We start from the raw sequence: 54,970 nt of genomic DNA on the forward strand, positions 1-54,970 counted from the left end.
GGGCGCAGCAGCATCTGGTGTGAGAAAAGGCACTGCTAAAGCCTGGAGCGTGTTGCAGCCTGCGCTGCTGCAGATGGCTTTGCCACTGGTGCTGCAGTCTCACAACCTCCTGCCACTCCTCCCAGTGCTATTTTTATTTGATATTTGCATGATGGCAGAGCTAGGACCCCTTTGTACCATGCGTCATATGAACACACTGCAGGGACAATCCTTGTCCCAATGGTTTGCTCCCTATTACTGCAATTTTCTTATTAATTAAATTATCTTTAGGTAGGAGATGACACCAGTAAAACAAGAATATGCTAACTCTCATCAGCAAATGCATATATTTGTTTTATGGTTTTGCTCTGTTAAAGATACTTGAAGTTTTTTATACCGGCCCTTTTTTTCCCTCCTTTCCAACCTCCCCCATGTTTGGGGTTTTGCTTTCTGTTTTAATTTTCTCATTCCTTGAAACTGTAATCACGTGCTGATCATTAGGACTTCTGTTCAATGCATACTTATCCTTTGTGGTCACCATTCAAGAGTTGAGATTAGTGATCAAAGAAAGAGTGTACCTTATCTTCCAGTGTTATTTTGAGAAAGACAAAGCAAGGAGATAAAAGTAGCCCGTTTGGACATGCAGCTCTGTTTAACAATACCTCCACATCACTGTCGAGACAGTCAGGATTGGGCATGTGGTTAAAATGTAACTCATTGGAGCAAAAATTCTGCTAGTGAGTTCTGACTACCTAACATGGCTGCTAAAAAATGAGAAGAGGTTCACAATTACACTTTTGGCTGAGTAAGAAGAGTTTGATTTGCAGGCATACATACACGATGACATCCAGCATCCACAGGGTAGCCAGCGATTGCTGGAAATCTCTGAAAGTGTTTGTGAATACAGTCAACTGAATATGTTTGTCCTTGAAATGCACTGTTTCTTATTTAGTATCCTGTGTTCATTTTTCCTCCCTTGCAAACATTTCAGTCATTCAGCCCAGGAACTGATTAAACCACCCAGTAAACACAGTACAGATGTCAAAGTGAAAAATTCACAAGCTATTCATAACAAGCCATCTGCTGAAAATAATTTGTCTAAACTATTTGGGGAAAATTTACGAAGTAATGAAAACGCTCAGAGATATTTGGGAAGATTCTAATTACCAAAAATCAAGAGAAGGCGTAATGATATGTTTTGGATACAACTGAAATCTTCACAGCTCGTTGCAGGATTTGGGATAATAAATGCTCTTTGGCCTGCCGTGCTAATTACCGGCTGCTCAGTTTTGAAGCACGTAAACCTGTTTCACATTCATGATTACCTTCCAAGAAGGAGCAGTTTGGTGGTAGTCTGTGGCCTGATTTATATTCCCAGGGCGATAAACTGCTGAACTCCCACTCAGGCTATGTTTGGACTACACTGGAAATCCAACCTTCAGAAATTCAAACCACCCAAACAATAACATACAGTTTTGCTCAAGAAAAGGCATACCTAACCTTCAAGAATTTTTCATTCAGGTAATTAATTCATTGTTTCAGAGCCCATGCTGAATCCTGGAGACAAGCTCTTTCATCTGCTGTGGCTCCAGGAGCACGTTTCTCTGTTCTCTGCATCTCTTCTTCACCCTCGTTTACACACTGGTGCTTTGACAGACACCTGAGCTGTCTAAAGTGGTTTTTGTATGCAAAATGCAGATTCGGGCCCCTGGGAGATGTATTTGATGGTAGATCAGAGATCTCACCTTTAAACCACAAGCAATTTCCTGAAAAAGGCTTAAAGTGAAATAAGAAAGAAGAGAAAAAGATTAGTATCTTCAGGCGACATTTTCCGGCACATCACTTAAATCCTCCTCCCCAGCACACAGGCTGAGTAAAGGTTAATCCTACAGCATATAAAAATCCTATACAATCCACACTCCCTCAATACACACATTTCCAGGAGGAATTCCTCTGACTGAGCATAGCTGGCAGCCACACAGAAAGGTATCTCAGAGCTTAACGGCCACAAGTCAGTGGAGATCTAGGTCCATCAATCTCCAGAGGATATAAAAGTCATGCGGGGACATTGCTGCTGTGCACATGCAGGATGGGGTCTTCCTTTGTGGGGGGGCCCATGTAGACCAAGAAGAAAGATCTCTCTGAAAGCCCACGCAAAGAGGCAGTTGTCAGAGCTTTCACGATGGGATTAATGGGCCTGGGGTCAAACAGATAGGTATGTGGGTACTTAATGAATTTTTCAGTAGATGTTACATCTGAAGTCTGTACTTACTGAGCCATTCCCATGTCTCGTTTCTCCTTTTCGTTGGAAACTGTCAGTGTAGACTCGTCTAAATAGACTGAAATGTCCATGAGTAGACCCGGTTGCTGAACTTCACCCATGATGAGCACAGGAAGATTTGTTTGATTTTTGCAGTAAGAACTTGCTTCCCATTTTTAAGTGACTTCTCGTATTGAAGTCCCAATTACGGACTTTTAAATAGAGATGAGCTAATGCACTGTCCAGCTGCTCTTGCCACTATCCTGTGTTTGTTGAGAGTTGCCCGTCTGCTCTTTGCCAGCTTAAAAATAAACATCTACAAGTAATACGAAAAGTTGTTCATTTAGAGTATTATTCTGAGGCTACACAGTTCGGTGTTTTCCATCTAAAAGTTCATTCCATTCAAATAAAATACATGAAAAAATGTGGTAGCTAGTGTGAGAGGAGGGACAAAATGAACTCTTTGACAATACGCCGTAAAATGTTGCTGCCAAATTAAGAGCTTCAAAACCTGCGTTAGCCTACTTCTCTTGCTCTTTTGCCTTTTCTTCGCGTAATCTAACCCTCAGCTCGACAAAGATATTCGAGTGTCAAACTCTCGTTGAATCCAGTGGGAGTAAAGCACCTGAATGCTACTCTAAAACCTTGGTCTGAGGGTCTCCAGCTCCGCACTGCGCATAACCCCGACAGGGCTTCGGCACACGGTTCTTCTCTTGCGCCCGGGCAGCGCTGCCTAGCGCCGTACCCTGCATTTGCGATGGGGAAACGGTGGGAAAACGGGGACCACCGGCGCAGGTCTTTGGGCAGAGCCCCCCGGCGCCTTCCCCGGCGGTGGGGCCGGCAGATCGTGGCCTCCACCACGGTGCAGGTCGGTGGGTGCGGAGTGCTCCGGCCCGTCGAGGGGGCGGAGGAGATGCGGGGGGGAGCAAACGGGCGCCAGGCGGTGTGAGCCCGGCGGTGCTCCCGGGCGGGGCTGCCGGTGCCCCCTGCCTGGCCGGCCGCCGGGCCGCGACCCCCACCCGCAGGGCCGCCGCCTCTCCGTGCGCCCCGGCGAGGAGAGGGGCTGCCCTGCGCCCCCAGTTTCGCCGGGTTGCTGCCGGGAGTGGAGGCGGGCGGGCTCGGCGGCCCCGCCGCCGGCTCCCTCCCTCCTCCTCCTCCTCCTCGTCCTCTTCCGCGGCAGCGGCGGCGGCGGCGGGCTTTGGCGGGACGAGAGTGGCACCCAGCGGCTGGTGACGCCGTCACAGGGGCTGCTGCCCCCACCGCTCCCCGGGCTGCCGAGGCGGGGCCGCCGGGCTGGCGGCCGGTCTCCAGCCCTGGACTCCCAGCCTTGGAAAGGACTTGTAAGCTGCCTTTTTTTTTTTTTTTTTTTTTAAATAAAAACCACACACACAAAGGAGTGGGAGAGGCCTGAGGAAGCCGAAGGGGAGGTCTGGGCTTGCTGCTGCTGTGCCAGGGGCGGGGGGAGACGGGGAGACACGCACTTTGGGACCTTTCTCTTGCCATTACAAATATCAGAGAGCAAGATTTCTCCACCCGCCAGCTTTCTCCCGAGGGAGTCCTCCCAAGATGAGGACAGTGGTGCTTGCTCCAGGGCTGGATTCCATGAGGCAAACCTCAACTTTCCCTCCCAACAAGAGAAATGGAAGAAGAGATGAAAATCTGTCAGATTTAACTCCAATCCCAGTGAGAGGCATTTTGGTGGAGTTGCTGAGCCCATCAGAGCACCTGAGTTGGGAGTACTGTGCTTAAGAACAGATTTTCGGCAAAAATAAGCCACTTCCTTAGAGTAACAAAGATCACATTAATCGTGCAAGTAATGGTCTCCGTGCTGGTGTGAACCAGTCCCAAAGCCCACTGCAAGCATGGGTGGTGAGTGCTGCAATGCAGCTGTGGGAGCCCACGGGCCCCGAGAGAGCAAACTGGAGAGCAGGAGCCAGCCCGTTACTCACATGCTTCCTCCAGGTCTGATCCAGAAGACAGCTCCAACAGAAACAGTGCCAGGCTCTGCTGGTTTCACTCCAGCTGAACTCCTAGGAGGAGCGGATCTTAACCCTACCCTGTTTAGGGCATTGAACATTGCTGTCTTTGTAAGAAGAGACTGTTGATAAGGATAATCCAGCTGTGGTTTTGGAAATGTGATAAATAAATTGTGCTCAAATGGCTGCATTTTAATTGAAGTGGAGTTTGGTGGAAAAAGTATTTTTTAGGAAAAAAAAGTATTTATTATTGGTTTTAATCTTTTAAGCGTGATTACAGACCGTGCAGACAAGCTACTTTTCTTGTGGTGTAAAAGAATCCTCCTAAATGAATAAAATATGGGATATGTTAGAGCTGAGCTTAAAGCCTAGAAAAAAGAGAAAAGAAAAAAGCAGAAAGAACACAGTCAAGACCCTGTCTCAGCTCTCATTGCCATCTGAGAATTCATGGTTGGGATCCTATGAAAGAACAACCCCTGGTGGGACAAGAATTAAAATTAGAAGAAGAAGAAAAAAATAAAATACAAAGTGACCCATGAAACCTAGCCCAGAAAGAAGGAGGGTCACCAGAGGAAATGAAGTTAAGGATATGTTTGGAGGGAGTTTGTTTTCTCAAAGCCTTCCGTTTCACTGCAGCTGATTTAAAACGAGTGTTGTGTTTCAGCAGCAGCAGTTGTAGGAGGGTGAGAGGGGAGCCTGCCACCTTGGCCTCTGCCGGCACGCTTCGCACGGAGTTGTTTCTGGGACCAGACTCAGAAGCTGTTTCTGGGACTGGACCGGGAGAAAAAGCTGCCCTTCTGCTCCTGCGGACAGAGCAATGCTGCGCAGAGGCAGGCAGAGGCATGAAATGTGTCCCTTAGCCTGGCTGCAGACAAACATGCCAGTTTGTTGCCCAGCAGTTTTCCCTGCTTGCAGAAATGGTCAGCAGTGGTGCAGGCCCACATACTGATTTGAGCAGTGCAAGAACGGAAGCAGATTTCGTGTGCTGAGGAGCTGGTGCCATGCCATTAAAGCCTTCCAATGATAAACGCTTATGAAGTCGTCATTCTCCCATCAGCTCAACTTCTTCCCTCCCAGATTAATGGCCTCACAAATATGCCTATTTCCTTATTTTGTTTACTTCTTGTCCTCATTGTGAAGACAGCAAATCACAAAAGGTTTTTTTTTTGTTTTTTTTTGTTTTTTTTTTTCCAGATTGACCTATTCAGCTCACTTACTGTCTTGAAAACATCTCTAGAGGACACTTGAGGAAGCCGTCACAGAGCAGAACTGGCCCTGAGACCTCATGCCAAAAAATCAGCCCCAAGCTGCTGTTCAACACAGCAAATCCCCACAAAGAGATTGTGGATGAGTGCAGGAGCAGAGAAAGGGTTTGTCCGGAGGACATGGGCTTCCAAGGCAGAAAGCCAGCATGTTGTGTGGTGGTGGTGGAGAGACAGCTCTACTGCTGGTAGTAACCTTGGTACAGCTGAGATTTCCATGTCATGGCTAAAATAGTCTTTTCCTTGTGGCCAAGTGATTGTTAAGCAATACCCTGACTGCCTGTTGCCTGCCTCTCCTAAACACAGCAGGCAACGGGAGGGGTGGGATGTCAAGCCAGGCTCAAAAATCATGTTTTAGCAACTTCAGTGAAAATCACTCCTTCTGCAAGTGTACATGGCCATGCAATGCACTCCATTCCCCCAGGCTGGATGTTTTCCAAAGCCTGGGGAGTCACAAACCATGAACAGCAGCACTTTTCATCTCAAAGTGCTTCTCCAAGAGGGTCACATCTGGGCTGCCCTCCACCTCTGGGCACAGTCTGGATGCCCATCACAGACCTGCTCTCCTCAGGGCAATCCCACCTGAGCCAGCGAAGCCCTGCTCCTCCACACGCTCCCCCTTTTACCTTCTTCTTAATTACTAAATGCTTCCCTTCTCTCCCTGCATCATGAAACTCTGGCAAAAACAAATGACCCCCAGAGATTTTGCAGCTCTTTGCTGGGTCAGGAGGCTTGAATGAAGATGGTCCTGCAGAAGCAGGTGGATGAAGGTGAGGTGGTGCCTGGGGCTCCATCTTTTCCAGTTGATGGCAGGAGCAGCCACCTTTGTTCCCGGTGCCCCAGGCTCCAGCTCTCCTCAGGGGTGTATTGGGGGTCTATGATGTCCAGTGATGTTAGCTGGAGGTTGCTGACACCATTAAGCAAACACATTTCAAGGGGTGGTTTAAATAATAGATAAATTGCAGGGAAGTTTCTGGTTAGCAAGGATCTTTACACTTGGAATACTAGTACTAACCATGTCTGAAAATAGTGGTGTGGATGGGGAAAAATAAATCACACTGTCAAAAGCCAGGCTGAGTAAATGCTGCAGCAGGGCTGCTTCAAGTTCATTAGCTCTTTGCAAAGCCATACTTATACTGAATCAAATAGAAAAATATCTCCAGCGAAGGGGTGCAATCCTGCCATCGTGGTCCAAGGGACCAAAGAGCCTGGTTGTCCCCTGCTGCAGCACAGGTGCCTGGGTGCTGAGCCGCACTTCGGAGCACAACATCTAACTGTATGTCATGGCTGAGGACACTTTATTGCTTTCTGTCAACACCCTAGCACCGAGCTAGGAAGTAATACATGCTTCTAGTGATGTGATCCCTCAGATGACATTTTAAATCAAGCTTCTGTCTGTGGAGAGTCATGAAAGATCCCATGACACCATTTTTATTTCAAGAAGAATAAAGGCATTCATCTCTGCAACATTGGCTAGATTCACTGCCATATCCCAGTAGAACATCTTCACATAAACAGCTGAATTAAACTGCAGCCTGGAATAGCAGTCAGAGGTAGGAAACTCAGGCCAGAAACTCAGGAACTAGTTTTACTTCTTCACTAATACTATCTATGTTTAATTGCTCTGAAGGTGGATTTGTAGTATGGCTTCCAAATAATGGTACCATTTCTCCTCAGACTCCAGAGTAATTTTTATTTGAATTCTGATGGCTGGTATTTATGTTTTCAAGCCTTGTCGTGACCAGGAGTGTGAGAAGAGAATGAAAAGCAAGCTTCAACCCCTATTTTCAAGGAATCCTGCCAAGCTGTGGGGGTCAAATTGCAGTTTAAAGATTTAAAATGCAGTTTTTGTTCTAAAAGGAGAAAGATTGCACCAATACAGCCAAAAGACAAGTGGTGATAACAATTCTAACAGCAGTGGGAACAGCTGATTTGAATTAAGCCTTTTCTCTCAAGAGAGAGACAGCAGCCCTTATAAGGACCACATCTCTGCCATGGTGGAGCTTCTCATGCCCATTAATAGTTACGACCCTCCCAAAGGCTGTGCAAGCTTTGAAAACATTATCCCCATTTTGCGGATGTGGGAGTGTGGCCCAGGACCCAGCTCAGGAGCTCCCTGAGGGCATGCAGCAATCCTGCAGTTGAGCCAGTACCAAAACTCATGGGAGTTACTCCCATGCCCTGCTCACCTTCCTTGCCCTACACCAGCGTTCTCAAGGCTGGACGTCACTCCCTGCCCCTTGGGCCGATGAGAGGCCCTAGATGGATGCCCAGCCACTTTGTGCAAGGGCAGAAGAACCAGAAAGATCCTCTGGCTGGGCTGATTTCATTCTCCAAGCAGCAGAAAAGAAAGATAAGGAGAAAAAAGGAAAAATCAGTGTGAAGAGTAGAAAGCAAAGCTGTTAAAGAATATGGGTATGTATACTTACCACAGTCTACAGTGTACTTAAATAACATAGCAAGGATTTTAAAAATCCAATCTTGATCCTTTTATTTAAAAGTAAGCATTGCTTGTGAATATATGTCTGGATGAGTTTATTATTTGGTGTTATTTTTAGTTCTTTGATTTGTTTATGCATTTTGAAAGTTGCTTCAGCCTCAGTGGGTCTAACAACCCGAGAGGACAGGGAAATGCAAAGCACATTGTTCTTCTATCTTTTCTCCTTTTTAGGTTTTGCATCAGTCTGAGTTTTTGCCAGGTCAGTTTATATTACTGTTAGTTTGGATCTGGGTGGGTGCATCACCACATTATAAAGATCCAAAGCCAGAAAGCCATAATTTACAGATCATTGTTATTTTATAAGCATACATTTAAGAACCACTTCGAGTGTTTTCATCTCACCTTTTCACAGACTCAACAATTTCCCTTGTTGTTAGCAGCATCTGGGGATAAAATCTCTAGATGAACTGCTTACAGCATGACCTGCTCTATCCCTGCCATGGGGTAGGACTTCCTGCCTTTTGTCTGCCTGCTCTTTGCAGAGTTTTCACTACAGCATCTGTTTTTCTCCTGGCTCCCAGCAGGTCAGACTACTGGTGTAAGGGGAGAGCTCTGCTCTCCACAACCACTTCTCCCTCCTCCCAAGCCACGCTACTGGAGAAACACAGAGGTTTAGCATCTCCCACCTGGCACCAGAGATGTTTATGTGACATATCCCCTCTTCTTTTGTCCAGAAAGCTGCATCCCTCTCTCCCCAGGTCTGGGGTGGCCCCTGAGGAGCAGAAATCCAAGCCCGGGGTGCCCATCCCGCAAAAACTGTACCTTGCTGGAGCCAAGTACTGCAGATGGCTGCAGCTGCTCGAGCCAACTGGGACGGCAGCCGCTAGCCCCCACGCGCCAGCCCCACGGCTCAGGTGTCCTCAGGAAGGAGAGAATTAGTGAGGACTTTAATGATGGATTAGGCTCCTCAGAGTTTTCCCTTTTGCTCCTACCACCAGCTCAGCCCATGGAAGCGGGCGGTCTCCGGTGTGAGTTACAGCCTGGGACTGCCCCTCGGGGTGGCCACGTCCTCTCCTTGACCTGCAGCCCTGCTGCCTCTCCAAACATCTCCAGGTGGCTGATCCCTGGGGGTGCACTCCAGGATGCCCTGCGGGCATGGGGATGGGAACTCACATGGGGGGGGATGGGATGGGGGTTACAACTCGCAACCCGCCCAGTCCTCTGCTGTGCAAAGCCTGGGGCTGAAATGGAGCATTTTGCAAAGAAGTCCTCCCCACTCCGTGCAGGGTGGACGTTAACTGGCTCCCAGGATCCTGTCTTATTCAAAACCCATCCACCAGACCATGGGTAGAGCACCCTGCACAAACAAAATGTCCTCCGCTGTGTTTTTAGGCACGTCCCTTCTCCACAAAACCATTGGGATGTTCCACCGAGCTGCAGAGAAATCTGCAGCCGTCCCGGCAGACCTTAATAGCCCTTTAGCCCTGGAGGAATGAGCAACACAACGTTGCGGCCTTGCTTTCATGCCGCAGAGGGATACGTCCCATTCCCCCTGTGGTCAGAGTTGCAACCATTAACGTAACCACTAGGAAACTGGAGTTGATGTGACTTGTTGAGTGGTATTTGGTAGGCTTCCTGGCTGGATTTAGATAGCCTGGCAGGCTGCCCTTCCACAGCAGTCATGTGGAAAGCCACAGAGAAGATCCAGCTATTGTGATAATGCCATCTTTCTGAAAAGCCTGTTCAGTGACTGAATGAGCTCATGTGGATTCAGGACAAAAATCCCATAGTCATACATTGCAAAAATAAGAATTTAAAAAGAACTCATGTATGATTTTTCCCTGGGACTTGCAGATTTGTTGAAACCACTGTGTGCTGAAAGCCAGGAGGACGTATAAGGAGAAGATCACTTTGCATTTACCCTGTTTCTCATCTTTCCTTGAACATCTGCTACTTGTTGCTAGAGGGAGGTTTGAGATGAGGAGACACACCAGATCTGACCCACTGTCATCCTTCTTTTACTTTCTGCTGTGCAGTGTTCCTTTGTTAGCCCCAGTTCATCTTGAAGAGCTCAGGAAGGGTCATCTGCCACCCTCCTTGGGAACTGCTCTGCATCTTCCGAGAATGCCCAGCTGAGAAGTTTTCCTCCTGATAATTCATCAGCATTTCCCAAAGGGTAATTAAAAAGCTTTTGTTAAAATATCTCAGGTCTGTCTTGCTGGATTGAACATACCTTGGAGGCATTAGTTTGCTGCACTGTGGATTACAAACCCGTTCATGTCAAAAAGCCAGGGCATGGTGACCATGCCTTGGCTCTCTGTTTTAGCAAAGGTGCCGGGGCCTGAGGAACTGTATTTTGAAAGAGCAGATTCCTCCACTGTTTTGTGGTGTCAGGTAACCAGTGCTGTCCTCTGGGTGCCTGACATTAGGAGAGATAATCCCACTTCTGCAGACGGGAAGAAAGTCTCCTCATATCTAAGCCAAATGGCAAAGCAGCAGAAAGAAAAATGAGCTGCATATTTCAGAGGTATTACATGAAGTGTTGTGAAGAGTTACCCATGCAAAATGGATATTTGGCCCTGGTTCCTCTCTTAAGCAGAGTTCACTACCAGATCTTTTCCAGCCTCTGAGCAGTGGTCCAACATGAGGAACTAAGTACACCAAGTCACATTGTAATTTGCTGAGCAAGGGTCTAGGTACATTGAGAAGGCTGAATTGTCTTCAGGAGGACATGAAATCATGGCAAAACTACCTGTGCAGGTTTTACCATTGCTTGATAACTGCCCATGGATGTGTCACATACACCCCCCAGGGAGAAAACCAATCTAGCCAGGGACTGCAAAGAATGATACTTTATGTTTGCTGTGGGTAAAAGGCATAGAGGGATTAGCAGCATGATTGGCAAGCCAGAAGGAGTTCAACCTGTGACTGCTCTTTGTGTAGACACAACCTCAGAAGACAAACTTCTGGCCCCTACAAGTGCAAACAGTTCAGTAGAGAAACTGCACCCAAGCTGATGGCTCCCAACCCCCCCCTCAAGGTGCAAGGCAGCAGGAGCCCAAAAATGGTAGTTGCAACTCATCAACTAATTGAACTACATCTGCCACAGCAACAGCCACATGCTGGTGACTGCTGGGATATGAAGTTCCTTGAGGACAGCTGATGCAAAACTCATACTTTAGGAGTATACTTTAGGAGTTTAAGGAGTTCATGCCAAAATGCCATGAGGCATCATTGTTTTTCACAAGACATAGTTTGAATTGAGCTCAATTCTCCTTTAGCCGGTGTGATTTATCCCTCAGTATTTTCAGTCTTGTCTAAACCAGGCTTCTCTCAGGAAGTTTTCATTTCCAGCACATATTTTTCTTCATAGGACAAGTAAGAGGAGGTGGGACAATCTCATGGTACAGGCTGTGGGCTGAGCTACAGAGTGTGCTGAGTCCATTCGTAGCTCAAGCCACAGACCCAATCTGCATGTAATTATGCCACTTGGAGCAGAAATTTGAAGCAGATGGGGCACAAGTGTCTTGGGCTTCTGTTGAATGTGTCAGGATTTACACTAGTGCACACTGTGGGCATGTGCTCTGTGTACCAGAACCCAGTGCACCGTACACTGCCATGTTCTAGTTCCCCTTCTATGAACTCTGCAATGTTGCTGCTTCTGCTTGTGGGTAAATGCCTGAGGGTCTGGCCAAGGTCAGCCAATGCTGTGGAAAAAAATCCTTAAGAAAAACATCCAGAACTCGGCTTGCTAGCGCAGCTCTTCATCTGCCCAGAGAGGTCACGCTGCACATCACAAGGTTGAGGTCCAGCCTCCTCGCGAAGGTTCAAGCTGCCCAAGCTGCTCAGCTCAGATGGACGTAGAGGCTAGTTTTCCTTGCACAAGCAAGTCAGCTTTTGGGAGAAGTTTTCATCACCTTTCAGAAGAAGTTGCAATCTATACAAATCATAGATTTTTTTTGGACTGGACACAAGGTAATCCTGTGACTGCCAGTGCTGACACAGCCCCATGTACTTCGGCAGTCACGCAGCTGACAACATGCAGTTTGGCAAATGACTCCCCCTTGACTCTGGTGGGAAGAGTGAGCCTGTGACAGCCCCCCCTGCAAAGCAAGAGCAAGATTACAATCCTCAAAATATCATTCCCTTCTCACCAGCGGCATGGGGCTGCTGTGCTAGGGCACTGAGGCCAGCACATGCAGTGCTCAAGATTGTAAAACCAGTCGTCAAAGTCTTTGGGGCGCTGCTGTCCCTGGGGGGTCCCGGGAGCCCGCAGGGGTCTTGCTGCCAATGTCCCTTTCAGCTGAGGCACAGCTGTGGGAGCCCTATGGGAATGGCACCCCCTGAGCCCCCATGTCCTTCCGTGGGACTGCATGTGGTCAGCCATCGAGCGGTTCTATTTCTGATGTCCCAGAGATGGACCTGGGAGACTGAAGGGTAGGTGGTGCATTGGCATCTATAGTTCTAGCAAGAACTGATCAATATGAAGAATAAAATCAATGGATCCCATTTTACAAAACACATGTCAAGAGGGTGCGAGTGCATTAAACCTGTGGTCTCATAACACTGCCTTGCCTTTCCTCCACCTGGTCATGTAGGATGTTTCAGAGATGATGACCCACACAAATCCTTTTGGACTACAAGCAGGGGTATCTGCTGCCTGGAGACACCTTACAGGTTTGAAGATACCCATGACCATGATCTTTCTTGTGCTCAACCACATGAGAGCTCATGCAACACCTAATGTTTTCACATACCTCTTGGCACCACCAGCCAGGCTGAGACAGTCTCCTACAGAAACTTTTTCATCAGTTTGTATGGCAGATCCCATCTGGGACAAAGAAACTTCCTACTGTAAGAGCTTGATTTTAATTTTTTAAAGCAGTTCTTTGATTTATTTGACAAGCTAAAGTTTTTTAAGGATCCTGAGGCAAAACTCACCTCAGATGGTGGATCCTGGTATTGCAGATGAAGCAAATAACCAGTGAAATGACATGCACCAGGATTCCTACACATCATTACGGAGGAAGGCATATGCCCAGAATAGATTTTAAAAGTACAGAAGCAGAAAAATGCAGAAGTGATGAAGATTTTAAAGCAGAGAATATGCCTGTTTAGTAGATACTGATTCTTGTGTAAAGAAAAAGGGGTATTATTTTGAATATACTCTTTCAGAGTGATTTGCTAGTATTAACATTTCAGATTTTAGGCAAGTACCAATATAATAAAAATATTTAGTTGAAAAGCAGAACAAACCAATCCTGTGCTCATTAGCTTCAAATTCAGTTCTACTGTGTCAGCTTCTTCACTGTTTTTAATTCCTGTTTTCCACTGCCTCTTATATAAGATCACTTTTATTTACTTATTTTAATGATAAACTTATGCAGAACTTCATTCAGCTTTAGCACAGTGGTGGGAGAGGGTGGGGGCAGCTGTGTAGGATGCAAAAGTGGTGCCAAGGTCTAGGTGGGGGAAAGGGATTTGTGTGGTGAGCTGAGTCCTGGCAGGAGCAAGCAAAAGGGGCATTTTGGTGAGACCCCTGTGCATCCATCTGGGACACTAGCTGCTGGCAGGACAGCTTCTGCAAAGTGCAGCTACTTGCCTCATATTTTCTGTATGACAGCCACCACCTCCCCGTGTGCCCCAGTTATTTTGGGCAAGGTTGGGTGGACTGGTATGGAGATGACTGGCTTTGAAATCCTCCGCTGCGCTTTATAAGGAAGGATCCCAGGTATGCAGGAGGAGGGCCAAGGCGCAGAGGGAAGCGAGAGGGAAGTGCTGGGAATGAGCAGCTGGAGCATTTTAGGTTAAAAGCAGTGGACAAGAGCAAAGCAGGGGGACAGCAAAACGCTGAAGGCACTGCTACAGTGCTGAATATTTCAAGCGGTTAGAATAACCATTCACACCTCAGAAATGTCGAGGTTTATTTAATACATCATTTTTTCCCCTCTTGCCCCCAGCCCCGGAGTGGAGGGAGCAGCAGCAGAGAGGCTCTCCTCCCGTGCTGATGCTGCGTGGCATCCCCAGAAACCCAGACCCCCTCTTTCCCCTCTGCAGAAGAAACGTGTTACCGGAGCTTTGCCTGCAGTGATCATGCTTCACCAGCTCCTGCATCCACAGGCATCAGCCAGGATGTGGTGCAGGTTTTGTCTGCCCGCAAGTGCACTGAGCTGAAAGCACCCAAGGATGGGGTTTGCTGTGCTATTGCATTCTACTACTTCAAGAAAATCAAACTATTGAGTAAAATGCTCCTGATAGGAAACAATGAAGTCCTGCAAATGTAGAGCACAGAGCGGGTTTTTGTTACTGTGCCAGCCTGGTACACATTGATAAACAGTGAAATATGGTGTCTTCTGCTGCAGCTTCCATAAGTGCAGACTGTTGGGGTAGAGTTACTGCTGGCAGAGAAAGAGGATGCTCTAAGTGGATCTTTGGTTGGACCCAGAGGGTGAATGTGTGCTCTGTGCTGCACCGAAAGACAAGGCAAAGCATGAGTCTTGACTCATGCCTGCGGAGAGCACATATGCATTAAAAACAATTATCCAACATTTTCAGAAGTTATTTAAGCAGAGGAAAGGCAAAGGAAGATGGTGGGATTTCTCACCAGATGGGAAAAATGAGACAGTAATTGAAAATACACTGTATCCTCTGCCTTCCCTGCTCCTGGTCTTGAGTTCCCAGCATGAAACGCATGACATTATTCTGTTATGATTTGAACAAAGTCAGACTGAGCAACGCAGCTATGTGGGCTGGCCATAGAAATCCAGCACCCATGGGCTTGTGAAGGGAAAATGCTGGATACCTCCCTGTGCCCACCCAGCACGGAGAGTGGTGCAAGCACCCCAAAATCAGTGAGGCTCTGGCAGGGGAGCCCTGGTGGAGTGGGTCAGTCCCATGAGGCAACCGCAGCAAGGAGCCAGGGATGGAGACCTGGTCACCCACTGCTGCTTTTCCCCAGGTGAGGAAGGAGCCAGTCACAGGCGGCAGGAAGGGGGCCAGGGAGGGATAAAAAGGAAGAACTCCCCAACCAGAGGCCACAGCTGATGGCTGTGCCCAGGGCGTGCGCCCTGGCCGCTTCTAGTCCGGAAACGCCAGCGGGAGGCCCAGCGAAGGTGAGCCGTGCAGGGAGAAAAGCAGCCTCAGAGTATGTCTAAGGTCGTGACACTCGACCTTTTAATTTCTTTTCCTCTTTGAAACCTGATTACGTCTATTTTTAGGCCCATACTTGGGGAAGAAGGGGGGCAGGAGTGGCTTGATCCTGCCTGATTGTGTGGCTCCGCTGCTTTCCCTCCTCTGCATGTGCCCTTCTTTGCGCATCACAGCAATGGCCCCACCTGCCCATGCACACTGCAGAGTCGCTGAGTGAGCAAGGTTTGGCACCAGGGTACTTCCACTACCTCAAATCCCCTGCAGACCAAGGTCCACCTTGTCCGCAAGGAGAAGGAGCACGTGCTGCAGCTGTTTGGGACAGGGAGCGGAGCTTGGCCATGAGCAGCTTCCAAGGGGGTTCACTCTGGGTGGAGGGGGAAAGACAAGGTTTGGTGCAAAGGAGTGCAGTTATTGCTAGATGTTTGCTCCGTATTGGAATAACCCTGCATGCGTTGCTGGTGAGCAACGGACTGCTGGGAAGGTGCTGGAGAGGAGGAGGGGATGTCAGAGGCAGAACACCGAAATCACCGATTTAGAGACTATTACAAAACAACATAGGCTCTCGGTTTCCTCCATTTAAGATGGGCAAAATCACGCTTGCAGAAGCAAGGAAGAGGAGGTGAAAAAATCATGGGTGGTGGTAGCCCAGCTGGCTCCCAAGACAACACCCCCTTCCCCAAGCATAACATCTATTTTATGTTACCATTTTAGCTTAGCTGAGCAGTAAGAAAATAACAAAAAAACCCCCATAACATTCTGGCAGACTATTTTGCCAGGTTTTCTCCCACTCCAGCTACCCAACTGCTGGGAGTGCAAAGGGGGAAAGCCGGAAGCTGAGCAGGACTGGGCTCTCCCTGCTCTCCCTGGGGGCAGCGGCAGGGGGCTGCCGGGACCTGGTGAGTGAGTGTTAGTTCACCCAGAATGAGTTTTGCATCCTGTCACCAGTAGGAATGAGGGGTGGAGGCTTTATGATGCTTTGTGCTGTTTTACACATTGGTATTTAAAAAAAAAAAATAAATGCTGAAGGCCACTTTGACGACAGCGGCCAGGAGAGAAGGGACTTTGTTCCCCAGGAATCAGTCCCCCTGACCATCAGCATGCAGCTTTTCAGGGGATGCAAGATCATGCCCTAAAGGCACCCTTCAAAACCCAGGAAAGTGCTGCTTGTCCGTGCTGACATGGCAGAATATCTCTCTTTCTCTTTTTGTTTTTATTTTAAAGCAAAGGTTATCCTGTCCACCCAAGGCCTGGCTTATTTCACATGACTCATGTAGTAGTGTCTCACAAAAACATTAAACAAAAAAACCACCTGGGGCTCTGTATGCTAATATGATATTTACACATTATTTCATATACCCCTAACACACACACACACAAACACACCCCCGCTTTCTGCTTTTTTGTTTTTTTTTTTTTTTTTAAAAGGCCCAGGGTATGGTCAACTAATTCTCTTGGCTGCTTAGCAACAGGCAATTGAGACTGCCTATCAATTCTCAGTTTGTAATAACCTGAGGCAGACCTAGATTTTTGTTTTCCCTTGAGCTTTTGTCTTCCCTTCCCTCTATAATAAATACCAGAAATGTAGGGGCAGCGTGTGTCAGAAATCCCCTGGTGGAATATCTTTCATCGTGCTAGCGGGGCTGCTCCTCTGGCAGGACAGAGCTCCAGGTCTCACACCCTCCTCCCCTTTCTTAAAACATTTTAGAGATTCATTCTGCATTAGACTATGCTTTGCAGTAGATTTACCTTTAAAATAGTTAAACCCAGACATTTTCTATTTTGTATTAAGAAGACCCAAAGGGTTCACCTGGACAGACTGAATGCAACCCTCAAGATACACAAATAACCTGGATATTTCTGTCTTTGAATGTGCTATAAAAGAAGACAGAATGTAATTAATTTTGTGGTCTAATGGAGCCCTAAACAGTGTGTCCTGCACTGCAACTTAAGGGGCTGGAGTCAAGGGATCCAGCCATGCTCCTGGGGGGAAGTGGTGGTGGCAGTACACGAAGGCATTAGAAGCACGATGCTGTGCCCTGGCTTTCAAGGAGTGTGGCAGCACATGGCAGTGATCGAGAGGAGGGCTGTTCAGCCCATCCTGAGAGGTACCTGATGGGGAGTGGAGGAGCAAGGCAGCGTTTCTATGGCCAGCTTTGCTGCTATAGCATGCTTTCTCTGAAATCTTTTGGTCTTCCACTGGTAACACCTTACTGATGCTGCTTGCTGACTATCACTGCTCTTAGTCAGGATGGAAAAAGCAGCCTGTAAAGCATGGAGAAAAGAAAAATCTGTGGAGTTAAAGTGTGAGCGAACAGGGGGAGCCTGCTCACCCCTGCCCCATGAGCAGCCCCATCCCCAGAGCTTGCAGCAGCTTCAGGCTGGTGGGGACTGCGTGGTCTTTTCAGGTGTGACCCCTCCATACCAGGTTGACTACAATTCTCATAGCTATCCCATACCAAACCTAAGCATTTCCATTATAAGAAGCATTTCTAGGAGACAGACACATGTTTTTTACAGGTGGTGAGCAGGAGGAACCCAGCCACCCCACATGCCCTGGATCACCCTAGCAAGGGATCAACACCCCTGGCGCTGGTCTACAGCCCTCAGCTTCATCAGGGTCACAGGTCTCCGACTCACACAGTGCAGAGCAGAGCAGCTGCCTGCAGCCGTGCTGTGCTCCCTGCCTGCAGTGGCCCTTGCCCCATCTCCAGGCCACCTCCAGCTCTCCTGGATGGGCTTCCTGCAGAGGACAAGCATTTTCCCCCACGTGTGGAGCCCCGGTTTTGCACCAGCCAGCCCCTCACCCCACCAAGACATACCTGCTCACTGCAGGTCCCCAGGCATCACTGGCCCATGACCCTCAGCAGCAGCAGACGTAACATCAGATGTAACATCCTAATTGCAGATGACCAATGTGACCTGCAAGCAGCACTGTCCCTCACAGCCAGGCTGTCTGAAGGGGACCTGCAAACAAACCGCTGCAGGGACAACTGAAATGCTCTCCTTTCGCTGAGGTCTCCACAAGTTCTGCACACGGACTCTAATCCTTACCTGATCTCCACCGTATGTACGTCACAGGACCAAACGCTGTTTCTCCCCAGAGTTCATGACCTGAATGACAGTCAGAAATCACCAGCAATACTTTTTGCTTTCTTGATCTTTCTGTGCAGATCATCAAGTCCTTCAGATGCTGGTTCATGCTGTTCCTGGAGGTAGCAGAGATGATGGAGATTTGGAAATCCAATAATATGCATGTCTCTCCTTCCACAAGGACCAGACTGAAAGACCATTCAAAACCTTCCCCTCGCAGCAAGAAAGGTGCTGGTGCCAGGGAAGGAGGACTGGGGGTCCCCACGGTTCCAGCGCAGCCTGGCTCTGGGCTGGAGCCTGATGATCTGTTCTGAGCTGCCATATAACTTAATATCATTACTCATCCTTTGTTTGATGAAAATTTAGCAGAAGATTCAGTTATTTAAAAACCTGGAAACGAATCATAGCAGGTATACACAGGGACTGGCCTAAATATTCATGTAATCAGAGGGCCCTGTTGTCCCCACAGACTGCTCAGCAACTTTCCGCACCTTGAGTGATAGGAGCATGGGGCACGAGTGCATTGCCCTGGTTGCATGGCTGTGTAAGGTACAATTAGCAAATAAATACACACATATTCACGCATCTCTGGAACACAAAGGCACATTGGGAAAATGCGTGTGTGGAAAAGCAGTACTTTGGATGCTCCAACTAGGTCTAAAAATGACGGTTTTAATCTCACAATGGGTTAATGAATTAGTCACAAGTAAAGTAAGTACAGGAACTAGTATTTGGCAGGACTTTTACCATCCCAGGAGGTGCTGAGTGCCCCTACCGAAAGGGCAGGAGCATTTCTAAAGCTGGAAAGGACAGAGCCTAGCCAGGAATATTAAAAAATCTTTCCCATTTTAAAAAGATGCACAAGGGAGGTGGTGGTGGGAGTTGTCTTGCATCATACCAACATCCAAATACTGATCTGGCTTATACGGGTACAGAAATCCAGAGCTTCTCCCAGCAACTCTGCCTAAACCAGGAACCACACCAGCATTATCTTTAGGCTTAAGGTCGCCCCCAGCCGCTGGGGGATGCTGCACCCTGCCATTGACCCAGCCCTCCTGCCGTTGCATCCATGAAGACAGGGGTTGATGAGCTCCCCTCAGGCCTGCAGTACAGTGTCACCAGCCGCTCACCCTCCAGGCCACACATGTGCCACTGGGAAAGGAGTGGCTGCTGGCACACTACAGCAGGGCTGCAGCTAAGATGCTTTTGGAGGTATGTGTGTTCAAATATCCGGAGCAGACACGAGAAGAAAAGGGCTGGGTTCAGTCTTCAGCTGTTGTGAGCTCTTCTGCCATGGAAGCAGCATGTCACCGGGAATGCGAGTGGCCAGGACCTTTCTCCAAGAGGAATTGTGCAGGAAAGCCACATCTCCACACAATGAGAATGCAGAGTCAAGGGACAGCTCAGGTTTCCAACACCAGTGCCTGCCTTTGCAGAGGGAGTTCACCAGTGTGAAGTTTGTGGTACAGTATTCTTTTCTGAAACTTCTTAGAGGGGCAGGGAAAAGTCACATTGCTTTTGTTGATAGTTCAGTTATAACCGTGTTGAAAATTGCACCAATCTACCTTCTCCCTACATACCTCTCCCTGGGCTTTGCCCTCCTGTTAGGGCAGTAAAGTTACAGGAGAATGCAAACTCTACCCTTCAAACCAAGATGTTCAGGAAAAAAAAAAAAAAAAAAATTTCCACAAAATCTGTGCATTTGACCTGTTCATAGCAGGAATTAAAAATCTACAAAAAGAAATCCAGGACACTTGGTGCACTATTGTTTGAACAATGATTACTGGATACAAAGCACCCAACAGGGATTACAGAAACACTGAACTCCAATGCAATTCTTTAGGAATGGGAAAATATTTTAAAACACATCAGCTGTGGTGTAAATCAGAAACAGCTTCACTGAAGCCACAAAAGGGCTTGTCATCACAAAAGTGATAACATTATAAGTGTACACTTAATTTATGAAAACTCTGGTGTAATTCTCCAGTGGGAACTCACTTCTGGAACAGTTAATACACTTTTTAAAGTTTACTTATGCCTAAGAGTATATGTTTAAGGAAATAAAACCACCAAAACGAAAATGAAATACTGGAACAAGTATCCACACAAGAGGTTACACTATTTAATCACCCCAAACTCAACTCTCTTTTCTCAGATACACCCTTCCCATAGACCCTTGTACATTCGTGTAACTGTACATCTGGTGCACAAGGTGGAATGAGACCCTTTCACAAAGTGAGGATGCAGCCCTGATAGCTCCATCATTAAGCAGTTTCTTTGAGGAAAACAGGTTTTCTTTAAAAAAAAATAATTTGCAACAACTACAAAGTCCAAACAGAATAACACTGAAGATAGAAGAAACGTAACCAGGAGTGCAAACTGCTGAGAAAACGACTTCTGTGTACAAGATAATTATCCATGCTGATGCTGTGTAATTTGTGTGTTTAACTATTAGGCTCACACATGTGGTGATATATTAAAATTCTTTTTGGCAAAATGTCCATTCAAAATTAAATGATGCTTTAGCCTCACCACCAGGATTTTTCTCATTCCAAGTCATGTTTGTAATAAACTTTATTAAATGTGATAAAATATTACACAGTTCAAACAGAGAAACCCAGCAGGGAAATCTTGTCCATTTCTGTTAAACTAAGTAGCAGAGCTTTGTTGCTGGCATTAGGGGAACAGCTTTGAGCTTTGCTAGAGATATGTTCTAGAAAATCCCCATAGTTCTTAATGAATAATTGAAGACAATATATAACTGAGACGCTTGTTTGCTACCTCCAGAGCTGGATCCTAGAGGACCATTAAATTAATTTTTAATAACTTATGCTACGGTTAAAGTTATGGGACAAAAAATTTCACTCTAAATATGCTCATCCTATAAAGAATAATCCCAAGGTTATAACCCAGGTAGCAGGAGGTTTACAATGACTAATAAAACAGAAAGGGAAACATTAGGAGAGTTTACAGCTACTCCAGTTTGTTTTTCACATATCATTTCTTTATGGGTCTTACCTAAAGACATATTCCATGACTTTCACAGTGCACTATGATGATAACACTCAAATTCTCCAGCACAGTTCTCCTCACTTACACAGCCACCTTTTTTTTCCCCCAGAAGCTAGGAACTGTGCAGGCCTTTCAAGTGTGCAGGGTCTGTGCAAGATCCTATCCGTTTTAGTTATTTATTGTATGTGGTTAAGTGAGGAGGCAATTTCTGCTAGTGCCTCGGGGTGATGCTGAAAATGTTTCACAAATTCACTATCCAAGAAGAATTCAATATAGCAAGTTGTCTGCAAAATAGATTTGTACAGAACAAAGTAATCATTAGGAAATCTAGGCCATTTTAAGTAATTATAACAGTTAAAGGGCTGGAACACCTCTCCTATGAAGACAGGCTGAATGAGTTGGGGTTATTCAGCCTGGAGAAGGCTCCGTGGAGATCTTGTAGCAGCCTTCCATTACCTAAAGGGTGCCTACAGGAAAGATGGGGAGGGACTCTGTATCAGGGACTGTAGGGACTCTGTATCAGGGACTGTAGGGACAGGACAAGGGGTAATGGTTTTAAGCTGAAGGAGGGTAGATTTAGATTAGATGTAAGGAAGAAATTCTTCACTGTGAGGGTGTTGAGACACTGGAATATGTTGCCCAAAGAGGTTGTGGCTGCCCCCTCCCTGGCAGTGTTCAAGGCCAGGTTGGACGGGGCTTTGAGCAACCTGGGCTAGTGGAAGGTGTCCCTGCCCATGGCAGGGGGTTGGAACTAGATGACCTTAAAGGTCCCTTCCAACCCAAACCATTCTATGATTCTAATTGCTAACTGCACCTAGGCTTCCATTAATTGCTGCATAATAGTGTTTCACCAAATTTTAACTCTGTCCCCATGAAAGGCTGGTTTATATTTGGAATAAATGAACATAATAAAAGAAAGGAGCAATGAAAGAATGACAAAACCAATAGAAAATTTAAACCAAAAAAGATCAGAGGACTTACCAAATATCCTGTGCCATGGATGACGCAGTATTTTTACAGAATCTCTAGACTACTACTGAGATGAGCAGCATGCTAGAATGTACTTGAATGTGGCTAGAGTACATTTTGTGATGCTATGATGGAACATGAGGGTTTAAGACACAGTGTGACAGCCCTTACCCAGCAAAACTTTTATTTAAAGAGGAGTAGAAAGCAGTTTTGGAAACCCTGGTTTGTAATCTCTTGGCAAACTCTCTGTCATCATTGCAGCCAATGGTCCATGTTCACTCAAGGTGGAGAAGCCTTTGCCCAATGGCATTAGTGCTTGAGATGACAAATGAAGGAGAGGAAGGAGGAAGACAGATGTGCTCAATACCCAATCCCTTCACACTCTCTTCTTAACCACTTTTGAACACAGACATTTAGAATAAAATTGTCTATCTGAAACCTAACCCAACTTGGTACCTACCAAGAATAACTGATGAAGAAGAAATTCAGGACACACATATACCTAGCCAGAACAGCAGTCATTTTTCTAAAAGAAACTTCTAGTCCCAACCAGCTATGCAGACATACTATGCTCACTATACAACTTTATACAGTTTTACTTGGATGACAGAGTATCTTTTCACAAGTGATTTTTCAAATTAAGACATAATTAAGTTTCAAGGCTTCTAAGAGAGATGTGTGAGGTGAGAACATCTGTTAGGACTTGCTGAAGACATCTGAAAATACCTGCAAAGGCAGAAAGATCTCCACAGCTTTCAAAGAGCTGCCATGCAGGTAGTGATATGCTACTGAATATCTAGAAATCTCAGCTGGAACCTGCTCTTAAGATCTGCTATTCAGTGTCAGCCATGACAAACTGCATTAGGAAGGAGGTGGGCAAAAACTCTAAGTGCCGAACTGCAGCAATCTCAAATCTTGTTTTTCCTTTTCCTCATTTTTAGACCAGAGCATAAACTGTAAATGAAATGTTGTTCTTGCCAGAAGATTACAGTTATGATTTACATACCCAGCAAAGATGGAAAGAACCATACAGTGGTGAGAAATATGTATATAAAATTTTTTTTTGAAGTCCTGATCTTGGCCAGGAGGGGTTCAGACCTGCATGGCGTTTTGTCCTACCCACTTCTCATCATCTCAAAATTGAGACAGGGGATCTTGGGCTCCAGCAGAGATTTCTGGCTAAATTCAGAATGCACGTACATCCCCAGTTTACAGCACAACTTGTTTTCCCTCCAAAATCTCTCACACCAGGACAGAAAAGATCTAAGCAGTGAAAAACCATTTGCAGCTACGCAGGCTTTTAAATTCTGATTCATTAATTTGAATTTTTTGGTCGTAATACAGAGTGCAAGAGAACCAGCTATGCCAGGCATCATACAAAAACTGACCCAGACAAGATCCCCTGCTGCTAAAACCTTTGTGAACTGGTCACACTTAGAGTAATGCTTTGTGACCTTTGGAGAAAGGCTTCGCAAGCTCAAAGATTAAACAGAGAGAAATGTGCATCTGATCATAAATACTCCAATGGCCCTGTGCCTAAATATCACCTGGCTAGAGGGATTGTCCATTTTGAAGACAGCAGCATCATCCTCCAGGAATCTTCCCTTATTTGAAATGCACAAAATTGTACCAGAGAACTGGCTCCTAATACCATGAGCCGTTACTCTCTCAACACTGTTAACAAAACCAGGTAGCAGTTTCAGAAAGGCCATTCCTCACTTTTTTTGTGGAGTTTTGTTTTTGGTTTTGTTTGGTTGTTTTGGTTAGGTTTCAGGTTTTTGTGTTTTTTCTTTTTTTAAAATGAGCAGGGCTCATCAGGCCACCCCAAGAGAATGCTGCGACCAGATGTCCTCCCCCGGGGCTGCATAGGCAGTCCTGATGAAGACAGCATTGACTCGCCCTTGGTAGCTCTGCTTCTCGAACCAACAAACACCACCTTTACAGATCCCTGCTAGCAGGGTAAGCCCCAAATCATAAGGACTCTGTTCAACGTTGCCCTGGCTGCAGATTGATGAGAGAAATGAAATTTAAGCTAGATGTAATGCTCCTTGTTAAGTACTTTCTAGTAATTTTAATTGTGAAATGAAATTGAGAGATTTGCATTTATGCTTTTTTTTTTTTTTTGAGCATTGTGTGACTGTGCAGAAGTTACAGCTCTCTCTTGATGCTTGAATCTTTTCTTGTCTGAAATTAATGAAAGCTGAAAACGGGATTTACCCATGTCCTTGGATTAGAACACAAGCAGGATTCAAAAACTCGCTCTACAACTATGACCCACTGACTCAATGAACTTGAAACATCCCATTAAAAAAAACAACCCAGAACGAGAGGTTCCCAGGAGCATGACAAACTGATGGCTAAAGTAATGTGTGGGTTGGACAAAGCACTATCAAGGAAACGCCTTGATCTTGAACTGTGGCTGCCAGATCACAGAGCAGTCTTGAGGGAGGACATCAGGTTCTCATCCGATTGCTGCTTTTAGTAAATGGTCCCAGAATATCCCATTACAGAGAGAGCGTGCACACATCTACCACAGGCATTAGCTGACTGTTCAACTGTGCCCCTGCAACATATAAAAATCGAATGACAAAGCAGATGATTAAAGAGAAACAATCAAAAAGAAATTAAAGCTGACTGGTATCTTAAACTACATCAAACTGCCTTGTGTTTTGAGCTGCTAGGTAGGGATGTTGGAAGTAAATTAAGACTAAAATTATAACCCTGCTCTTCTTATCTAACCTCAATGTTAAACACCATTCCATGTTGTCATTGCAGCGGTTGCATTTGGCACGAACTTCGGCCACTCTCACTTTTCCGAAATCTTATTCCCTGTTAAAATCCAAGAGAAGTTTACAAGGAGGTTACGCAGTTCAATTTAAGGCATGTTTGGGGGGTCTGTAGTTAGCACAGTTCACAGCATAGATGGGGCCAATTTAAACCTATATTCTTTTGGTAAACACATTAGGAAGAACAAAAGGGTTAAAAAAATATTTAAACTTGCTAGAATATGGAGCTGCACAATAGCCAAAAGCTATAGAAATAGAAGATCACAGAAAAGACACTCTGAGAATATAAAAGTTGGCAAGAAAATATTAAATTTCAGCTCTACTAAATAAAATATCTTCAAAAGCTTTTTTGTTTTAAAGACATTGCTGAGATCATAATCAATCAGTCTGGCTACTTAGACACACAACGCCCCATCAGAGGATTTAGCAAAAACGAAGTACTAAATTATTCAGCATTTAAGCAATCATGTAAGGAATATGTAGCTGAAAAGGACAAACTGCAGAATAAGATTATTTTTCTGTTAACTCAGTATATACTGTAGATTTAACAGGGCCTTCCAGGGAGATTATCTAAACATTTTTTCCCTGCACAGAATTGAGATCCCAGCTTTATTCTAGTATTTTTTACGTGCAACAGAAAAACATGATCTCCATCTCTAAACTTTTTAAATTAACATTTTTACTGTCTTTACAGCTGTTTTCTTCTTCTCTGCTAGGCTGGGGTTTTTTTGCTGTGTTTTTTTGTTTTTTGTTTTTTGTTTTTTTTAAACTGCCCTGCTCTATTACAAATCTGTATACTGTTAAGCTTATAAAGAAGTATTAGGAAAGCCTCATGTTTGGATACATGTACTACACACATACAGTACATGCATATGTCCAAGGAATCAGAGATAACCCTGTTCAAACAAACACTATATATTCTCAGAAAGACAACTTTAAATTAATAAGCTTTAAAATTTCAGTTTCCTCAAAAAGTTTTTAGAGCTGTAACATACACAAACTAGATGAGGTTTATATTCTCCATGAAAAGGTTTGATGAATTTTAGGTATGCTTTGATACATCACCTCTAATCTTCTGGAAGATTCTCCCTTTTTGTCTTTCTCAAGATTCATTATCAACATTTAGGATGTCTTACAAAACATGAATATAAGCCTATTAGTCCCTGAGATTGTATAATAGCAGTTAATAGTCAAAACAACAATGACAGAGTGGGCATAATTTCACGCACGTTTCATATAGGGCTCTAAGAATAAAAATCACGTTATCAAGCTGTTAAAACACAGGCAGGAGCCTGTAACACTGGAATTCATACAGAACTGATACTGTAAAAAATTATGTGGACATTCGACAAAATGGAAATTGCTGTTTGCCAATGCATGCATCTCAAAGTCACAGTATTAAATAGCAAACTAACCCGTTAAGGTGATAAATTTTTTCTTAAATCCCTGTCTCTCTTATTCTGGCATTGAATTTCCTTCTGGCAGCTGCACTAAAATACGGTTTACTGACTCATGACAGATGACTAGCACACGTTTCAAGTCTTTGATCACTGGTACAGATTCTTACTTATCTTTCAAATGTTTGTTGCAAATTTCTGTACAGGAGGAGGAGAATTCAAATCTAGGCCAAACAATAATCATTAAAACAACAAGACATCAACTCCACCCAATTTAATATTAGGATTTGTTTTTAAAGAGAACACTTTTTGAAATGTCATACCAAGCATGTTTTTGGTTGTAGGCCACATAGCAAGCAGGAATTCTGTACTGAATAAAACTATAGTAGATGTTAATATCCATTCAGATCTATTTTCACAATGAGCTGATCACACAGTATGTCAAACAGAATTCGAGGTGCTTTGCACAGTTTAAAAACAGACAAAAGTTGAAAATCATTGTCCATTTCCACTCTCCAATTGTGACAAAGAGCTTTCAGAGTTCTAAACATTTTTTTTTTCCCCATCTCATTAAAATGTCAGAAAGCAAGATATAATTCTGACAGATTCAACCCATATTCATCTCCTTAAGTGGACAATTCTCTGTTACTTTTGGAACAGTTTTTAAAATAAGTCAAACTTGTCAAAATAAATACCTGCAACACACACATTAAGTTTATCTTTGTTTGTTTTTACTGCTTTTCTAAATATGTTAAAAAATGTTGGGAGACCCATATGTTTGTAAAGTCAACTCGACCATTCTGCAGTAAAACTGATTTACAGAAAGTGCACTACAAAATAACTGTTAAGACCCAAACCTTACCATGCTGAATTACTGCCTTATATGCAACCTTAATTTTTACATTGCTCAACTTTTGAGCAGTTTTAGATTCTGACATGCATCTCCTTCAGAACTCAGAAAACAAAACCCAAAGCCTAGCAGAAAGGGAAGGACCACCCCCATGGCACCTGAGCTGACCACCTCTCTGGTGGGATAGCGGCAGGACTGGAACTCTGGCTTACTGCACAGACCCAAGACCTCAGCCTGGAGGTAACTATCAGAAAAGCAGGCTGCCATGCACCCTTTGAGGGCTGACACATTTTGCCAGAGGATTTTTGCTATTTCCCCTTAGAAGGAATGGTGAGAATCTTCAGATCTATCCCAGACTGGAAATGTTTAACAGCAGCTATTTTCACTGCTTCCGTATTTAAACTCAGTCCTGTTCCCTCTTGTCTGCTGCCCTTGCCTACTCCGATTCCCATTCCAGGTCAAGGTCTCCACTGCCCCATTTTACTTAAGGAAACATCCCATGCTCTATTTCATTAAAGGCTCTCTACAGCTTATTTCTCCTTCTCCAGCCAGTTCTAGTCTTCTCTATGCTGCAGAGAGAAGGTCCCTAGGTCTAGTCATGGCTTTCTGTGACATTAGCATCAGTCTTCACAGAATCACACCAGGCTCTTGATTGAGCCTACTCACCTTCAGCCAGACTGTTTTCTATTATATCTCCTCTGCAATCAAACTGGACAGCTGCTCCTTGCCTGAAGACCTGTAAGGGGCCATTCAATTCAAGTAAGAAAAAAAATTTACTACACTCAGCTTTTACTCCTAAAGACACCCTGCTTTCAAAGAGCTGTTACCGGGAATATTGCTGGGCTACAACTGATGGGACCGGATCACTTGCTCAGCACAACTAGGACATGGACAGTATCATGAATGCTAGATGGAGTATGGAGAAGTAACATGCAGTGGAAGTTAACTACTTAAAAGAAACTACCAACAAGTCTTCAGAACCTATACAGGAATTGCTAGTAATCTGTCTGAATTATAGGCCTGAGAAAGTCACAGCTTCTGTCTTGATGTTTTAAAACTGACATGTTTGAGATCATAGTGGGGGTTTTTAAGTCTGGCAACATAATAAACAACTTGACACTGAGTCTTTTAACAGGAGAAAGCAGAGAACCATAACAATTTCCCTGCTCAATACAAATATAAATACAAGTAAATATCTGACTTCTTTTTTGCCAGTTGTTATAGGTGAATTCAAGTCCAGAAACATTAAGCAGTTGGTTCTCCTCAAAAGATATTTTGCAAAGTAGTAACCCTAATACAAAGCACACCTTGGCACGTATTACAATGAGAAAGTGTTGACATACATTCACACTTGTACCAGTAAAGACACGCGTTTGTCTTACTGCAGACTCCTTGCTCTCACTGAGAAGTACTTACTCTTGCAGACAATCCCACAGAAATCAATGCTTCCTTTCTTTAGATGTCACATAAAACTACGCAGGTTTTAAGTGCTGTGAATGGGATTTGCAATCTGTTCTAGTGTAAGTAAAGAGGACTGTCTGTGTTTATGAAGCAAATGACAGAAAACAAAATGAGAATGACATCTCCTTTAAAGTAACTGCAGACAATATTTTGAAATTCTAAGGCAACAACATTGGACCAGCGTATGAAACACTGCTGTTTCCAAGTTAGTGTACTGCTTTCTCCTGTGAAGCAGAAATACTCTGATAGTTTTTTGTCTTTTTTTTTTTTTAATTCAGTAAGAGGTAGGAATATGAAATGCCAATAACGACACCAGATAACTCATGTACTCAATCTCTGCATTCAGTGAAATCCTTAAGCAGACATGTAATGTCTTGAGTCGTACGCTCTGTTTAAGAAGATCTGGAAATATTAATGTATATTAAAAATACACATGCACATTTTTGCAGACTTGCAATTTAATATATTTTTGTAATTCACTACAAAAATGTGGTTTCACAACTGCTCCCAGGCACTGGGACTCCTACAGTAGTATGGAGAACGTACAGATGTCTTTCCCAGAACTGGCAATACTGCGCATTGTGCAAATTGTCTAGGACTCCAATCCTTTTTGAGCAGCAGTTAGAAGAAAATTTGTGGGTTGAATATTGATATCAAAATACAGATTTAAATAATTTACTCTTAAAAACATTCGTATTTATAGCCTCTTACAGAAAATAAACAATTAATCTGATTATCAGACATGTCCTCAGTTTTTCCAGTTCCAAGGTATACACAGGTCTCCATCCTGCAGCACAGAGTAGAAATGCGAAATGCAAAGGTGCATGCCTTGTAGGTATGGCAACGATTCTTCTAGCAGTCGCTTACAACAATCTATCATCTGTGCACTGGAAACACTGGGTTCCTTATACAGCCGATCCAAAGAAAATTTTTCAGTGGAAGTATCGATTAGCTCTTTTTCTGTAATCATCATCCTAGCAAATGAAGACAACATACAGTGACAAAATTAGAATGTCAGCTCTTAAAAATCCCCTTGAAATAAGTAAATTTGTAGATTATATGCATGTAAACAAAAGTGTCACTTCATGTACAGCTATGGTACAGCTGACATTTTTGTGCAGGTTGATACCCATGTCTACACCTCAGAGGCTAGACTGAACATGCTTCCATGACTATGGGCAACAGCATGCTTACACAGAGTCACATTTGAAAGCCATGACTTTTTTTGCTCACAACGTAATGGGGAAAAATACCAAAATAAAAATCATATGAGGCTCCATTTTTAATGTAAGTACTTAAAAAACCCTCGAAGTATAAGCTTTAAGAATAAAATCATGTTAGTAACTACTCTTCTTAACTAAGACCAGTACTCTGCATGTTATCAAAACCAACAGATGACAGGTACAGCCACCTGATGCATATTAAATGTGTTAATAACTTACTAATTGCAAGAAGTATATGGAATATTAAACTCATAGCTCGCAGATGATTTTTTCCATTCCTCCCAAACAAAGCGTGGCAAGACAATGCATGGTAAACTCAAGCTACTCAGAAATGAAGTTAATGTGCAGAATTAAGAGTCACTGGAACTGTGGATCATCTGATGCAGACAGGTTCAGCTAGCTCAAGCATTGTGCCACATTAATGTAGCTATACTTCCAGAGCCAGCTTGGTTACAGAAACAGCACCATCGCTGTCCTACAACACAGACCCTGTGCTGAACAGGGGAGGAGCTACAAAGCAGCAGCACATCTTAGCCCAAGCTAAGCACAGACACAGCTACTGAGAGTATCTGACTCGTGTGAAAACACTATTGTAGGGTCTAGCCACCACTCTTTCCAGAGCTCAGTATGGGATCTCCATGTACCTGCAAGGCACTACACTGTGCTGGGGCACTCAGACCACTCTGCAAGAGCCCAGCCCAGCTCTGGCAGTCAGGGCTGAAGTGAGCCAGTGAGTTAACCTGGAGCAAGTAAGTCTGTCATCTCTACTGACCCTATCTTATTGGCACCACCCTCCAGAGCACATTCCCTATTACCTGAGTGCCAGCCCTCCTGTTCTGTGAAACCTCAAGCTCCCTTGAAGGATGTAGTTAGCTGCACATAGTAAGAACTGCAAGTTTTAGGTCACTTCCACAAGGAGGCTTACACCTCTATCACAATACATAACTGATACTTTACAAAAGCAAGGGAGGGAGTAGATACATACTAAATCCTGCATTACTAGAAGGCTGACAGATAAGACAATTTTCTAAAGCAGCAGCATTTGAACTCCCCAGGGCATCAGGTCATAGAGAATTCCAGCTACACTATGCTATTTACTGCGTGTAGAATGCTCATCTGCACATGCAAAGTAAATTCAGTACATCTCAAAATATTTTCATCTCAGGGTCTCTTTAACAACCACAGAACGCTAAGGGAAATCAGAGGTACAGAACAGGTTCTGTTCAAGGAAGCATAAGTGGAAAAGGAGTTTTCAGCTTCAATAAAAAGACAACCAAGGGGAAATATGACTACCCACAAAAAAAAAAAGGTGGTAAATTCAGAATGATTGTTTTGTATTTCCTACAGCACAAGAACAAGAGAATGACAGATGAAATCACCAGGCTGTGGGTCTAGAAAACAAAGAACACCTCTTCTCTCCTTCATATATACATATGCTATATGTAATTCAACTCTGCAGTTTGCTGCCATGGGATATTTTGGAGCCACAAAGTGTAAGTTGGCTCAAAAATAACTGGACAATTAAGGGGGAGAAAATAAGATCTACTGAATGCTCTTAATGTGAGATAACGTTTCTAATGTCAGGTATTTTCTCAAGTGCAGTCAGCCAGAAACTGGGAAGGAATAGAGAGTAAAAAAACCCATTGTCTTTTCTGCCCCATTCATACAGCCTTCCTGTAAGCTAATAGATGATGGGGACAGACCTTTGATACAATCCAGTATAGCTGCTCTTTACTATTTTATACAAACCAGCAATCATCCAACACACAACAGAAGAGCTGAGATATTTAGCTTGGCTTTTACATACTTACAACACAGATGGTTCTACTCTGAGGGGAGCCCCACATTTTTCCTGCATTAGTGTCTTTATAATGTGGGGTAGTGTGAGATTTTTTGGAGAGTCACCCAAATGCAAATGCATACATTGGCTACAACATCCCTCCCAACCTCTACAGACAAGACTTTTTCAGCTGTCACATATGGACAGCTACACAGAAAGCTATTCAGCAGTTATAATTTGTATGGCAAAATAATCTAACTTCAAAGCTGGAATAGGGTTATAGAAAAATTCCAAACAAACCTCCATGTTTTACCAAAGTCCATCTCCAAAACATATCCGCCCAAGTAATGAGGTCTTAACAGAGCTAAAACCATAAAGCCTTCAGTGAGACTCACGCCTAAAATAACCTTCATTAAAAAATATCTAGATCTATACATCACTTATATACACTGATGACGGTGTGATATTTCAACAATTCATTAAAAGCTTTCCAAAGCAGAAAAATAAACTTGCAGTAACAACATCTAAAAGGACAGCAACACCCTATCACAGTATTTTATGCAAAATAAAACCAGTACCTTTACTTCATGTTCTTAATACCCTGTCACAACGTAAGTAACATTAATAGAAGTTAGTTTTTTTTCTCATTCAATAAAATGGTCTCTTTTTAAATAAAACCCCACCTCTCCTTTTGGGAAGTAAGTGTAAAAAAATAATGTAATTTTGTCTTGTAAGCAAAAATCTTTTATTTCTGAATAAAGTACACCTGTTTCTACAAGGTGAAAGATGGGTATTTTCTAACAACTGTTTGTGTTCACTGAATGCTGAAATTTTTAACTTAAAGATGATGGGTAAAGTTCTATTTTATAAATGGAAGTTTTTTCCACCAAAATCCCATGAATACATTCTTCAAAGTTTTCCTCCTCCTCCAAAGAAAACATATGACATGCAAAGATTTTCAGAAGCTAAATGTATCAAGTCACATGAACACTTACTCCTCCTTTCTTTTCAGATTCTCCCTTGCTTGTTGTGCTTTGGCAAAAATAAACCATTGAAGGGTTGTTGGATCACAGACCGTTGGGATCATAAAGTGTCCAAATTCATGTAAGCTTGGTGCATATCTGTCACTAATGAAACATGATGGAAGTAAAAAACAAGGTATCTTTTTTTTTTTAACGCAACTATTTACATTAATTATTTTCACAATGAATTCTGAACATAAAAGGAATATCAATTAATTACAATCAGAATAATTGGTAAAAAAATCAAGTTTGGTTCATGAGAATACAAAAGCACCATACATAAAGCTTTTTTAAAATTACATTTCAAAAACAACTGTCAACAATACTCAAAAAAATATAAACAGCAGCAGCATCATACACAGCTGAGTGTTGACCTGACAGAATAAAACCTTTGATTTAACCCAGCACAACACTGTAGGATAAGGACATAACTTGCATGAAATAATCAGGATTTTCTTCAATCTGATTCCTTCTTAACCCATAAAAAGGCACTTAAAAGCTCTAGAGACAAAAACACTGACATAATGTGAGTCCAAGACAGCATTAGTTTTCTTCTTCGTGAAAGCAATGATCAGTGTAACAAGAAAAAAAAGAATGAGTAAAAGCTCTAAAAGGAAGAAACCTTTCCTGAAAATACCTACCTTTCCAAAATCATTTGCAAGCCTCGCAAACTGCGAGGATGAAAAGGTAGTCTACTGTCACGTAATTTATTATAGAAAGAGTCCAGAGTCTCGTAGTACTCTTCTAGAGTCAAGAGGGGTTGCAGTTCTTCAATATATATTACTTGTATGCCTCCCAGAAGTTGGCTTATCCGATCTTCCAAGAACAGCAGCCTTTTTTGAAGTTTATAATAATTTGGCAATCTCTCAAAAATCTGTGCACACACACAAACATTTCCTATGTTATGAAGCATAAAACTTAATTTTAAGAAATGAAAAAAAACCAAACTGTAAAAGAAGATACATGTAACAATGCAAACATGGAACCAAATGGAAAAAAAAATAATCAAAGAATATAAAAAATCAGAAATATCAAGTATATATATTTTGGGGCAAGACATAATGGAATAAGCTCATAAGTATTTTCAGTATTTATACTATATAGGCACCAAAAGACTGTAGCAAGACTGAAGGATGTCCTCTTTATATATATACAGAAATTAATATTCTGTATATAGAGGAAAAAAAATATAATCTGAGGTTTACATAAAATATTTATCACCATAGTTATAGTGGTAGAGCTATTCCACATACAGTTAAAAGGGGTTTTGCCAGCCTAATTTATACTAATTCTCAAAAAAGAGAAGTCTCTGTTGCTGGAACTATTTCTTTCCAAAGGTTTTGATGGTAACATAGCTCGTCTTGAGTCTGAAGGGAGAGGAGAAAGGAGGAAGGTAGCAGAGCTCTGAATTACAAAAACTATATCAGAAAAGGTTAAGAAGTGATCAGACTTGTGAGTTGAGACACAGAAGGTGTGATAGGGAGAAGGCTGGAACAAGGCAACAAGTGAAAGAGTAAAGTCTTTAGTAATAGTCGCTACTTACCGTCTACCCAGTTATTACTAGAACACAGTTTATTACAAAAAAATACTGCTGCTGGATCAAGTCAAGTGATTTCAGAATAATCTCTTTAGAAATCCAAGACAGTAGGAGAATCAGAGCAGCTTTTGGCACAATAAAATCCACTAGTTCAGCATTTCCATTGGTTAGAAGAAAACTGCAGAAATCCTCTAAATAGTGTGTCTCTGACCAAGCATTCTACAGGCTGGACACTATTCTACTGCTTACTCTTTCTAATAATTACTAACAAAAGTACTAGCACTCATGACTGCTTTCTAAAATGGTTAGATTTGGACAAAAAATCCTGTTCTCTAAAATAAGCAGGTAACCAATCTTGTGAAGATTTTCAATTACTTTTTCTGGGTATCACCTAACATGATCTTCAGTGCATTTTAAAACAAAAAGCCCTTGATTTCAAATTCAAATACATACCTCTTCTCTGTCTTCCAAAGCAAATACTACCATCACAACCAACTCTACACAGTCCCATTTGCACAATACTTTGCATTTCTCTTTTCAAGGAAAAGAGTGGGTTTTTCAGCATTAATCAACAGAACACTTTCATTCCAATGACTATCAACACTTGCAAATCTCAGAGCAGAAACTTTTGCATTAAATTCTCAGTTTAAGCTCTTTGTAAATCATTCACATTAACAAACTGTGGTTTGTCTTCTTCCTCAGTGAAACATATAGGTGAAAAGTCAAACAACCACCAGAGGAAGATTTGGATTCAGTGTTAAATTTTCATATTATTAATTGATTGGAATATAAAATATTCTGATATTCCAACTATATTCCCAACTACAAAATTCCACTGATTATTTTGATATATAACTATCAATAACATTTCATTAATCAAGGTTCAAGAAAATTTCCTTAAGTGACATGCTGATATTGCTACATATTTTGTGGTTCTTTGTATTTAATACTTTATCATTTAGGATGCCAGAAAGCTAGTCAACTATAAACTTTACAGAAGCAGCAGCAGAATTTGCAAAGTCACTAAATACATATTTCTGCAACATCCACATTATTTGCCTAAAAGAACAAAGTGGTGTGACAGGGTTGTTTAGCAGCCACTGACTGAAATGACCACTTCACAACTCCCTTTAAATCCCACGTTTACAAAAAATCTGAATAGAATTCCTAAATTCTTCATGGGAATGAGCTCTTCATGGATAATGAAAAATTCTGCCAGTGCTTGGTAAGTAGACTGGAACACTGCATAATAAATTATTTTTCTTTGTTTCTAATCAGGAGTAGGACTGATTTGTTAGTGAAAACAGCAGTAAAGATCTAACAGAAAGTGTTGTTAGTATCACAGGATTAAATTCAGAATGCAATGTTCACAGTTATGCTAAAGATAGTAGCTATGTGTTTGCTTTAAATTACTCTTCAGTCATCTGCACCAATTAATATTTTGGTTATGGTTTAAAAAAAAAGTTGTAACAAGAAGCATTATCATTTACTTTGAAATCTTCTTACTTTGGTCCAGTGGTGGTGAACATCCATGGTCCCCAGCATTATGTGGCCTGCTGCACTCATACCTGAACGGTCTGTAAATACCACTGTGCGTCCTAAAGATTGAACAAAGCGCTCTTCTGATTTGGGTTATTGCAATTATTCCCACAATTATTTAAGGCTTAACTATGCTACTGACATGTCACAAGCAACACATTTCTGCAACACACACACATGCAAGCAGGTGCTTTTGTTACTATCAAAATTTGAAAGACTGATTCTTGAAAACTCTAGTTCAAGATTTTTTTTTATACAAACCTTACCTAGCATTTGCCTTCTCCCTGTTTAAACTTGATAGATTTTTAGTTAACTGGACTTTTTTCTTACAAAAACTACTTTTCAAATAAGAGAAAGTCTCAGCAGACAGCATATTCAAAGAATCTGTACAAATCATGTATACGGTAGGAATATATGCTGCATGCCTAAAGTATATATAAGGTAAAGATTGGTCAAAGAACTATTAGCACAGCCATTCAACACTACTTCCACAGAAATCTCTGTTTCTTACAGCTTGCATGTTGCACTTTCACATTAGGTTCTTGCTCTTTCTTTTAAAAGAAAGAAAACAGGCAACATAAAAGGATAATACTATGTTTACTTTTAGGGGGACAAATCAGTTTTGAGTCTGTTTAAGTGAAGCACAAAGATCCTCAAGAATTCTTCAGGGTAAAAGCATAGGCAACTATTTACCAAAATAAGCTTCCATAAAAGTCTTCAGTGTGATGTATTAATCTACAAGACAAGGCTTAAATAGAAGCTCTTGCTCTTAGACATCAGTTTTCCAAAATCCTTAAGAGCAAGCAACACTGACTCTAAGGCATCTGGTCCATCCTTGTACCCCAAGGCAAGATCAACTGTACCTGTATAATTACTGACAAGTATTTGTCCAGTATATTATTAAAGATCTTCAAAGATGGAGACTACAACAGGTTCACAAGACAGACTTCTCTAACACTTTAAATCCTTAGCATGCTTAGGTAAAGAAACTAACTTGAAACCTGATACAACTTAAAACTACTACTTACTGTCCTACTCAGTCTGTCTTTTGACAAAGGATTAGGTGAACCCTCAAATGAAAGCCACTAAAAACTGAGCATCTGCAGACAGGCATAAAATGTGGGAGTTGCAATTAGAGGAAACAGCTACTGCTACAGGTCAAACAGCTGTATGAGAAGAACAGTAGGTCAGGTTTACAGAGTATTTTAGTTTTTCCTGAGAAAATACAGACTATAATATAGGTATTTTATGGAATATGCATGGTAAGAGAAGACAATACAATTTTAAAGGTATTCTAGTAAGTCCTCCTTATATTGACTCTTTGGAGAGCTACTCACATTTCTATCTTTCATCTACCATGGGTAACAATCTATTGCTACCTCTGCCTTTTCAGAGGTTCAGGATGGATTTTTTACTTTCATTATTAGTACTAAGTCTAGTGCCCTCAACTCATTCAGTTTGCATTTATTACAAAGTAAAATAGAAGCTGAGTGTAGCAGATAGGAATGGTCACTTAAAAAACAACCCAGTAGCTTAAAATGCAGGTTCTTGCAAGCCTGACAGGTTTGTTTTTGCAGTTCTCAAAAGCAGTCGTGAAAAGAACTAAAGCTCCCTTGTCACAGAAGACTCACGCTCATCTTTGTATCGATACTATATTAGGATCTGTGAAACAAGCAACAGAAATACCTTTAACATTCTTTAATACTTCAGGTCTCTGTTGGACTAAGCGACCTAGACTGTGTAGTTGGCTACAGCGGTGAGCAACACCCCAGCTTCTTTGCCACCTAAATAAAAATATAATTGAGAGCGTTTCATTCTCAACATTATTTAAAAAATAAACAAAATCACAGAAGTTGAGATGCAGCCAAAAGCCTTATAACACAAACAAGTCAAAATAGCACTCCAAGAGTAATAAAAGGCCTACTGAAAAGCTGTCCGTTGTCATATGCTATTTGAACAGATAAAATGCCTAAGTATTTCAGTTTTTCTTAAAGTGAGTGCCAAAAAACCCCCAAAGAATAAAACCAGACATAGGAAAAACAAATCTAAAACCTGGTAGACAGAGCAGAACTTGCAAATCTCTCTCCCAATGAGAAGGGGGTAAGGAAATGGCAACCAGTATTTGGTTCAGTCATGTTTCATGCAGTGTCTGTTTGTACACTGTGTAATGTTTTTCTAGAGGAGCAAATACTGTATATAAGGACATTGTTCTTTTTTTCCTTTGAGTTCCTAGACCAAAACACTACTAGGATTCCAGTGGTAAGTTGTTTTTTGTTTTTTGTTTTTTTTTCTTATTTTACAGTGGAATAATTTTTGTTAAACCATATGGGAGGCAGGTGTTACATTGGTGACTTCAGTACATAATGTTTTGACATCTCATCCATCACAGATCAAACTCGTAACTAAATTTCAAAAAGCATTTAAATTGCAAGGTTGTCCCAGTGTATTGAAAAATTACATCCTTTTACAAACTTCTAGCCAATATAAAACTGTCTCAAAATGGGAAATTACCGTTCCCTTATTGTATTGGGTCTGTCTGGGATGGAGTGAATTTTCTTCATAGCACCCCCATGTTTTGTATTTTTTACTAGAACAGTGTTGATAACACACTATTGTTTTAGCTATTGTGCAGTGCTGGCAGCGTCCAGATTTTTGCTTTTACTTCCCACTCTGCCCCCCTCCATCAGTGAGTAGGCTGGGGTGGGCAAGAAGCTGGGAGAGGATGCAGCCAGGGCAGGTGATTCCAGCTGAACAAAGGGATATTCCAGACCACATGACATCATGCTCAGCAAGGGGACCCTCGTGGTTATGGCGTTTGTCTTCCGAAGCAAGCAGACATGCTCTGCTCTGCTTTCCAGAAGGGCCTAAATACCTGCCTGCCAATGGGGAGTAGTGAATGAATTACTCCTTTTGCTTTGCTTGCACACACAACTTTGCTTCACTTCACCTATTAAATTTCTACCTTGATCCATAAGCTTTCTTTCTTTTGCTCTTCCTATTTGCTTCCTCCCATCCCACATGGGGTGTATGAGTGCGAGGCTGTGTGGGTGCTGGGGGTTCTGGCTGGGGTCAACCCACATCATTTTGTTTAGGGAAACCTAACTGGCAAAAAAACACTCTTTGGGATGCATAGGATGGCACTACGACACAGCCCTTATGAGGCAATTCAACCTATTATAATGCAACTCATTCGAATAACTATTTACTGTTACTTAACAGTACCACTTTGCTTTCAGTAGCACCAGACAGGAATGTAAAAAGGTGGCTTATAGATCCTACCTTCTCTTCAGTTGTCCTAAACTTATCTATGGAATGAAGCCAACGACCCCATTATTTTTTCAAACCTCTGTGAACGCCAGCATTAGACTGAAGGATCACAAGTAGTAGTTTCTTATTAAGATGCTTGTCAGATTTCTGACATTCACAATCCTTTCTGAATTAAGACAATATCATTCTTGGAAGGTTAATAACTCTTCATGGAACACAATAATTTTAGTGTATTTTAAAAGCACAAACTATAAGAAAACTAAATATAAGCCATGAATAAGACCAGATCTATATATATAATACTGAAGACTGTTTCAGAAATTTAAAAACACTCACCACAGCACAGTTGCAGAGAATTAGAAATTGTATTCAAAAAAACTGGCTTCATCTTAAATGAAGCCAGGGTCTTTTACAGGGTGAAAGGAACAAAAGTACAATTTCTGAAGCTCCAGCTCTCTCTTTCCTGGTTAAAAGAAGAACTTAACAGACTAGCCCTTGAAACAATCCCCCAAAGTGTATTCTTTCATTGTTGAATACCCTGCCTTTTCCCATCCTGAATATCCCACTTAAGAACATCCTCATCTGAAGGCACAAAAGTTAAAAAAGGATCGTAAGTTATTTTCCAGAAAAATATTCTGAAGAATCAGGATCACCAACTGTACTCAGGCCTTTCAAGCAAACAAATACCCTCCTCCTCTGGAGTGAGGGAAACAATACAATAATTAGAAAGAACAACATTTTTATTAAGCCTTCACAGGATGTCAATACATATCATGTGGAAAGTTGCATTTCACTGCCAATCTAGTTACCTTTGTAGATATTCACTTGAATTCAAGAAGAGCAATTTTATCCAGCAAAACACCCCAATTAATGCACACACAGAGGTCCTATTTCAAGCACTTACATGTTTCCCTCAACTGGAGCCTACGTTATTAGTTACAAATACTAGGTCTTTTTGAACAGATTGTAACAGGAGACCTTGGTCCCAATCAGATTCTCCTAGAAAAATATTATTCAGTGCAATAACACTTTTACACATATAAAATATAGCTGTTTTGCTGGAATAAGCCTTTAAATCTCACGGTGTAGTATTACACAACACTTTCTCACTTTGACTGTCTTAGTGCAAGTCCAACTGATCTAATTTATTACCTGATATCTGAGAGCTGGAGTTGATGAGAGAGTTCAAATTTTAAACGTTCTAGTTCTTTTCTAAGTGGCAAACTCTTTTTCAGCTTTTTTACTGCACTTGCTTCATTATCATCTAGCCAGGATCTGAAAGAAGAGAAGGAAAAAAAAAACAACAGTGGAGGCATTCTGTATTATCTTTCATGCAAACTGTGCAACTCATTGAATTCTTACTGTTAACATTAATGTTTTATTTCAAGTTACCAGGTAAAGGGATATTTTAGAAGTAGAGGACAGAAACTGAAATTGCTAAATGATTCACTTTAAATTATCTACAAAGGAAAACCTGGCACTTAATGTCTTTGGGGGGGACTAGGGAATCAAATCAAACCAAAAGACACTGACAAGTGTTACAGCCATAAGACTCAGAGGTGTGAAAGGCGTAGAGCAGCAGATCAGTGGGATTTAGGGGGGGCAGCTTCAGAAGTTAGTGCTTTAGTTCCCACACACCTGTCTAAAAAAAAAACCCCAAACAACCAAAGTGATCATAGTAGACTATCAAATAAGGGAGGTGGTACTAGAGGGCTAAGTTAGGTAACTCTTACAGAGCTGGGATGAACATAGATTACGGAGGTCAAAGTTTTACAGTTCTTTTGTCAATAATCACAACCAGACAAACATGACTCATGGAGTACATCTAAAACTTTCAATAAACAGATTATATTTCTAGGAAAAAATCTACTCTTTAAGAGATTTAGCCTTTGTTCATAGCATACTTATTTTCATACTCTTATTTTTACAAACCAATACTTCTGTTCTCATACTGTATTCTAAGGAAAGAAATTCAAACTCGGAAGCAAAGAGAGAGGCCCAATGCCAAATGGCTAGGTATTAAAACCAGACTGTTAATATGTAACTGTTCATGGCATTTCTTGTAAATGTGTAAAAATACATAAAAATATTCTCCAGTATGTTAATTCCCAGTTAAGTGTTTTACAGTAGCATATATTATAGCAGTAGTTTTATTTGCAAGGTGCTAGGCAGGATGAGGGGTATTCTTTGCTCTGAAGATACTACTACCACAGTTCTGCATTTATTTCAAACGTCACCTAACTCTCATTGTTAGAAGTTTTTCAAGGCAGAATTGTTCATCCTTCCCCAAAATGAGCACATGCAGATTTTATAAGCAACCAACTTTTAATACACAACATGCTACATTTAATGCAAATTCAGTATTTGTAATTGCCTCATTTTAAATATTAAGGTTGGTATGCTGAACAGCAAACAGAAGCACAACAATAAGATATCTGGCAAAATTAAAACTTTTTAACATTAGTTTTCATGTATTATCTTCCACTCCACCCCCAACAGAATGTCATCATGAAATACTAACAATAAAGTTAATAGCTGTGTAGTTTTGTGTTACAGAAGTCCTGCAAGAGGCAAGGAGCTATTTGGAGCAAGTGGAACCTCTGCTTCTTTCTGAATGGCCACGAATATTCCACACAACTGAAAAACTAGGTCAACCAAAACTAGATTGACCAAATATGAACGCTGGGCAGAGAGATAAGAATGCCTCAGCTTAGCTGGCACTACATTTATCCCAGAAGCTCATCTGAACTCTCCTTAATTGTAAAAAGTGTGACAGAATTACATGTTGGACAATAAAGTTTTGTATTGTTCAGAATGTTTAGATTGCCTTTTAAAAAAACAGCATTAGAATATGACCAATTCAGGTTACACAAATATCAGTTAAATAAAAGCCTTACATACATTAAAGTTGTTTCCACTCTCTGGGCTTGTTCTAGTTCCTCCTCAGGATCCTTGAATCCAGTAAATGAATAATATGTCTTATCCCATTTGATAGGTCTGTTCACTGTGCTTTTTGCTTCCTTCTGAGGCTGAGAGTTCACATTCAAACTCTGAATATGCTCCGTAGATAAACTGCAGGAGTTGAGAATATCTAATACTGTGCTCAGGAGATCCCTAGTATGTAATGTAAAACTGACTGCTCGAAACCCTATAAAATACAAGTCCCACAAAATGAGTATTATTTAACTAGTTATTTAAAATGCATTCACATTTCTCTCATCTTACAAGAACCCAAACAAGGCATACGTAGTTGGAAATTATTATGATATTGTTATTTCAATATTCACTGCAAAATTCACATATAGTTTAATTTTTAAAACTGTTATGTGTTCAAAAATATAAAGAGAGCTGTTTTAATTACCCAGATCATTGGACAAAACTGAAACCTAGCTACAGATCCAGCATAACCCCAGAAAAGATGCTTTCACTTTAGCAGTGGGTCGCAGTTTTGTCCAACAACTCTACACAATCCACATTATTACTGATCATCACTTTGGATATAATTCACTGTAGAAACACAGTACTACAATAGCTCGTCACAGGCTATGAACAGAAGCTTCAGAGCAAAATATGACACTTGCACACTGGGTAAAACTATGTCCCATCACTTAGCTATCGGGCCTAACTGCCCCATTAGAAAGCAAGCAAGTATTAGACTCAAGAGCAGAAAACAGCTGCCAGTTCAACTGTTATTTTAGGTAGATTGGACATAACACTACTATTTTCTTGAAAAACAGTATGATTTTGGTTTTTTAGTACTAGGGTTCCTCACAATTTGCTCAAGTGTTTTGAGTAGCAGCGTAAAGAATATAGAACTTATCTGTTAGATAAGGCACAGTAGTACATCAGAAACAAATATGTAGAATAAAGTTAATCAAAACCAATATTCTGAACTCGGCAATATTTTCTGTAGTCTCACAGCTAAGAGACAATGTGGTAAAGTGAAGCTTCAGATATTATACAACTTCTGCTTACAGAGTAAATTCCTACTGATCATATAAGCATTATAGGACATTGGGTACTACACGTTATCAGCAATACCCAACTGTTGTTCCAGTTAAATGTGACAACAGTATTAAAAGCAGAAAAATTATCCTCTACATCAAGCTATGTTTTATACTTCCTCATACTGAAACTTGACCTCAACTTTGTTATTTCTCATTCTTTCAATGCTTTTTATAGCTTAAGATGTTTAATTACTTGGGATGGTCCTGGCTCTCTGATCTAATATGCATTTTCATTGTTTAACAGGATTTTATTCAGTTGAAAAGTCGTTATGACTGCAGAAGGCTAAGTAATGATCTGAAAGAATTTAAATACAGGAAGATACGTTCTGCACAATATAAAAGCACCTGAAGCACTGAAGGATTCTTGAACACTGGAAGAATTTGGTTCTCTTTCTCTTACATAAAAAGTAAGCTGTGTTGGCTTAAAAGACCGAAACCCTGGTTTCTGTAGATTCTCCAAGTAGCCATTTAACCTCTTCAGAGAGTTTTCATTTACTTCCTGTTAAACAAACAAACATTACAGTTGACGAATTTGGCCATTTTTCATCTAAACCTTTTTAATCTCACATTCAGAATTAGTTTTTACAAATTGCCAGCTGTTCTTAACAATTGTGATATAATTCACATTCTCAGCATAAATAATTATCTTGCAGTAATAAACTGCATGATATACATACTTGTACGTTCTTGTACATTCCAAAAAACCACAACTTTGTAGGCTTTCAAGCTTAAAGAAATCAATTGATTCAAATACAACACACAGCACTTCAAAGTGATAAAGCAAGTAATACGTATTATAAATCAGCCTGGAAGGATTCAGTATTTTCTTTGTGACAATTAAACAGAAAATGAGACTAATAAATAATGGATGCTTAAGGGACCTATCCTTGTTAAAAATAAACAAAGTGCATCTTTTTATTCTCTGGTAAGAACCATATTCAGTTCTAATACTATTTTTTTTTTCTTCTAACAGCAGGAAAACTAGAAAATTTCCATTGTTGATACATGACACATTAACAAAGAAAGCATACTAAAAGATTTTTACCCTCTCTTTGGGATGCTGGCCAAAGAAATCTGGATGCACAGCAAAATAGAAAGGTCTGAGAGCATTGATGGCATCAGCTCCTGACAAAGCTCTTGACTGAAGAACACACTGTAGGAACACCTTCTCCACAGATAACCTGTTAAAGTAATAAAATGTTTATGTAGGAAGCAATCAATCAAGTGACAAACTGATAAATTACATTAGAATGTGACAGAATGGAGTAAACATTCATAGTTGAAAGTACAATCATTTAAAACTGGTATTAGAAGTTTGAGTTCTGGATTTTTCCCCTTGGGACTCACAAAACTATTTATACAGAGCAAATCAACAGGTTTGAGAGATGGTGGATGCTAACGGCTGATTAAAGACATGTAAGTATGTACAATAACTTTTCCCTCTACTTTCTCAAAGCAGGCTCAAATAAAAATTCCCCACTCAAGTAGTTCAAATGATGAAGACCAGCTTTAGTGGTATTTTTTGTAGCTGTTGCTGAAGTTGCTCTTACAAGCCAACCTTTACATAGTTTCAAACCTCCAAGTTAAAAAGCCAAACCCAGTATTTTTCAACCAGTGCCAAGGAATATTAAATTTTACCCAGGAATAAAATAATCACAATTCAATCAAAATAGGTTTTGCATTAGGTTCTGATGTCCACATACTTGTGTCCATTAAAAAAAAAATAAATCTACTTTTCCAAACATACTCTTTCATAGAAGACATCAGGTAAAAACAATACTTTCTGCCCTTTGACCTTCACTGAAATAGAACAAGGACTGCAAGAAATTGCAGTAGTAAGAAGATTGTTTCACCTAAGATCAGAAGGAAAAGCTGAATTTCTAGGAAGTTCAGAAAGTACAAAAGATTGAACACCTCAAATTATGCATAAATTAATAGTTCTCCAATGAGCACACCTGTATAACAGAAGACTGAAATGAAACAAAAAAACAAGTTCTGAATTAAAGACTGCCAAAATTTCCTGCCATAGCTCAAAGCTGATATTCAGGTTAGCAAACTAATTACCAAGACACAGTATGTATAAAAGCAGCAAGAAAACGTGAACTGGTAAGTTATTTAGTAATAGATTGCTCCTGCAGCTGATTTTACAGGCTAAGAAACTCAACAGGCCAACCATTTCCTCTGTGATTAGTGTTCATTTTAGTTTGCAACTCAGTAGGGCTGGGATTCTGCTCTGTTAAGCAATACAATGCTGTTTCACTCCTCACAGTATCATTCAAATTGCAAACCCCAAATAGGAAAGCCCCAAATTGAAGGCAAAGCTGCTTCCAATTCACATAAAACTAGTAACTTTATTGACAATAGTAAGCAATACTATTTTACAAAGAGCTATTTGTTCAGCATATTAGACCACATAATTGTCCTGGACACAGAAACATGTGAAATTATTTCCCTACTGCTTTCATTAACTAAAAAAAGAAAAAAAAAATCAAACCCCCAAATCTGTGCTCAGACAATAAGCAGTATTTTTCATTTTGACAAATGGTAAATGACAACAGCTGAGTTGTCAGGCAGATGCAATGACCCTTACTTTACCTTTTTTCTGTCAACCTTTCCAGCTCTTCAATTAGAAACATGAAAGCAGTTAAAGCTAATATTTTCTGCCTAAGAGGTGGGCAAATATTTAATTAATAGGTCTTAAAAGTCAGCTTGCTGAAAACAGGGTAAGTTTTCATAGAAAAGTGGGATGGAAAACCTGTAACACAAGATGACTGATAAAATTTCAAACAGTTATGACTAAAACCAATTTTCATGTGTATAGATTAAGTGGAAGATTAAGAAAAGATAAAATGTATTACTGTCAAACACTTCTACCTCCTTGCTGGCTGCATCTCAGAAAAAAGAGTCTAAGACTAGCCCATGATTCTATTCAAAACAGCAGGAGATGGTGAAGTACCACAGCAATACCAGAGCAAAACTTCTCAATGACAAGAAAATGCCAGAGGTGCTCAGTGGTGCAGGAAAAAACCCTCTACCTGACCTGGCAAGAAAGGAAGCAAAGCACACTGGATGAGATCTGGAAACGCCAAAATAATTGTCTTGCTAAAAAAAAAAAAAAAAAAAAAGAAAAAAAGTAGAAATTTTCTTTTTTTTTTTTTGTAGCAAGTGGACATAAAGAGGTAAAAAGGAAAAAAAATATTTCCAACAAAGAAAAAAAAAAGGTAAATAACCAGTCAAAACTGCTGTCAGGTAGCTAACAGCCATACAAGAAACCCACATCCTCCTAGGAGGAAGTAAGGAGCTCAGTTCTCTCTTCACCTTACTCGTACCATTTCCCACATCCACTCTTGAGCTACATAGCATACTGTTTCCAGTAGTTAGGAAAGAAAGCTCCAGCGTACCTGGAAACTATTAATCATACTTCCAAGTTTATTAATCATAAACTTCCATCTGGTATTCTATAAGAAAAACGGCCAAGTATGGTTAACTTCAGTTCCCTTGTTTTGTATCCAAACAACACTGTCATGCTAGTAGGAAGGTTCAGGATTCCAGCCAAAAGTCTATTTTGAACTTGCTTAAAAGAGAAACGCTCAAAGGCCAAAATTAGTCTGCATGACAGAAGGAAGAATTCATTCACTGAAGGTGAAAGACAGAACTCTGAGGCATCCTTCAAGTGAAGTGACAAAATAAGTGAATTAAAATGAATTTAGAGAGAGAAAATGCAAGAAAGATGCTTATGGCTTCACACACAAGGAGCAAGAATTGTTCCAAGAGCTTCATTCAGATTTGAAGAGCAGAGAAAGGCTTCGTGTTAAAATGAAGGTCATAACCACTTTGAGAATAGCCGACTTCACTTCGTGAAAGACATGAAACACAATCTCCACTAGAACACATTATGCAATCATACTCTAGGACTGATTTAATTTATTGATTAAATAATTCCCTTCGGCTTTCTTTTTACTTTTTCTTCACATCTCTCTGAAGTTTAACTTTTTGGCTTACAGCTTTGGCACTGAAAAGCTTTGTTAAATTAAGCTCATTATTACACATATATTCACTCATTTTGAAGCACTGAGCTTTAATAACTCAATAATGCAAATGCAGTAATATATTGGATATCATATGCAGATTTAGACTGTAAATTTCTCATAATTAAGCTATTTTAAACTCCTTGTTTTGTTGAGAGCCTTTTTAATGTCTGACTCAAGGACAGGCAGGCATATGGCTTTTAGGGACTTTCAACTGTAGATGCTCTGTTGAAAGCTTCAAGCTGTAAAGATGAGAAAGCCAAAGAAATAAGCATTAAATAAAAATACCACACCACTTCTACGTACATGCAAGTCATAAGCAAACACTTAAACGTATGCTAAAGGTAAATTAGGTCAGCCACATGCCTTACCTTCTCACGGCTCTCAAGCAGCAAAACATTTCAGCAGTACAATGGTCAAGCCAACTTTCATCCATCCACTAACTCACTTAAAAGAAGAAGAAAAAAATCCTGTTTAGTAATGGACATGAGTATTTCTCCATGTTACTCAATGATTCTCTAAATCCTAGGTGATAACTTTTAAAGCCATGATAGTAACATAAAATTGAAAAATCACACATAAAACCTAAAGCTTTGCATAAGAATGTTTTTGGTTTCCTCCAGTAACAGCACGTCTTACAAATATTAAGAGTTGTTACTGTATTTTGATTTGAAGATGAATATCAAAAGATGTTCCAGTTAGGAAATAAACCTAAAAATTTATTTATTGAAAACGTTTCCCACTCTTCCTGATGTTCAGTTTTTGTCTTGAAGTATAGAAACAAAATAATAGAAGCTTTCTTTAAGCACTAACGCATACCAGCTCATGGAATTCTATGTAAATTTTTACTCCGCTAAGTCCAAAACTTTCAAACAAATGATAATACTTAAAAATTTCTATGCCAACTCTTTTATGAGGGCACAATATATAACCCAAGGGAAAAACAGTGTCATACAACAATGCCTGGAAATCTGTTATCAAAAGTCTGCTGTCATTCATAAAAAGGAACAATTTTTACCAGTAACTTCTGCACTATGCAACTGTAAGAGTTTTCCAACAGGAGGTAAACCACTTAGCATGTCAGAGTGCAAACATATACCTAATTATAATTATTATGAGAAGAAGCTCCGTATCGACATATGTTTTCATACATTTTTTTTAAAAAAATACACTTTTCTTTGCACTTTTCAGAATAACATGTTCCTACTAAATATTCCATTTTAAAGCACCTGGGATGAACAGATTATCAGAGAAATATCATCCTTGTTCCAATACAGCATGACAGTTCCTATGACTACTTTGCAAAACACTTGAAGTTTTAGAAGTGCATCTTGCTAATACAAATATACTTTACTGAAAACATAGATTCTTTACCAAATATTTCAGTAAAGGCAAACAGGGTGAGAAAAAAATATGCTGAGATAAAATATCCCTAAAATACTTTATAATTTTTGTCTTCTTATTTTCAACCAGGTGAGCAGTAATTTCATTTTTAGTGTCCCTAAGAACGGTCCTAATCATAAACTAACTGAAATACATTAACAAACTCTCTGGTAATAAAACAGTTTTCACTCTCTGTAATTTTAACTTCAGGGATTTGGACAGAGGATGGAAAAAACCAACAGTCTCACTAATCTGTGGTGACACTTTATATAACCAAACAAAAGCATCATTGTTTCTTATTTTAAATGCTCTATTAACTGCTTAGAAGTAGTTACATTGCTTAGTTAAAAAATAAAATCTCCTGGTTTGAGTAAATTTCACCTGCACCCACCTCAAAGATACGTTTGCTAACACAAAACAAAACATTAATTATGTTGCAGTCATTTTGCAAGCGTCTTTGGAAACACGACACTCACGCCACCACCTCACTGCCCAAACCGAGATTATCTCTTTCAGGTGTTTGTTTCCCTGCGCTTGACCCTTAAGGTAGTATGAAGAAAACGGTATGAAAATAAACAAGACGACAGTGTTCAGAAAATAAGCTCGGGTGCAATCGATTCACTCGCTGCCTGAGAGAAAAGCTATGTAGCCACCCAACCGCTAACAGTTTTAACCATTTAAAACAGGCCCCTGACAGAATTCACTTTAAGGTGAGGGAGGGTCTTTCCTAGGGCCGGCTAACGGCCCAGCTGTTAGCGAGGCGCGTCACGGGCCGCCCCCGCCGCCCCTCTAAAGGGCACGGCAGTAAAGAGCCGGCCCCCACCGCTCTCGGCCCGCCGATGCTGGCCGCCCCGCGCCGTACGCGGCGCCCGGGCAGGTGCACCGGGACTCGGCCACCGGAGAACGACGGCAGCCGGTTGGCAGCGACGCGCCGTAACCCGTGAGCGGGCGCCTGCCACCCCGCTTGCCCAAGGAGCCCTACAGAAGCTTCGCCGCCGGAGGAGTCCAGCGAGGCGGCCCCGTTTCAACCCTGTTTTCCCCCCGCGGCGGGGAGCGACACGGCCCGGTTTCAGCGCAGACCCCCCACCCCGCCTGGGCTCGGCCTCGCGACGGCCTCGCCGCCCGCCCGGCCGCGCAGGAAGACGGCGGGGTCGCGCTGCCTTTCCCCACAGGCCTCTCCCCAGTGTTGCCGCTCAGCGCGGCGCCCGCTTACCGCCACGGACGGAGAGCGCCCGGCGGCGCTCGGCCCCCATCGCCTGGCGCAGTCGCCCCCGGGGAGGGGGCGGGGCAGCGCCGCGGCGGGCGAGGGGATTCCCGCCGGGGGCGGGGACGGGGGCGGGGCCTGGGCACAGCGCGCGCCTGCGCTGCCGGCCCCGGCGGCTCCTCCGCGAGCGGCCGCGCGCCCGCCTCTGCGCAGGCGCAGTCGGCCGCCGTCAGCCGCGCGCAGGCAGCTCCTCACGGCCGCCGCGGGCTCGCCGGACCCCCCCTCCCCCCCGAAAATGGCGCCTTGGGCCGCAGTGGGGGCCCGCAGCCGTGCGGGAGCTTTCGTGAATGTTACGCGTCGGGTACCGGAGAAAGAAACACGTAACAGCTCTTGATCTCATGCTTCAGGTGCTGCCGCTGCCTCTGGTAAAGCTGAATGATGGTCTCGCAGCCGTGTTCTCAAAAGGCCTGAAACACACGATGCAGAGAAGCCGGTCCCCTTTCATTTCAGCGTCTCCTGCTTCTAATAGTAGAGTGGGTCCACAGTTGTTACTCAGGGACGTAGAAGGGAAATCTGAACCAAGGAATCGCTGCTCTTTTGCTAAGGGGATGAAAGGGGTTTATCTGAATACTTGCACCCACTTCACAATTCCTTTGTTCTCCAGAAGGAAACCACCAAATGGGCAAAGAACCAACCGTGGGCTCTGCAGTTCCATGAAGAAAAGCAAGAGCTGTTTTCCTGCAGTTACTAATGCTCGATGGATACCTACATTTATACATCTGTTTTTCTCCCAAGATAGTTGGTGTCAAGAAGCAGCTGATGCAGAGACATGCAACAGACCAAAAATGTTTATTGCTGATGAGTTTCAGAACAAAGGGAGATTAACTGTTGGGGACTGGAGTTACTCGCACAACATCTATTGCCATTCCAGGCAGAAAAGGTTAAAAAGAGGACTGACAAGGTTTAGGCACTATCTGTAGTTCAGTGAAGCTTTAAATCAAGTTAACACTCTCACAACCCTTGGGGGATTTGCATAATTTCCATAATGTGCAGCATGTTTTTTGCTTCCCGACAGAAGCCATCAGTTATGTAAGCAAATTGGTTGCATAATTATGCAGATGAAAAAATAAATTTAATTGATTCAACAGAAAAGCGTGTTGTTCATTTCACCTGGGATTTCTTTGAACTCGGTGAGGAATAAAATAAATTGGGAGAGGTAATCAGCAGGTGACACTGCCAGATACCAGCTCTATGGCATAGTGCAAGTACTTTGACACGGAGCCAGAGCACCACTCCCCCCCCCCCCCCCAGCACAGGAATGAATTTCTACTTTTTAGCTAAAGATCTCAAAACTTACTGCTTATGAATATGACCACAGTATTCCATGGGAGTAGCATAGTGGCTTTATCTGGTCTCGTTACTCCCTATCAGTTCCCAGGATACATCCCACTGGCTCAGCAACAGTTGCAAAGACGTTTCTGAATGGAAAGCTTGTTTTATACCAGATAAAATTAACATCTAAAAAAGTTTCGATTTTGACTACCAATAAAGCTGCTACAAACAGCAACTGAACCATTTTCTCCTTGCTCCTTTGTTTCTGTTCTGGTCCTTGGTCTGCAGATGGTCAAAAGTCGCATCAGTTTCTCCAGTCTCATCACACACAATGGCAGAAGCTCTGAGGCCAATAATGTCAGCATTAATTTTTTGATACTACTCATCACACTAGTCATTTTAGAAGAGAGTTATGCAGAAATAGTTATGACTGAAAAACACAAAAAATTTTGCAAATTGGGATTTGCAAAAAAACCCCACCCCAAACCTGCAAAGATGCAAGATGTATCTGGAGAACATGAAAGGACAAAAATGTGAACTAGTAACTGCTCTTAATGTGGCCGTATTTAACTAAGCTGAGGAGTATGCCATTAAGATTTTGGTAATTAAAAGTTTGATTACTACACCAGGGACATTTCATTTTACTATTTCTCCTCATGTGAAACTCTCACTAATATCCATTAGAATTCTTCAGTGGACTGAGCACAGCCCATAGGCCTAGCTGTAGCCTCCACTTGACTCTGTAGTTAAAACTGGAAGCTGGCCATGTCCACAGCTGGGAGTTTCAGCCCAATTTATTCATATGTTATGTGCTATGATGTGGTGAAAAACTGCATACTCTGACTGATTTCACACATTCTTAACCTCCTCATGCAGCACATCATGCTCTAGATTCTTGCAGTAGTTAGGAGATACTAAACTCTCCACATCTACATTTGCCTATCTTCCTGCATACCTAAGAATATTAATTACAGGGATCTGAACAGAATTAGATGATTTAATGACAATACAGACTCACAGATATTTTCAATACTCCATACAAAGAATAGAAAACATTTATTAATAACTCCAAAATGATCTCCTCAATTGCTCGTTATAAAACATCGTAAAATTATCAAGCTTCTATTTCCAGCTTCTCAACTCTGTCCCCAATGTGTGTTAAGAAACTCTCAAAACTATCAATGCTTTGAAATAAAATTGTGGTAAGCCTTCCAAACAACATTATTCTGGTTTAGTTACAACTGTCCATACCTAACACAAATAATCTTTCCAAAAACATATCTAGTAATCAGTGAAGAAAAATTTTCACAAAGAGAATTCCTCATGCATCTAACAACATACTGAAGGAGCAAAGCGTTGTCTAGACCTAGCTACTGAGCGCAGCACAGGAAAGTTCTTTTGCACATTTTTCCGTCTCTCTGAAAACAGGTAAACATACATTTTATTTCCTATATGAAAAATTAAATATATCAAACAAGTTGCTTAATCTCAAACACGGAAGTTCTTTCAGCTACTAAGAAACAGTACCTTATACCCGGGGAAAAGCAAAAACACGGATATTGTATACCGAGTGTCTGGTGCTGCAGAACTGCATTGCCTCTGTTGTAATTTATTGTTTGGAATATTTTTTCATCTTTCCAGGCTTGTTTCTGTCCCACACTGGATTTTATCTTGTCTAGCACATGGAATTTCTGTCACCAAAATGGTACTGAGAATGTTGCTCAAGAAACCTTCCTGGTATTTTGATACACATCAAAATTGTACGGTACAATTTTGTACGGTATTTCAAGTGGACCCAGACGGTACAAAAATGTGAAAACCAGACTTAACAACTAAACAGTTATTTAAATTGCCTAGCCCTGTGGTGATGGGGAGAAACACTGTATTGACAGAACACGAGATCCACCAGTTGTAGCAAAACTGAGCAATGATATGGGGAGCTCGCTTTGCTTGTTAATATAAAACATGACTGAGATTGCATCCTATCAGCTGAGGATGATACTCAGGAGATGGAGCCAAAACGTTGCACCAATTTTACACAGTTCCAAGTTAAGCTAGAAGATCAATGATTAACCTCTGTCTGAAAAACAAAGCAACATTTGGAATTTTTTTCTGGGGATGATCCAAGTGAAAATTCAAGGTTGCTTATAATGGAAAAAATAATGCTGTCTCTAGAACACCCCAAGTTTTGAAGTCCTATAGATTACTAAGAGAATTCTGTCCTTCCATGTCTCTCAAACAGTATTAGCCACATGTGGTACTGCTTAAAAAAATGTGGGATTTAGCTGAGGTTCAGATAGCCTCTGTCTAATTCCAAGGGAGATTAAGCTACAAAGGATCTTACAACGAGTAATTAGCAAAAATGACTTAGTTTTTCACTTCCAGTTTTAGTTTGCTGACACCTTCCAAAATTGCTCTTGCCCACTAATGCTGGGGTGGCTGGAAGAACAACAGTTTAGATCCCTCATCTGAAACCTGATCACTTCTTATCCAGTCTTTCAGCTAATGGGAAACTAAGTAGCAGAATGCTATTGGATTTGACCAGGTGAACAGCCTTACAAATGGCAGAGCCATCCTGGTGAACACAAAGTGGTGGAACCCAAAGTCTCTTTGAACTAGTGCCAACTGTTCCTCAAGAATTCTGAGGTAAGGGGCTTTTAAAGAAACGCCATCTGATTGTTAGTACTGAATCTACCGTTTTTTAGAAAGAAAGCACATAAAATACCTACTGAAGAATGATACCCTATGAAAACACAGGAGCCTCTATTCTTCCATTTTTCTGTACAAGTGGCATAGGAGGAAGGCAGTGACCCTGGTGGTCACCAGATTCAATCCTTTCTCTTCCAGCAGCAACTCCCAGACAGACTAGATGAAGAGTGGTATCAAAAAGGGTCAGGACCCGACCCTGAAGAGGGTCAGGAATCTAACAACTGTCAATCAGATTAATAGCACGAACCTCAAGACTTGGGTGTCTACCCCTCCAAACAAAAAACCATGGACATCCCTCCAAAACCCTCCACAACCATCCAGTGCTAAGATCCTGACAGCTTTCATGATTCAGAGGCATGAGGGACACCTGCAATAATGCTGCTGGAACTGGGAAGAGACTCATGGTGCCCCAAAGGAGGGAACGATTTTTCAAACACTGAGGGCATATGCTACAATCTTGATCTCACTTAAGACAGAATAGCCTTAAAAACCCATTAACTTCTATACCCAAGAGAGAAAAAATTTTCATCACAAAAAACCTCTAAAGGGGATGGAGAGTAGGACCAAAAGAGATGTATTACTGGCATGTTTGTGAAGGTTGGTACTGGAGATCTAAATTAACACTACGGAAGTGGGGAGCTCAGGCAAGCATCAACTTTGACAGAGGTCCCACTGATTTGTCACAAGAGTTTTCCAATAAAAATGTTTGGTTCTTCCTACTCAGGCTGCAGATCAGTATAAGAAGTGTGACTTACATAATTCATGCTCCAAATCTGATTCAGGATTTGCAGGCGGAAAAAAGAATTCCTGAAGAACCACTAATGCTAGAACCAGCTTGCTAGAAGCCTCCATCTCATCATGCAGTTGGTAGAAACTAAAAAATGGGCAAAACCTTCCTTCTTAGAACACAATCAAGGGAGAAAGCAAGTTTTCCTTATCAGTGGAAGTATGCATATATACAAATGTGAAGCCATATACAAGTTATTATCAAGACACAACTAAAGCTCAGCTGTGAGCAACTTGTGTAGACTCTCTCAGTTATGTGAAGGAAGGTATCCTAAGTCTGGCATGTCTCAAGTGATTTTGAAGTTAAGTTATTCCCAGTGCTTTTGACTCGGTTTTTGGAGTAAGAAAATTAAGATCTAAGGGGCACACAGATGGAACAATATCCTCACAAGATATTGTGAGGAAGACAAAAGGAAATATGTATTCTACAGACTTGAAAGTAATGTGAAAAAAGTCTCACCAAAGAACAGCAGATACACTCAATCAATGCACTTACATACGATCACCTGCTGGGAAAAGAGT

General features: G+C 41.7%; 1 protein-coding gene across 3 annotated transcripts; it reads right to left on the minus strand.

The window, feature by feature from the left end:
- Positions 1-20,763: 20,763 nt before the first annotated feature.
- On the minus strand, positions 20,764-49,748 carry TCAIM (T cell activation inhibitor, mitochondrial). Of its 3 annotated transcripts, XR_012633229.1 has the most exons (12): positions 49,631-49,748; positions 47,406-47,481; positions 44,052-44,187; positions 43,352-43,505; positions 41,901-42,147; positions 40,152-40,274; positions 37,419-37,516; positions 35,700-35,791; positions 33,298-33,530; positions 32,630-32,761; positions 27,837-29,605; positions 20,764-24,700 (listed from the first exon to the last, which is right to left on the minus strand). XR_012633229.1 is itself a non-coding variant. In XM_074900600.1 (11 exons), exons 2-11 carry the CDS (start codon positions 47,468-47,470, stop codon positions 29,380-29,382), a joined length of 1,506 nt encoding a protein of 501 aa, XP_074756701.1. In that variant the 5' UTR covers positions 47,471-47,481; positions 49,631-49,748; the 3' UTR covers positions 26,590-29,379. The 3 variants fall into 3 exon arrangements, 2 of the variants coding, with proteins under 2 accessions (XP_074756701.1, XP_074756702.1); XM_074900600.1 differs by lacking the exon at positions 20,764-24,700 and having other exon boundaries at positions 26,590-29,605; XM_074900601.1 differs by lacking the exons at positions 20,764-24,700; positions 47,406-47,481; positions 49,631-49,748 and adding an exon at positions 45,602-45,642 and having other exon boundaries at positions 26,590-29,605.
- Positions 49,749-54,970: the final 5,222 nt, after the last annotated feature.

This window comes from Athene noctua, chromosome 2 (genome assembly GCF_965140245.1).
Source record: "Athene noctua chromosome 2, bAthNoc1.hap1.1, whole genome shotgun sequence".
Classification (NCBI taxonomy): domain Eukaryota; kingdom Metazoa; phylum Chordata; class Aves; order Strigiformes; family Strigidae; genus Athene; species Athene noctua.

Coding starts and splice junctions, on each gene's coding strand:
- TCAIM (XM_074900600.1), bottom strand. CDS start 47,470: ATGGATGAAAGTTGGCTTGACCATTGTACTGCTGAAATGTTTTGCTGC. Junction 43,506..44,051: donor GCCAGCATCCCAAAGAGAGG/GTAAAAATCTTT, acceptor TTTGTTTAACAG/GAAGTAAATGAAAACTCTCT. Junction 29,606..32,629: donor AATCTGAAAAGAAAGGAGGA/GTAAGTGTTCAT, acceptor TTCATTTGCTAG/GATGATGATTACAGAAAAAG.